At 44.5% G+C, this 53,775-nt stretch overlaps 2 protein-coding genes across 6 annotated transcripts; both read right to left on the bottom strand.

The window, feature by feature from the left end:
- Window positions 1–470: 470 nt before the first annotated feature.
- CPLX4 (complexin 4) lies at window positions 471–17,480 on the bottom strand. Its single transcript, XM_024580718.4, has 3 exons — window positions 17,137–17,480; window positions 12,070–12,157; window positions 471–740 (listed from the first exon to the last, which is right to left on the bottom strand). Exons 1-3 carry the CDS (start codon window positions 17,301–17,303, stop codon window positions 513–515), a joined length of 483 nt encoding a protein of 160 aa, XP_024436486.1. The 5' UTR covers window positions 17,304–17,480; the 3' UTR covers window positions 471–512.
- Window positions 17,481–22,098: 4,618 nt separating this feature from the next.
- Window positions 22,099–45,947, bottom strand: LMAN1 (lectin, mannose binding 1). Of its 5 annotated transcripts, none has more exons than XM_045187775.3 (14): window positions 45,668–45,947; window positions 42,403–42,557; window positions 42,213–42,320; window positions 41,236–41,297; window positions 40,004–40,103; window positions 37,923–38,046; window positions 36,899–36,957; window positions 36,359–36,491; window positions 34,470–34,663; window positions 34,263–34,333; window positions 27,304–27,457; window positions 25,586–25,707; window positions 25,260–25,322; window positions 22,099–23,844 (listed from the first exon to the last, which is right to left on the bottom strand). In XM_045187775.3, exons 1-13 carry the CDS (start codon window positions 45,903–45,905, stop codon window positions 25,286–25,288), a joined length of 1,557 nt encoding a protein of 518 aa, XP_045043710.1. In that variant the 5' UTR covers window positions 45,906–45,947; the 3' UTR covers window positions 22,099–23,844; window positions 25,260–25,285. The 5 variants fall into 5 exon arrangements, with proteins under 5 accessions (XP_045043710.1, XP_045043709.1, XP_045043708.1 ...); XM_045187774.3 differs by having other exon boundaries at window positions 22,099–24,111; XM_045187773.3 differs by having other exon boundaries at window positions 22,099–24,491.
- Between the last annotated feature and the right edge of the window lie 7,828 nt (window positions 45,948–53,775).

Raw genomic sequence — 53,775 nt, forward strand, 5'->3', positions numbered from 1 at the left:
CGATGTCAGGGAGCCTGGGAGTAAGACGTGGTGTGATCTTTGCTTGCCGGTGAGTCTGCAGCCTGGGCTCCTGGTGGCACTGTGACCTCCCACATCTTCCTCTGAAGGGACCTGGAGTCATGCTAATGACTGGACAAGCTGAGACCTTACCCTCTATGGGAGGAGCTCGAAGAGGAAGCCCCATTTGCTTTTGCTTTTGTTGCTTGCCGGCTGTCCTGAAGGTCCTTATGCAGATGGGTGCTCTGCCTCGTTCACTGCTGAAATTCCCTGCTCAGCCACATTTATAACAAAAAGGAAAGTATCATTTTCTGCTGCCAAGCGTTAGCTAAACTTTCTACCAGGAACAGTTGGAACATCACGCCGTTGTGTGTGTGTGTTTGGAGAGAGTTTTGTCGTCGTGGTTTGTCTGACCTTGCTCACTATGTTGAAGTATATACCGCTCAGAAACGTTCCGTAGGAGATCGGTCCCCTCCACCTGGCCCCAGCCCCCTCGTCTGCCCCCAGCCCGCCGCTCACATCACGGAACACTTCTGTTCCGCCGTCTGCTTGATTTCCGTGAAGGTGGCCTGGGCCTTTTCTTTTATGGCATCCAAGTCCATGTTCTGAAGATTCTGTAACTGCCCAAGAATAGAATCCTTGTCTTCTTCCTCTTCTTGATCTTCATCTACCATTTTCCGGAGATCTTCAGGCAAATCCACGTCGTCTCCTGCCATCTGGATTTGGTTCTCATCCATTTCACTCTATGTGGAAAAACAAATGCAGACATGGTGAGACCGCTCCAAAACAGACAGACAGACAGACATTCACAGCGGCAGGAAAATAAAAGTCTGGTGAGGGATGAAGGGAATGGTGTGCTTGGCTGGGCCTGGTGGCCGTCGTGGGGCCAGAGGTCCTGGTGGGGACACCCCCCTTCCAGTGTACTTGGGCACACTGGGTACACTTGGGTACTCAGAACCTCTAGCACAGTGATTTTCAGAGTGTGGTCCCTGGAACCCGCAGCCTCAGCATCATCTAGGAACGTGTTACACAGACAAATTATCACCTCCCCCCAACCTACTGAACCAGACACACCAGGGTAGGGCCCATCAATCTGTATTTTAAGAAGCCTTCTCTGTTATGCTGATGATGTGGAGTTTGAGAATCTCCTACCAATCCCTCCCAGCAGCTCTGCAAGCTGTGCCCACTATCAACCCCAGGCCGTGGCTCTGGCTGATCTTATTCTGGAGGGTGGGGTTTGGGTTCACCATGGCCTGACAGTACTCCACCATTTTAGTCACCATTCTCGAGTGGCAACTTCTGCTTGCTGTTGCCCCTTCCATCCCTTCTCCTAGACTGGGGCCCCTCATGGGCGCAGAACCATGTTATCCTCAGCCTACGTCCTTGGCACCTGGAAGCAGGTCTGGCGCACAACCCTTGTTTATTACGTGAGTCGTTGGTGGCATGGCTCCCACTCAGCATGCCAACCGTCTGGATGCCAACCGTCTGGCCACAGTTTACCTTACAATTTCATCTGTGGTTCTAGCCATGGCTGTTCCCAAATTTCCAAGAGCGTGCCACCTGGTATTAAAAATCCCTTTGTTTTGTAGCGAGAGAGACAAATCTAAAGAAAAAGTTTTTTCTGGGAAAGGTAAGGGCCTTTGACATTCCCAGATGGCTGCTATCAGATTATTCTTTGAGATTAGTTGTAACCGGAGGCAAACTGGGCTTCAGGGGCAGATAAGATTAGCGAGAACCTCAGAAAAGCGACTGGTAGGAAGCAGCCTGGTCTCCTTGACGGCCCACCTCGATGCATTCTGACCAGTCTGGAATTTGTAACCAGAGCACATGACAAGTCACAAAAAGATAAAACAAGCATCTCAATCATACCACATTGGTTTGATTTTAGAAAGACTTTTGACACCTGCTGAGTCTCACCTCTGGAGAGACACCCCTTGCCTGGGGTGTAGATATAACCATAAACAAACATCGGTTGTCTCTAGGTCCAAATGGTGAGCCAGGGTGATGTGTAAACTTGACTCTCCAGCTGTAAACTGGGTCTCTGAGGGCCTGTTCTGTTCGAGCCGTCCAAGCCTCCGTATTTTTTTTGGCTGGAGGCCTTTCCATAGAGCGCCCTGCACCTGTTTCTCTGGGCAGAGTAAGATGAGAGCTGGAGAGCAGACTTGCGATGCAGAGGAGACAAGGCCCTGGAGACAGGGTCTTCACACTGGTCCTCCCAGAGACCGCTGACAAGGTCCACTCCCAGCGTCACCTCCCGGAGGTCATTGCAGCCTCTCCCTGCACTGGGCCAGGCTGTGGCCTCTCAAAGTGCTTAATGGATTAATTAGTTCCTCGTCAAACTGCTGTGGGGATTAATTAGTTAGTTAATCCCCAGGGCCCTCAGCCAGTCCTCCTGGTCTATTTATTTTTTATCGACCTGCCGATAGTTTGCCTTCCTTGCTGATCACCCCCGGGCAGTTTGCAGGGAGGAGAGGAAAGGGGACAAGACACCTGCCTGCTCTTATGCACCTGAACTACCATGTGCTTGATTTGCAAAGGCGTTCCTGGGAATTCTGACAACCTTCCCCACCCAGTTGGTGATGGGATGTCTGGGCTGTCACCAGGCTCTCAGAGGGAAGGGGTGGGGTTTGCACCAGGTGATTGTGAGTCCTGTATGGGTGGTCAGCCCCAGTGGGAGGCCTTGCCCTCTTTGCACCTCACCTCTGGCCTAGAAGTGGCTCCATTTCTGCCGAGTAGGCTCGGCTTTCCTAGCAACTGGGGCCTACCCATTTCCCATTTTCCACTAGGACCGCAATGCTGGGAGAAAGCAACCCAGAGGGCCGGCCTTCGCCTACCCCTTGTCAGGCCTGTCCCATGTTTGCGGGACCCAGGATGAGTACTGACGGAGGTCCTGGCTCACCCCCTGGCCCTTTACCCCCATCCCTGGCCCCATTTCTCCCTGGGCACCTTGCCCGTGAGGCTCCAGGGGCCCTGCCCTGCCTGTCAGCCCCAGTAGTACTCAGGCTAGCAGCTCCAGGACCCTCAGGATGACAGACCAGGTGCAGAGGCCTGGGCTGGCCCTGGAATGCATTTAGGCAGAGAACTCAGGGTCCTGGGCAGCCAGAGTGTGGTCTAAAAGAGGGGTATGGGCTCTGGGTGGGCCTGTCCCTTTGGCCCTGCAGACTTCTGACCCCATCTGAAGGAGGGTGGCCTGAGGAGGGAGAGAGGGGAGCTCTCTGTCCAAGGCAGGTAGCCCAAGTTGTCCAGTCTGAAGCAGTTGTGGGCGTGGCAATGCTGTGGCAATGCTGATGTGGCCCCCGGTGAAAATGAGTTTCACACCCCGGAATTAAGGAGTGTTAGTGGGATTTATACCGAGGACCCTGGGCAGCATCGCCTCCTCCTGCTTAAGGAGCCGCCCTGCAGATGGGCCTTGTCTGCAACCCAAACAAAGAGTGTTTTGTCCAGTCTTTCTGCTGCCCACTGGTAGATCTTAGGTTGGGGAGACCAAGGATATTTTGGCAGCATTCACACATCTAGGAAAGGCAGTAATGCCTCATTACACCCCCCAAACTATAATTACAATTAAATACAATGACAGCCCCAGTGAATCAACTCCAGGGAGGGGAGGTTTGGTGCTGAGCAGCATGGCATGATGAAGGAAGGGAGAAAGGAAGGAAGGAAGGAAGGAAGGAAGGAAGGAAGTGAGCTGGCACACAATTAGGGGGCTTGTAGGCTACACTGTATTCCTAGAGGTTCTGTTTCAGAGGTCTTCTCATTTCTAGAAATCTTACCAATTTGGGATATTGTTTAATACCGTTAAGAACTAATTATTTTTATGCCAGCTGATCAGACTCAGTTTTAATCTCTTGGTTTTTAACCAGATTTGTAATCTTAATCACCAGTGCTGAATGCACCATTATTTAAATAGCCCCATATCCTGCCTTTGTTATTCTCCGTGACTGATTTCTGACTTTTCACTGAAGGGTAAGCAGGGCCCTGGATCCAGACTTCCTATGTCCTGGGTCTTGATAAACTGGCCTTCACCTTGTAGCAAAGTCGAGACACGATGACAATCTATTGTAGATGGTTGTAGAGTCAGAAAGCTGAGTGCTTGCCAGCAGCGATGTTAGAGTCTAGTCGGTCCAGCTTGGTGTTTAAGCAAATACCAGTGTGTTTGATACTAGGGAGATTCAATTTGTTTGGGGTTCATTTATCTATTTTGGTCTACAGGATACCAAACAGCCAGATTAATGGATTTCTTCCACTGTGGTGGGTAGATCTAACTTTTGATAGTTTCAGATCTGGGGGGTCACGGACTTCAAGTCAGTTGTCTTCACCAGCCACCCCTCACTGCCCTGGTCCTGAGTGAAGGTGCCGCTCTGGCCTCTAATCAAGGAGATAGCAACACCTCATTCCTGTTCTGCCAGAGCTCGCAGGACCCTAGGTGAGTGGGAATATAGAATGAAGAATACGACCAGTCAGCAAACACCTATTCCTTAGAAAGTACAAGCCAGCAAAGTAGGGGGAATCTGGGCCAGACCAGGGCACATAGGCCTGAGGTTTGGGGGGTCAGGCTCCAGCAGACACTCATCCTTGTTTTGGCCAGTTGCCACAGAAAGCCAGAGCCCGGTTTATGTTCTGTCCCCCGGGACAGTGGTTCCCGACACTCTCTGTGCCTCTGAATCTCTTGGGAAGTGTGAACAAATACTGATGGCCAGGCCCCAGCTGCAGCGATTTGGCTCCTGTTGTCTGTGGTGGGGCCTGGACAATAGAGTTTTTAAAAAGCTTCCTGCATGATTGTGTGAGTGGTGTTGAGACCCTTGTCCAGGGCTTGCCGGCTGCCCCTTCTGCTACCTCTCACTGGTCTTCCTTCTTTAGCTACTTCAGGAGCCCTCGGCACACCCACGTTGGGACAGACAGTGTAGATTTGATTTCTCCAATGCGAGGCGTCCGTTTTCAGTGTTGACTGAGAGTGTGCAAGTGTTGGACCCCCCATGGAGCGAGAGTGTCTAGAGCCAGCTATGCACATCTCGCATCTTGCACTCCTCCCTGCATGCAGGCATCCCACGGGGACTCACTCTTCGAGGTCACTTCTCTGAGCCTGTCGCTTACAGGTGGGGAAACCCAGGCCTGGGGAAAATAGCTGGTTAGGGGATGAGAACCTAGCATGGGGACCAGGGCCAGCAGGAAAACATTGTCAGTTGGGGCAGAGAGGGTTGGGGTCTTATCTTGCCCTGCCATTCACAGGCTGTGTGACCTTGGAAAGTCACTGTCCCTCATCATATCTACCCACCTTCCCAGGGGGTGTGAGGACTCACTGAGAGAGCTGGTGTGGCTAAGAAACATGTATTACATCCCTGCTGAGCTCGGGCTCTTTCTTCCCTTCCTCATGCCCCCCTGGGACGTTCAGCCCTACGGGTGTGAGAAGGAACAACGTCGGGATGGGCGGAGGGAGGAACAGAGGGCCCCTGGCTGGGCCGCTGATGGCCTCGCCACCAGGCCACCATGAACAGCTGCTCAGAAGCAGGACGTTTGGCGTCCTGCTGACCAGCCAGCTCCCAGCCCTCCTCATGTGAAGGAGAAGGGCAAAGAAAGGCTCACAGGATCATATCTTCTATTAAGAGGCAAATTTTAAATTAAAATCTAATGGGGTTTTCAGCTGATACTTTGAAAGACAGTTCTATTGATAGACTGTCTTCTGTCTTCATCTTTATTCAAACTGAATGATGCCCTTAATACAGCAGACAAACACCAGGTGTAACTAAATCATGTAGCTCAGCAGGGGGCATGACATTATTTTTCAATAACTAACCTAGATTGACAATTCCATTAATAGGATTAGGGGTCACTGTGGACCTGTTTTGTCTTATTAATTTGGCTTGACTTACGTATACATTTTGAACTGGCTGGGAAGAGGGGCTCCTTTGTTTTTAGACAGAATCTTGTGGCTTTATATATAACATACTACTTTCTTTATTTGAAGAAAGGTGCCATCTTAATTATAATGTCAAGGAGCCTTTGCATGTTATACAAAATTATAATTTTGTATTATAATATTACAATGTTGAATCCAGACTTCTTTTCATGAAAATCTATTTTAATATAACTCTTATGGCAGATAGAGTGTTTCTGCTCTTTTTGGTCCTTTGTTCTTTGGGTGTGGTTTTTTTCCCCCTACTCCCCAATAATATCAATCATTCAGTAACCCTTTTGCCCGTGTGTGTGTAACTTCTACATGCCAGGCACCTTACAAGCCATTGAGCACAAGGTGGAAAACTGAGCCCCTTTTTTGTTAAGGAGCACACTGCCTAGTCGGTGACAATAGTCAGGGTGGTAATGACATAAGAGACATGATTCGAATATTACAGGAGCAAGGAGGAGGGTGTGGAGAGGGAGGTCACGGAAGGTTCCGGAAGAACTGGCACCAGGTGGAAGTTTTATAGGAGGGAAAGGGACCACAGGGAGTGGGGTATAGGTAACAAAGCAGGAAGAAGGTACAGTCCGGGCAGGGAGTGGCAAGGGGCGGGGCTGGAATGACAGGAGCCACATACAGGTAGACGGGCCAAGGGGTTTGAGCTTCATTCCAAAAAGTCATGGTGAGTCTTCCTTTCTTTTAACAAGACAGGAACAGAATCAGATTCGCATTTTAGAAACCTCTCTGCTGATTTAAGGGGAGCAAGACTCAAGGTCGGAAAGCTGCTGAAGAGCTGTTGTAATACAAGAGGTGAGAAACGATGAGCCTGGACTTGGGGGCGGGGCTTGGAATTATTTAGGCGGTGAAATTAGGGTGACTTGGTGATTTGCTGGAGAAGGAGGGGAGAGCAGGGGTGACTACCGGTTTCCAGCCTGGGGGAAGGGTCTTCTGGGATGAAGGCACCAGGAAGGGCAGGTTGACGGGATAATGACGGACTCCATTCTGTATATGAGGTTTGAGGAGGCCCGAGGAGAGCTGACATTCAGGGAGAGGTGTGGGCTGGAGGTCCGCACATCAACACACAGGTAGGTGGTAGCTGAAAGCAACAGTGAGGTGCAGACATCTGAGGGAGCATCCTGGAATATTCCCAAATTCAGGTGGAGAGGGGGAGGGTAACCCATGAAGAAGACAGAGAAGAAACAGTGGGAGGAGGGTGAGAACCAGAGGGTGGCGTCCAGAAGCTGAGGACAGCGAAGGCTTCAGGGAGGAACGGTGACCAGTGCTTACCGAAACAGAGAGAAACAGAAAATAATGGAACGACTTAGCCGAGAGTCTGAAGGAGGAAGTTTCCGCGGAGCAGTGGCAACCAGTCCTTTAGGGGAGACACGAGGAAGGCACGTTTACTCCAAAAGTGCTGCTTGTTTGTTTGCGTGGGGAGAGATTCAACTCCTTTGCAAAGGAGAGGCCAACAGAGAGAAACACCTGGAAATGCAGGATTAATGGAAGGGGACCCAAGTCCAACACGAGCATCATGGCTTCCTGTAGCACCGGGGGTCCTCGAATTACTACGGATCCGAAAACCAGAGGAAATCAACAGAGGGGACATGCGCGTGAACACGATCTTGACCGATGTGCTTCACTAGCTGGGCTTTGGATCACTGCCCTCTGACCACCGAGTTTATCTGGCTCCTTACGTCATCGCTGCCGTTGAAAGTGGCCATGAAAAGACATGGGTATGACAAGTGGTACTGTTGCCGACAGTAAACAAGCACCTTGGAGGGGGCCTTTTACAGTGTGGCTGTGGGGCGAGGACCCATACTGCTCCTTCTCGCAGCCCAAGCTTCCTTTCCCCAGGCAGCAATGGGACGACCGCACCCACTTTCATGGAAAACGCCAGCCAAATAATTTATTTAGAACATACGGTTCTGATTCCCAAATGTGACATTGTTATCCTCATTAGACCTGACAGCTCCTGGGAAGACATTTTCCTCCAATCTGCTCTCCGCTGGGCCTGGGTAAAGGGAAAGGCCTGGGACCGCCTCCTGCTAGCTATGCAACCTGGCATGACCCTGGGGAACTGTGGGTGAGGCACCCAGGTCGTCCCTCGTTAGCTGGAGGACATGCTGCATGTGCCCAGCTCCCTGAGGACTGTTAATACTATTAGTGTGGTGGCTTGCCCAACGTGGACTTTCGCAGGGCTAGGAATTTTGCAAAGCTTGAGGGAGGGGAAGGTGGTTATTAGGAACCCGAAAGGCCCTGATGACACTTTCCTTCTGCCCAGAGCCATTATTTTCTTATTTTCTGTTAGTCAGTTGTGCTCAGTTCTCAAGTCTACCATCGTGGGTGGAGAGACACAGGTTAGGGGGTGTGGGGGTAATGGAGCATGAAAAAGGACCCGGAGAATAAGGAGGCTTGAGGCTTCGTTTGTCAGTGAGCTTTGTGACCTTGGGGAAGTCCCGTAATTTACAGGAGTTTAGTGACTGTGCATTGAGTGGACACCTATGTCGTGTGCTTTTCGGTAGGTACAAAAGAAGTTCAGTGAAAAGAGAACTAACCCTCGGACACTGGGGTCGAGGAGCCAAAGCACCCTGGTGGCTCAGGAACCCACACCTGCGTTGCGAGAGGCCTAGCGGGGAGGAGGAAGGGCTTCTAGTGTGCTCCCCAGGTGACCCTGCCTGGCTCAAACTTTATTGCTAATTGTTAATGACAGTACCATTGTCATGCTGCACATCACAGCCCCAGGGCATATTTACCTTCTAACTGGACGTTTGTCCTTTTGATCGCTGCACCCATTTCACCCACCCCTACCACCTGCCTCTGGCCACCACCAATCTGCTCTCTTCTTCTGTCAGTTTGTTTTTTAAAGATTCCACATATGGGTGAGATCATACAGTATTTGTCTTTCTCTGACTTATTTCACTTAGCATAATGCCTCCAGGATCCACCCATGTCACAAATGGCAGGACTTCCTCCTTTTCATGGCTGTATAATATTCCATTGTATATAAACCCCAACAACCATTTTTAGTTGCAGTAATCAGATAAGTAATCAATTAAGTGCAGTAATCAAGATGCCAGCCCATGAGGGAGATGTATGTAGTGCCTTGGGCATTTGCTGTCCCATCTCCAACCTAGCAGGTAGCCCAGGCCTTTGTCCCTCCCTTGCTGCACCAAGACTATAACGCTGGCTGGTCAGCCCCTCCTTCCCTTCTCTCCAGTTCACTGGACACATCGCCATGGTCTTGAGCTTTCCCAGTCACCGTGGTGCCCACGGGCACCGCCTGGCCTGCCAGGGCCTCTTTGTCCCTTATGGGAGCATCTAGGAACTGGAAACCTACCATGTCCATTCCCATCATGGCATTTGCATGGCACTCTAGAGGGTTCTTCTGCAAAATCAAAGGAAGTCTTAACAGTTACACACAGTGCTGTAGTAGCTGTGGCGTGAGCCCCTCCAGCTGCCGGGACCTGCTACAGTGTGAGAATCAGAGCTTGGCCAGGGCTCCCCACAGCTGTCATTTTCCCAAAGTCATCCTCTTTCAGGGCTGCCTCTCCCAGTTGCACAAACCCCGTCAGTCCTTCCCAAACACCTTGCCATCCCTGTTACTGTGGAGACAGCAAAAACTTCTGTCCTGGCAGACCATGCCTGGGAGGGGCACATTGCTCTGATGCCCTCTTCCCAGCCTGCCCCCACCCGGGTCCCTCACGGGGCTGCTACCTGCTGCTTTGTGACAACTGCTCCTAGGAGGGCCCACCAGGCTCCTCCAGGCTTGCTAGCACAGCAACAGCTTTAGACTAAAATGCACAATCCAAAGAGTGGACTTGCACTGTCTCTGCTACAACTGATGGTCCTCACAGAAGGCCTGAGAACAGTCACAGCGCGGGTGCATTTCCTCAGGGCTGTGTGCCTGCTGTGACCAGGGACACCAGGGGGCGTGAGGGGCCAGGATCCGGTTGCCTCTAGGTTGCAGCGGCTGCGTGCTCCTTGCAGAGCCAGGATCTGGCTTGGACAGGAATGGCCACATTGCACAGACAGGAAACTGTTGCCAAGCTCTGATCACAGAGACCAGAAATGCAGCTATCCCCCAGCGCCCCTTTCTAGCCTCGGAGGCTATTGAAGGCCAGCTGTACCCCGAGCCTCAAGGGGGTGTGTGGGAGGGGAATGTGTAACCTGGGACAGCCACCGTTGGCAGAGGAAGTACCCAAGGTGGGGGCTGGACATCAAGCACAAGGTGCTGCGTCGAGGTTGCAGCATTGGCCACATCTGGGGATAAGTAAACAAAGCAGAACACGATGGATCATCTCCCCCGGCCCCCCAAAATGTTGATTCTGTACAGTGTTCTTTCTATTTATTGCCGTCTTATGGATAGTATGCATTGGATTAGAACTTCCATGTGCTTTACAAAAAGCACAGTTGTATTATGAGTATTTTTAGTATTTTCTACGCCATAGGCAAATTCCTGAAGCGTTGTGTGCTCGTCCTGGGGGTGGGGTGGGGGGCAGTGCGCAGGGCCGGTTGAGGGTGTGGGGAGGATCGTGTACTATGAAGACCTTCCTCTCTGGCTTCTCCGGGTGAAGTTGTTCTCATAGGGAGCATGCACTTCCGGAATGTGGAAGTTGGACACCAGGTCAGCAAGTGATGGTGGAGTTATTTAGAGGGGCCAGGTGATCCCCAGGTGGGGGGAATGGGGACTGAGCCAGAGGAGCTAAGCGCCGGGCCCTCTGTTACCCTGTGCAAGCCTGGATTGGTGCATCTGAGCCCTGCCACACATGTGTCCACACAGCCTCCTCCTGCCGCTCAGCCCTTACAGTGGAAACGACTGTGCAGCAGAGCGCATGGTTGTAGCTTCTAGTTTACCATGGGCTGAGCCAATCCCGCCACTTCTCTAGGCTCCTCCTGCAGAGCTTACAAGCATTGGTCCTCTCACCCAAGACCAGGGAGATGGTGGCAGGTGATGAGTAGCCCTACCACGATGCTCCCTCGAAGAGGGAAGCAATCATTCCTTGGACAGAGGCAGAGCTGTATGGCTGTTAAGGCCCTGGGCTCTGCCCTCCAGTTGGGTGGCCTTTGGCAGGAGGGCCCTTTCTCCGGGCCTCCGTTTCCCCTGCTGTGAGAACCTGCCTCACAGGGCTGTTGAGAAGATTGAATGAATCGGTCCATGCAGAGCACTTGGAACAGCTTAGAGTTCAGTGAATGGTGGCGATGATGAGTATTCCCATTGAGTTTATATATAGCGGTCCTGTAGCCTTTAGACAAATTTACATTCAAGTGTCATCTATAGGTATTAACTTCATCTTGTTGAGAGGAAAGGGAAGTTCATAAAGGCTGAATGACTGGGATCCAGTCTTTGTGAACCTGTAGTCCATTGCTCTTTACACCAAAATGCCTCCATTAAGATTAAGACATATATGCATGTGTCTTGTTTATGTATTCATATATATGTATGGGTAGATATATAATGTGTATACACAGCAGCCCCTGTCTCGACAGTTTCATTTCCTGCGGTTTCAGTTACACACAGTCAGCCACAGTCCAAAAACATTAAATGGAAAATTCCAGACATAAACAATTCATGCGTTTTTAACTTGCGTGTTCTTCGGAGTAGCGTGACGAACTCTCACGCTATCCCTCGCAGTCCCGCCTCGGACACGAATCACCCGTTGTCCCGTGTCCCCTACTGTGTACACTCCCTGCCCCCGTGGTCACTTGGTGGCTGTCTTGGCTGTCGGAGGGCCTGTCCCAGCATCGCAGGGCTTGTGTGCAAGTCACCCTGGTTTTACTTCCCAAGGCCACAGCCACAGGCCTTTGCTGCAGAGTACTGTGAGAAGTGGTCAGTTTTGTTGCTAGCTATTACTGTTAGTCTCTCACTGTGCCTAATTTATAAGCTAAACTTTATCATAAGCATGTGTGTATAAGGAAAACCAGTGTATACAGTACAGGCTTCTGTAGTATCCACAGTTTCAGGCATCCACTGGGGGTCTTGGAACATATCGCCTGCAGGTTAGGGAAGACTACTGTGTGTGTATACATATACATATATACATATATATGAATATATACACACGAATATATATATATACATGAATATATCCATATATATATATTCATGAGCATGGCCCCTTGCTCCCTTTGCTGATAATCCAACATTCTCCATATTTTTATTATGTAAGAAGTGGCCTCACCTTTGGAAGTCTGTATTTTTCTCTGAGATGAACTCTGAGGCACGCCCTCTCTGCTTTTTTGTGGGTAAACGCAGCATCTCTTTCCATCCTAAAAGGAAAAGAGCAGAGGAAAGGATCAAAGGATGCAGAAAGCTCAGGGCATTCCGGCCCCTGCGCACAGGAGCTAGACCCTCTGAGTCCCGCTCCCCACAGACATGGGGTGGGGAGCTACATTTCTCACAAACTCCTAAGCCACTCTTCAGCCAGCTAAAACACGTGGAAATGGGGGTGCTTTGGAGGCACGTGGTATTTGGGGATGTAATAGGAAGCCATTTCTCTTCCTTGTCACCTACCTCTAGGGGTAGACTGTGAAGTGCTCTGGGGACCCCCGAACTGGACTCGTGATCGAGCTGGTTTGAAATAAACTCCCTTGCTTTCATAAGCAGGCACCTTTGGGTTCACAATACTGCCCCTTTCCCCCTGCCACCCCCCTCCCCCCCAGAAGTGCATTACTGGGGGCTGAATTTACACACACAGCCTGCTTTCTGGCTGGCCTGCATCGGACCAAGCTGGGTAAATGAAGCCTCTGCTCTGGGAACTGGGGATTGGGACTGAGGAAGACAGAGACTTGCAGGGTGGCTGGGGCTGTGACAGGTGGACATGGAGGCCATCGGCTGCCATTTTCTAGGGGCCATGTGGTCTGAGTGACTGATAGAGGAGAGAGCTCACTGCTGAGAAGGAAGAGCAACCCTGCCACATGGAGACTGAAGCAATGGTCAGGGATGGAAAGAGGGCTTGTGGCTTTGCAGCAGCTCCCTGGTTTCTGGTTCAGGCCCTGGTGGGGCCTGATGAGATCCTTTCTGCTAAGGGGTTTGGCGAAGCATGTTTGCATGAAGCATTATTTGCATGAAGATAAATTCCCTGTTTTCGTTTTCAGGTGGCTACACTGGTTTCTATTCTTGACTGCAAGTTTTTAAGTCATTTTAACCACGACAGGGAGGCTGGCGGAAGGCAGAGCTGCAGTGGACGCTCTCAGAGGAAACTGCTCATGCCAGGCCCTGGGCTCAGGCACCCTCTGCACTCCTGGCCCTCCACAGAATGCCCAGCCTGGGCCACGCAGGAGGGAACACTGGGTTCAACCTGCTAGTCTGGAGAGGGAAACAGAGTAAATGACCGACTCATGACATCAGTGACCTGGGGCACGGGCAGAAGCAGGCCTTTTTTTCCCTCCCGGTATTTTATTATGAAAAATGTCAAACGTACAGCAAAACCTGTATACTCACCCTCTAGATTCTGTCATGAGCGTCTTACTAGACATATTTTATCACGTAATTATCCCCCTCTCACCACGCATTTATCCATCTCATTTGTTGATGCATTTCCAAGTTATAAATATCAGTACTCTTTCCCCCAAACACGTTAACATGCATATCATCAATTACAGTTATGTATTTGCTTATGGTTTTATTATCTATCAATTATTTATATCTATCTATCTTTCTATATCTATCTATCACCTTGTCCTATTTATTGTTTCTGTGTGTAACTCAAACCCCTATTAAGATATAAAAAACAATACTGTCACCTGAGCACATCCCTCATCCCCATTCCCAAAGAGCGCCTACTCCTCAGCCCTAGAGTTAACCATTGTCTTTTTGCCACCATAGATTGGGGTCGCCTGTGGTAGAACTTCATCCAAACGTAACCACACGCTATGGATGCATCCTTTTATATAAGGCTTCCTTCACTCAGTGTAAAAAACGTTTGAGGTTCATCCAGCTTCTTTATTATCAGTAGTTGGTTCCTTTTTATTACTGAGTATATGCTACCATTTGAACACATCACGTCTATTCATTCATTCTGCTGTTGATGGACAGCCGGGCCATTTCCTGTTTTGGGCTCCTGCGAATGAAGCTGCTGTGAACATTTCTGTACAAGTCTTTCTGTGAACACGTGTATTCACTTCTCCTAGGTGATACCTAGGCGTGGAATTACTGAGTGGTAGGGTAATTGGGCTGCCTAAGGGTAGTTTAATTAGAAACTGTCAGACCTTTTCCCAAGTGGTGATACTGTCTTACATTTCAGTAACCAGAAGAGTTCCAGTTACTCACCCTCAGCCATCCCGGATGTGTGTAATAACGACTTCATGTGACTTAATTTTCATTTCCAAGATGGCTAATGATATCAGGATTCTTTTTCATGTACTAACTGGCCATTTGTATATCTTTGTGAAGTATTTGTTCAACTGTTTTCCTCATTTTTTTTTGCTTTTATCATTGAATTGTAGAAATTCTTTATATATTCTTGATCCCTGTCCTTCATCGGGTATGTTTTGCAAATATTTTCTCTGTTTGTGTCTTGCCTATTTATCTTCTTAATGGTGGCTTCTGATGCACAAGTTTTTAATTTTGGTAGCATCTAATTTGTCATTTAAAAATTTCTGGGGTGGGGGAGAGTGGTGGGAGGGAAAATGGAGACAACTGTACTTGAACAACAATAAAAACATAAAAATAAAAATTTCAAAAAAATTTTTCATGGTTATTGCTTTTAGAGTCACGTTTAAGAACTCTGCCTCCTTCCAAGTGGCAAAGACGTCCTATGCTGTTTTAAAGTGCTTTCTGATTTCAGCTTTTACGGTCTGGCCGGGGAGGCCTCCCAGAGTTGAGGTTACAGACAGTGCTGCAGCAATCGTTGCACCATAGCTAAGACAGGGGGGTGATTTAGTATAAGGGAGAGGCATGGAGGGATAAGCAGACGGTTGTTTTATTTAGACCTTTCCGAATACTCTATCTAGGTAGAGCTAGGTAGACCTCTTTCAGTACCAATGTTATTAGCAATGAAATAATTTGGAATGCAGAAGTAAAATAAAAAGGAATGTGCACAAGAGTGCATTGTTAAGTAGATTTGGTCTACAATGAGTGGAGTCAATCCTGCCGTTTAAAAAAATATATTTTATTTATTTATTTTTTTTAGAGAGAGGGGAAGAAGGGAGGAAAAGAAGAAGAGAAACATCAATGTGTGGTTGCTTCTCGTGTGCCCCCAACCAGGGACCTGGGCTGCAACCCAGGCAAGTGCCCTGATGGGAATCAAACCAATGACCCTTTGGTTTGCAGGCCTGTGCTCAGTCCACTGAGCCACACCAGCCAGGGCAATCCTGCCACTTTTTTAAATTGATGAGGACAGGTGTAGAAGGCTTCTATTTGCATCATTTTAATGCTTATACATACTCTGAAGTCTATAGCTCTCTCTACATGTAACTTGTGGTGAACCATTTTGATGCCTGCTTCTCTATATTGCACTCTTGGTGACGAAGCTCTTGAAAAATCAAGCAATGGATGAGAAGTCACACTGCTGGCCATGGGGAAGCAGACTGGCCCCACTGTCTTGCTATGATTTCCTGTATTAGTTGACTACATACATTTATCACACACATACACACACACATACAGATGAGTAGCTGGCAAACAATCCCATCTGCTGATTGACCATACCATTTGGGTGTTTTGGTCTTTGATCTGTCCAGAAATAAAATTAAGGAAAACCAGGACATCAGTTAATCAAACAGATGTCCTATCTGCCAACAGATTTATTGCAGGCATATTAACTATTTTACAGGATCACGCGTATGGTCTAAATATCTGAGCATCTTCTTTTTATAAGCCCACTTGAGCTGAGAATGTTTGGTGCCATTGTTCTACTTCCGTTTCTTCATTATACTTGGTTTTTAACACGCCACAGGCAAAACTAGCCAATATTCAAGGAATGCTGCTTCCCCCCCTAAGTATTATCGTAGCACTGACATCATTTTTGTGGCTGTATTTACTTTTTAAACTGACCTCCCTTTACTGCAGAGCCAAGCGTAATACTATTCTAGGTAGTTTCTAAGTCATGCTTTCTTTCAGAAAAAGTACGATAGACAAGGTTTCCATTAAAGGCAGGCCTTTGTACTCTCTTAACTTGCTCTAGGTCATTAACCTTTTCACTTATAATCATCTTAGCAACAGGACTCAGGCAGCTATTATGTACCTGATCTCAGCAAATAGCCATGGTGGCAGAATTATTTTCCTTTTGTAACATATAATGAATATTTAACCTCAAGATTGATGTCTCAATTCTTAGTTGATTCCTGAAAGACTCTTAAATTAATTCTACCTTGAACTTAAAAAATACATATAGATTGCACTTATTATTTAAAGACCAGTCTTTAGCAGTGAGAAATTGTTATTGATATTCACACTCCATAATACCCACCTAAAATATTACTAATACTTTATTTTTATTACATTTTCTATAGCCAGGAGGATGTCCTTATTTTTGGGAGGTATATGGCTGAAGTATTTAGGGGTGAAGTATAGGAGGCCTGTAACTTACTTTAAAAGTGTTCTATCGATCTATCTATCTATCAATCATCTATCATCTATCCAACTAATCTACCTATAAGCAAATATGTCAAAATATCAGAAAGTAGTCGGTTCCATCTGACTGTAGGCCTCAGTAATCTGCATTGTCTGCCTACATATATGGGTATTCATTATATTGTTCTATTTTTCTGTAGCTTTAAAATTTACAGTCACAAATTTATTCTGAGTCTTTGAGAAGCCAAATCACATTGTGCTTTCTAGGCTTTTTTATTTTTATTTTTTGCACATGTGAGATCCAGAAGTTTGCATTAGCTGTTCTTTAAGACCCTCTTCTTCCAGGTGCCACCCCTGGAATCCTCACAACTTGAAAGCTTTCTACTTGCCGGGAGGGAGAATTTTAGAAAAACTGTAAAGATAGGCTCACACTTTTTGTCTGAATAGTTAAATTGAGGTCAATTAAAATGTGCTCAGATCAGAAAGTGTTAAGCTGCTTTAAAAAGCGACATACCGATTCACTTACTATTTTTCATTGCTGGTCATACAGGTGGAACACAGTCATTGCTGACGATACAGCAGTGTCCACTTTGGCAGAGCACTCTGCTCGGGTGAGAGGCAAACAGCGCAAGGAAAGGCCGCGCAAAGAGAAAGAAACGGGGCAGCTGAGGAAGGTAAGGCCAGCACGGATTTCTCTTTGCCTTGAAAGGGCAGGAAAGTTGTGTGTACTCACTTCTCCTCGATCATTTGCTTCTGGTATTCCTCGTACTCCTCTCTAGTCATCCCTTGAGCTGCAGCAGGATCCGAGGCCCCTCCTTCTTCTTTCTTTTCTTCAGACCCGCCACCAAATCCTAAATTCTTTACCTGGTTACTTATCATAGTTTTCATAAAGAAAGCCATTGTTTCTGCCCCAGAGAAAGAAAACCAAACTGCAGACAAAATCTGAAGAAAAAGAAAAAAAGACAAAAACCTCCAATATCCTCAATGACAGCCACACACTTAGGAGCAAAGGGCTTTGCACAGCGTCATCCCTTCCAGGGCGTGCTGATGGAGGAGAGCAGTGTGGGGCTGTACGCGGGATTAAAGAGGCGAGCTCCCTCCCTCGTGGGCAGAGGCAGATGGTTCAGATTACTGAGCCATACAATCAGATGGGACCGACCACTTTCTGATTAATACAGCGAGCTAATTTCACAGGGGAAAAAAAATCCTTCCCATTCTCCACCCCCCTCCCCACCCATTTCTAAAATTTAAATTATAGCACAGCAGGGCTTCTGCTTCAATTAAATTCAGCACAGCTGACATTATACGGCTGTAGTGGAATTTCCAAATTCCAACCCTTCAGCATAACATCCCATTGAAAACTGAGTCCATTGAGGCTCAAAATCCCAAATGCTTCATGAAGCAAAAATAATCCTTCGATCCATCATTTCCTCTCATTGGACTTGTAAGTCCAGTGTGAGGATTTGCCTTTGGCTTGCTTGGATTCTGTCCTGCTTCAGTGGTTAGGTGCCATGTCCCTTACACAAATACCCAAGGGCAGCAAGTCCAAAGGGAGTGCCAGCAGGGCCATAATTTCCATCTGGAAGGTTGTGTCAGCCTTCTGCACTGAAAACTGTCACACTTCTGCGTGGAAGCAATGCTCTGGACACTTCCAGTGCTCCATCCCCAGAGAGGGACATGTGTGAGTCACATGGATGTGTAACGGGCCACCTTTTTCTCTTACTGGCAGCCTGGGTGCTCTCTTGAAGCTCGGCGGTGTACCGTGTATGTGGAGAAATCCTTTGACAACATTCAAATCACATACCAGATTCCCAATGGTCGAGGTGTTCCCCAGGGCAAGGGAGGAATTGAGTGTGGCTAAGACTTTAATCTACATAGTATCTTTCTAATTAAAGCTCTCCAAGCTGGGGCTGGGCGGATGGGGGCAGGTGTGGGCTATTTGTCACTTATGCTTATTATTTTATCCATAGAAGCAAGCCCTCCCAGGAAATAGATGACTCTCCTTCAGATTGCACAGAACTATATAATCTATATAATCTGGATTTTTGCCTAAAATGCTTGTTTTATATATTTAAAGATCTGTTTTCCCATTTGCTACCCGATTTTAAAATGTTGCTTTTTCACTCAGAATATTTTATTTCAAGCTATAGGTCTGCCTGTAGTTTATACTCTTTATTATCAATGTTTTTTATTTTTATTTTATTTTTTTGATTATGTGAATAGTTGTCCCAAGTTTTCCCCTTTGCCCCCCTCCGCCCTCTCAGGCAATCCCCACACCATTGTCTACGCCCATGGGTCCTTCATATTGGTTCTTTGGCTGCTCCATTCCCTACACTGTACTTTACATCCCCAGGGCTATTCTGTATCCACCTATTTGTACTTAATCCCCTCACCTCTTCACCCATCCCCCCCACACCCCTTCCCATCTTGCAACCATCAAAATGCTCTCCGTATCCATGATTCTCTGTTCTTGTTTGCTTAGTTTGCTTTCTAGGTTGAATTGTTAACAGATATGTACTTATTGCCATTTTGTTGTTCATAGTTTTGATCTTCTTTTTCTTAAATAAGTCCCTTTAACATTTCATATGATAATGGTTTGGTGATGGCGAACTCCTTCAGTTTTTTTCTTGTCTGGGAAGCTCTTTGTCTGCCCTTCCATTCTAAATGATAGCTTTGCTCAGTAGAGCAATCTTGGCTGTAGGTCCCTGGTTTTCATGACTGAATATTTCTTGCCCAGTCCTTCCTGGCCTGCAAAGTTTCGAGAAATTAGCTGACAGTCTTATGGGAATTACCCTGTAGGTAGCTAACTACTTTTCTCTCGCTGCTTTTAAGATTCTTTATCTTTAACCTTTAGCATTTTAATTATGATATATCTTGGAGTGGGCCTCTTTGCATCCATCTTGTTTGGGACTCTCTGTGCTTCCTGGACTTTCATGTCCATTTCTTTCACCAAATTAGGGAAGTTTTCTTTCATTATTTTTTCAAATAGATTTCCAATTTCTTGCTCTTTCTTTTCTCCTTCTGGCACCTGTATGATGCAAATGATGCAAGTCAGCTGCAAGGACTGGCTGTGACCACTAACCACCAACCTCTGCCCTCCCTGGAGGATCAGCTATGCGGGGGCAGGGTGGTGGTGGTCCAACCTGGCCTGTGGCTGTCCACTGGGTGCGCTGGCCCTGGGGTTTCCCAGGTGGTGCAGGCCAAGATCACCCCCATCTGTGTTCTGCCCAGGGCCACTCTGCCTGAGTTATAAAGCAATCTGAGACAGCTGCTACTTGTGCTGGACTTGGAGATTTCCAGGTGAAGCCAAGCTGTGACTCTAGGCTGCTACGGTAGTTCCGGGTCTGGGGCTCACTAAAGCCAGCTGCTGCTTGTTTGAGAGGATTTAGGAAGTTGTGAAGCATGAGTCAAGACCAGCCATTGGAAAAGCAGCTTGGGTGGGCATATAAGTTGGGGGGGAGAGGGTCTCTGGGGACCTCCAGGGTGGGGCAAACAGTGTTAGCCACATTGATGGAGTCTCACATACAGCGCCAGCCTGCCGGCTCTGTGGCAATGTCGGGGAGGATTCAGAAAAGGGACTAGAGTCTCTGCCTTCCTTTCTGTTCTGGGAAAGAGCTGTCCCCCAGCTCTTGCCTTGATGCCAGACGCTTTGGTTCCTCCCCTTATACCACTGCTGCCTTTCGAGCTGCTACCTTGGTGCTGGAGCCCAGAGGGAGTGAGTCTGATTAAGTCCGTGTGCGGGTTCTTTAAGATGAACTACTTGGGAGTCCAGAAGTTTCTTCCACCAACTCAACCCCCGCTGGGTTTTGCAGCCAGCTGTGGTGACATATCTTCTTGGCACTGGAACCCTGGGCTGGCAGGGGTGGGGTGGCTCCTGTGGGGTTAGGACGCCTTGCTCCTAGATATTCCTCCTGAATTGTTACCCACCACACATGGATGTGGGACCAGCCCTTTCCGCATCTCTGCCCCTCCTACCAGTCTGGATGGATGTGGTTTCTTTAATTTCATAGTTGTCAGACTCCCATTCAACTCAATTTCTGATGGTTCGGAGTGATGGTTGCTCTATATTTTAGTTGTAATTTTTTGATGTGGGTGTGTGAGGAGGTGAGCGTGTTTACCTATGCCGCCACCTGGCTAAAATGGTCTCGATGTGAGACTAACAGACATGTAGGACAGAACAGAAACTTTGCTCAGTGCTGATTGGGAACGTACATTAGTAGCTCCCCTCTCACTTTAGACACATTGCATGGAATTCAATATCAAACCATTGTTTGAATGAGTTACTATATTTCGTCTCCACGGAGGAGTGCTACTCATTAGTAAGGTCTTACAAAACTTTCCGTCTGACAAAAAGCCAGAGATCCTGTATTTCTGTTTTGTTTCCCGGTTCGGCACCGTCCTTTTTAGAAAATGCTGCACAGCTTGTCTCACGACATTAAAATAAACCAAAATAATAAAAACCCATTTCATTATATTTTACTGTAAACTGTATTTATTGTAAATCTACTACTAAAATTCCATTTTATTAGGAATTGGGAATTGGGAAATAATGATGGTGGTGGTGTCCATTCTAAACTCTAATGTCAGTTTGTAAAGCAGACTCTCCGTCTGGTCCTTTTACACGTGGGTGGGTGGAGGTGTGGGGGAGGGTGTCGAACACTGGAGACCCTCAGGTGGTAGCTACACCAGTGCAACAACTGAATACTCTGGTATTTTTTAATGAAATCAGATCTCTCAGTGTCTCCCCAACAAATGATTCCATTGAAAATGGAATGTCTTTAAAACTTTTATTCCTCAATCTCCTACAATGGCTTTTCTACTTGGACTTGCAGTAACGTACTTTCGGCTGTGTGTAGAATGACGCATTCCTCCAGAAATGGAAAATAAATACCCCAGGGTCTGTGAAATGGGACCACTAAGGGCCACCCTCCCAAGGCTTCCCAGCCTGCTGAAATTGAGGCCCACACCTGGACTGTGGCCTGCAAGGCCATGTCCCCAGGGCCCCAGTGTCCAGGCCTCTATGGCATCTCGTTTCCACCATGCTGCCCCCACATGCTCACTCACCAGGCTTCAAGTTCCCTTTGACTTCTTTCAAACCCACCTAATGTGTTGAAATCTTTTATTTAACCCCGCGTTTCTCAGAAGAGGGGTCCATTACCTTAGCCTACCATTTTCTGAACCCGCTTTCTAAGGATTCTCTTTTACAAGGCTACCAACGTGGGAGATGAGTACTATGAGGAAACTGAAGGTCATCTTTACGGAGTGGCAGAGCCAAAAATTCAAACCCCAGGTTGTCTGATCCCAAAGCTCTACTCTTTCCTTCTCATATGGCACGGCCTCTGAGAATTGGGTTTACTTGGTTCAAATGGTGCTTGCTAAAAAGATTAAAAGATTTTTAAACTGCCATTAGTAAGGACTAAGAGTTCCAAATTAACTACTTTTAACCTGTATTTGGTTATTAAACGTGAAAACATCAAATACATTGTTTTAATTTGTATTTTCATTACTGGAAAAGGTTAGCATTTATCCATTACCGTTTGTACTTCTCTTTTTATGCTTCCGAGTGTGGATTCTGCAGGTGGCATGCCACCCAGGGCAGAGCGCACAGAAGATCACAAATGAAATACTATCGCAAGTCAGGGCCTATGTGGAAAATAAATAGCTACTTATCACTGGAGACCAATGAAGGAAAAGGTAAATTTACTAAAATATTTCTTTATTTGAATAAGGTCAATGTCATTTCTGGAATTCCAGCTAGCATCAAATAACAATCAGAAAAAAAAAATTGACAAAATGTTACCCAATTGAAGTTAACAGTGGATAGAAAACTCTTTAAAACTTTCAAAGAAATATATTAAAAAGGCAACATACAGATCTAGAAAGTTGCAAGTGGCGATTTCACATTAGATCGTATACATAAAAAGATCCCAATATAATCATCTGTTGACCATCTCCCTGCGAGAAGCACGCAGGCAGGAAAAGATAATCACATCTGAGTATTCACAACTGTTATTAGGTTCTTAAAGACCCCGTGTCACTGCGAGGCAGCGGATATGGCAATCCCTTATTCAAGTAATTTTTGTTTTCCCCAAGTTATCAAAAAGTACAACTGTCTGAGATAAAATGTCGCAGAAATCCAATCAGGAGAGTGAAAAGCTTTAGCAGGCAGACATGCAGACGGGAGTTTTTCATAGCTTGAACATGATCTGAAAATGATTTTGTCAGTTTAAAAGCCATCAACCAAAGTACGAGAGCTACAGGCAACAATGTGGGTTTGGTTTGTAGCTGCCGCTAAACCCACGGTTCCAGTAAAAGGAACACCGAGTAAACTGTAAGCGTGAGAGAATCAGTGCACAGGTGCTAGTATCGCGCAACGAAAGGGTTCTGCTCTCAGCTCGGCTGCGAGCCAGCAAAACAACGCTCATTCTTCCCTCTCCCCTTCTCAGGGCTTCTCAAACACCAGTGTGCTCAGAACCACCCGAGGTGCCTGCTGAACCTGATTCTGAAGCGGACCCCTGAGTTTTGATTCAGGTGGTCTGGAAGGGAGCCCGAGCACCTGCATTCGCAACAAGCACTCCATGACGGATGGACCACATTGCGAGAACGTTGACGTTCCTTCAATACACAACAAAACTGGTTTCTCGTTTGCAGCTTTAGAGTAAAGCTGCAAGCCGAATAAAACATCCAAATCACTGGGACACAATAGGTCCATTGAATAAGGGTATCGGGCATTACATGATAGCATTTCTCTTTAAAAGTGGCATCGAAAGTATGACTTACACTGAAATTTTAAGTCAATTGTTTTAGTCTAAGGCACCTGTAAAATACTTGCTGGTGTGAGAGAAGTTAACAAATTCAATTACACAAAGAGCACAGAAATGAAAGAATCTGGCAGTGACCGATTTTTCCGCAGAGCAAACCTTTTTTTTCAGAAATGAGCTAAAGTCAACTGTTTTGAGGAAAGTAAAACAAATTTCAAATAATACAACACACACCTGTGTGAACCACTCTGCTGGGTGATTTTCTGCAAAGCAAGTTTTACTAAGCGGGAAGATTCACGTGCACGCCCTTGCAGAACAGCCGCCCGCACTCCCAGCAGGCGCGGTCGGACGCCGCCTCTGGGGCTCTCGCCTAGAAAATGTTACCTTGCGGATCTGGATTCCTCCTTCGCGCCCAGGCTCAGGCGACCACGGAGTTTTTAATACTGAACGCTTTGGAGCCTTTCATCTCGAGGATTTCCCAAGTTCAGAGTCTACAACTTGAACACTCTTCTGAAGGCATTAATTATTTTTTCAGGAAGAGAATTCTGTGACGATGACGTCTCCGAAACATGAATTTGGAAATGTTAGCGCCACGAGGAAGAACGCTGGCGAGGCGTGCTAAGTGCCGGAGGGTGGGTCAGCAAGTGTCGGCGGGTTCCTGTGCAGCTCCCACGGTCGCGCTAACACAAAAAGCAGTGTCAGGACTATTTGCACACACAGGTAAGTCAGGTGCGGCCGTCATGGGGCGTCCTTCAGAGTCTTCGTACAGACTTTAGGCAGTTAGCCCAATCTGTAAATGACAGCTTAGAATAGATTGAGGAAGACTTGGAAGAATTAAGTAATACTATTTTACAAAACAGTATTATTTTGGATTCTACAACAAGTGAAGATAACCACTTTAGCTAAAAGAGATGAGTGTTTGGAGGCGGCAAAAGTAAGTACATCAGCTGTGAAAACAAAATGAAGTGCATTTTAAAATGGCATTGACAGACTGTTTCTGCAATACCTGGACCTCTGTACAAAGACTTCACCAACCCCTTCCAGCCTGACATTTCCAGGGTAAGTTTTCTGACAAGTGCTGCACAGTATCCTCAGTTCTGGCGTTAACAGGGAAAAAAAGCAGAAGTATTAACTCCATCGTTCAAATTTTGCCTTCAAAAATATTAGCACTGCTCCTCGGCCAGCCTCCTTGGTTTTCAGGAGCACGCAGAGTCGCCGACACGCGACCAGTGTGGACCAGAACGTAGTGGTGGGTTTGTGCCCTCGAACAGCCTCTGAACAGGCAATCTGGGCTGAACTTAGAAGCTGCCCAACAGGGTACAAGTTCCTTAGATTACAAATACAGATGCAAAATTATTTTCATAATATTGAGCTGACATGTTAGAATGAAGACATTCAAGCATGAGTGATCACGAAATGAACACATTACCAGGCAAAATACCCGCAGCAACTATTATCAGAGGAATGTGTTCACCAATTTTTTCTTTTCCTTTTTTTGGCAAAGAGCAATTCTTAGTTTTCCCCCCAAATTTCATTGATAATCAGAGGGAAAAAATACTTCAATAAACATTCTGAAGCCTGTCACCCAGACCCTAAGGCTCTCAGACCGAACAGTCTTTGATTTCAAAGGGAAAAGTACTAGATTGCGGGACTGAGGGGCTGGGTCTTTGCGTGTGAAATGCTGACCTCTTAAAAAGACGTGGGTTACGACCTCATCATGACGAGGGGCTCTTAGTCTGACCCCTACTTTGGGAGGCAGGAGGGCTAGTGTGTTTTATGAAATAAAGAAACCTCCAATACCCAAAACTTAGGGGTAACTTTCATATTTGGGGTTCCCCCATTTTCTGTTATTTTCCCTCTTATTTAGCAATAAGAATATTGAAGTTCAGTGGCTGTGTTCTACTGGCCAGAAATTCACTGAAATTTAAATAGATTTTACGTACTATGCACAAATTTACATGTGGTTGTCTTTAAGGTCTCTTCTTACTGCAGATCAATGTTTAAAGTTATTTTATACAAAACTGAATAATTTAGCCTATGAAGCAATTTAAATACTTACAGTCCCTCAAAAAGACAACATTTTGTACATACATACACGATGGACACATATGAAAATGGTGGTCAAAAGAATTTTTTGGCAGCTGCTTCTTGCTGAGTTCTGAGGAAGAAGAGAAAGGAAAAAGAATTTCTAGACACTTTACTTTGGAAAGAAGTGGGATTGCTTACAATTAAAATACACAGTGTCTTCTGAAGTGTAAAACATATTAAGAGAAGCACACTTCCATACATGCACTCCCACGTGACGTGAAGCAGAAACAGCACTCGACACTGAAAATCCCACTGTGAGCAGGGGCAGCTGTACCGCGGAGCCCCACTAAGCACACTCGCACAGGAGTGCGGGGGCGGATCTCAGAGACTCACCTGTACATGATGTAGCCCACGAACAGCACCGTCTGCACCACCACAAATATGACGAAGTGAACCGTAGATAAACATGACGGAAATGGCGGCAGTTCTGGGCACCTTGGTCTTTCATTTGATGGCTGTAAGGCAAAGAACTCTCCGTTACGATGAGTGAAGTTAGTGTTTTAGAAAGAGACATGCGAAATCTCTGTAAAACACATGGTTCACTGAGTAGACTCCAGCATTTTCATTTACCATCCTGTACCTTCCGCCCCCTTGGCTTTGGCCGCCACACTTTCTGGAAGAGCAGCTGACCCTGTTCACTGTCCAGTCCCTGCCTCCCTGCCCTCTGGCTCTTATGTTCATCACAGCGACAATAATTTCAGTGTCCCTGAAGGTGACAGACCACGGATTCCCTAAGCACTCCCAGCGGACACCTGCTGGACTGGAGTAATTATTAACAGCATCACCTTCAAAAGGGTCACCACGTCACTGTCTGAACCAGAACCCCTTTCGGAGCGCTCCGCGCCACTCTCCCCAGTGCTCTGGGTCACAGTCCCACGGTCGCCACCAGCCAGCCGCCTGAGTGATCTGCTGCTCTCCGCTCTCGTCCTCCCCCAGTTCCTAGCACTCCATGTAACCAATTCGTATTTTGAAAAATGTTTTTTTTCCTGTTTCCACAAGTATTCCTTCTATTACAAGGAGATAAGTACCAGAGACAAAGATTCCCTCAAGGTATGCAGACAGAATGGCTGCCAAGATTGTATGTTTTCAATATGCTTACATAAAAAAAAATGCTCACAGCTGTGGGACAGAGTTCTTCAGTGCGTATGCACAGCCCCCAAATCATCAACCTGGCCCTTTCAGCAAAGGCTAAAGCAGGCGAGTGGGGTGGAATTAAGGAAATAAGTAATAATGCTTAGGGTGAGATGTGGTGGTCAGTAAGAAAACCAAGCCACATATGGAAAATTGGAAGGTGAAGAGGCAAATGCTGCCAACATTTGTGAATTTCATAAGGACTTTTAAAGCCAGTAATTAAGCAAAAGCTTACAAGTACCAAGTGTCTGTCTTCTCATATTGTTTCTTATGTATGTTAAATTAAAAAGTTATCTATTTTTAGTATTTATTGTCAGTCTCCAAAAAATGGGATTTATGCTATTAAAAATACCTAATAAAGTCAAAACAAAAACAAAAACAAAAACGAAGGAAAAAGTTTTCAAATTGAACCGAGAGGAAAAGGAGCTGAAAGAAGAAGAATACTGCTTAGAGAAAGCTGCTGCTGGCTTTAGCTCTGTGCCGCCCTGACATCCGAGAGAGAAGTAGGAGCTGCCCCGCCTATCTGTCTAACGTAAGAGTTTGTCAAGACAGACACTTACCTTTTCAAAGCTATTGCAAGATATTACTGATATTAAGATTGTTCTTTTATTTTTTTTTTAAAGAAAACTTACAGGAAAAAATCTAGAACCCCCCCCCCCCCGAGATTCTCGTGGTTACACTAACTGGAAGAGCAATTAAAAAAATTTCTCTTCAGTAAGCTACGGAAGCATGACGTAGAACTTCAGACAGACATATGCAACAACTCTACCTGAGTACAGGCGTGGGTAAAAGTAGGTTTACACAAAAGAGCATCGGGCACTAACTAAACAGTTAAAAAGACTCTGCGGAACAGAGCAGAACTTGTGTTCCGCCTTTTCTAGAGGAGCCGGGCATCAGAGAGCGGGAAGGTGACTGCTCACCGCGCTCCGCTGCACGAGGTTCTCTACATCCCGCTTCACCAGGTGAAGGTGCTCCTTGATGTCATTGAAGTGCTGGGTGGTCTCATAGACTCCCCCTGCAGATCCGGGATGCTGGATGCCACTGACCAGCCTGACAGTTTCGCTCATGGAATTCCTGAAATAGAAAATCCCTTTAGACAATGAAATCACTAGAAAAAATGATTTTTTTCCATCACAGATTGCCAATGGTTAGATACACTTCTAAGCTCGATATATCAGATCATAAAATGACAAAGAATATCAACATTAAAAAAAATGAATTGTCTTCAACATTGGAAAATAGTTTATAAAACTATAAATTAGTATTATGCCTTCATCTTTTACTAAAGGTCATCTAACCACATAAAGACTACTACTAAATAACTCGTGTGAAACCAGTATCCAATGGGTACTGAGTAACATAATGGATGTACTCTTTAATTAACATCATTCTTTCTAGGTGTCCAAGGCTGTGCAGTAAAGAATTACCCACCAGGCCCAGGATGCCCAAACCCTGCACACTGCACAGGTCTTCAGGGCTGGCCCCTGTCCCGCCCCCGGGGGGAGCCTTTTAGCCCCTGGAACAGCCTGCATGGTAACAGAGCTTTTGTCTGCCTGGCTCTCAGACCCCACGACAGCTTATGCTAACGATGTGAGTGACGTTTCTGCTGTCCTGGGGCCTAGGCTGCTGTACCAGTCTGACCTCTAGGGGGACTGCAGACTGAGTGGGTAAGGGCAGTCACCCAGGTGCTTCATGCCTCTGCAACTGACCCCCAACACAACCCCGGGCACCGAGGCTTGGGCGACTTCCTCGGTTGGAAGGACTTTGACCACGCTGTCACACATCACTCCTGAGAGGGACCGCACTGGGGAAGCGCAGGGGGCACCGAAGACTTGTGCCCGGTTTCTCCAACTCCACCTATTTGCCTTTTCTCTCTGCTGATTTTAATTTTTTTATCTTTTATTTTTAGAGAGAGGGGTATGGAGGGAGAAAGAAAGGGAGAGAAGCATCAATCAGCTGCCTCCTGCACATGCCCCAACTGGGGCCTGGCCTGAAACCCAGGCATGTGCCCTGACCGGGAACTGAACCAGAGACTGTTTCTTTGTAGGACAACAGCCAACCAAATGAGCCACGCCAGTGCGGGCTCTTGGCCAATTTTATTCTCTCCTCTTGTTGTAACAACACTCAACTGTGAGTGTAGCAGCTTTTCTGAGTTCTGTGTAAGTACTTCTAGGAAATGACAGAACCTAGGGATGGTCTTGGGACCCCAAAGTCAGACGCAATTCTATTTCCCCTGCAGTTCTATCAGATGCCCCTGTGAAATACAAACCCACTGCCTCAACTAGAACCCAACTGGAGAGGCGCCTGTTTCCAGGGTGAAGGAAGAACTGGTTGTCCGGCACTCTGAGCAATAGTGAGTGGGGTAGGTAGTTTCCACATGCTACCGTATTTTTTGGACTATAAGACAAACCAGACCGTAAGATGCTCCTAGGTTTTAGGAGGAAAGTAAGAAAAAAACCCCCGCTCCACTGCCCTGCCGCCCCACCCAAGCAAGCCAGGTAAGCTACATTCAGACTATAAGACACACCCCCATTTTCCTCCCAAACTGGGGGGCTGGGGGGTGCGTCTTATAGTCTGAAAAATGCGGTATCTTTTTGAAGGTAATTTTGGCCCTGTACAACATTTACCTCACACACACTGACTTCAGAATATAATCCACGTAAAATGTGATTCCACCATTCAAATACAGGAATCGACTTCTACCACTGGCAGCTTCAGTGGTGGGCTGGGGTCAAGGGGCTTGAGGAGAACAGTGAATATCTTGAATGAGACAAGTGCTGATCAAGAATGTTAGTTAAAACCACAATAAGATACTATCTCACACCCGTCAGAATGGCTGCCATTAACAAATCAACAAACAGTAAGTGCTGATGAAGATGTGGAGAAAAGGGAACGAACCTTTCTGCACTGCTGGTGGGAATGCAGACCGGTGCAGCCACTGTGGAAAGCAGTAAGGAGATACCTCAAAAAGTTAAAAATGGACCTGCCTTTTGACCTAGTGATCCCACCTCTGGAAATATATCCCAAGGAGCCCAAAACACTACTTCAAAAGACTGTAAGCACCCCTATGTTCCTGGCAGCATTATTTACAATGGCCAAGATGTGGAAGCAGCCCAAGTGTCCATCAGTAGATGAGTGGATAAAACAACTATGGGGCATTTACACAATGGAATACTACTCAGCCATAAAAAAGAAGAAAATTTTACCTTTTGCCACAGCATGGATGGACCTGGAGAGCATTATGCTAAGTGAAATAAGCCAGGCGGAGAGAGACAAACACCGTATGATTTCACTCATCTGTGGAATCTCATGAACAAACTGAACTAACAGGCAAAAGAGAGACAGACTCAGAGATGGCAGGACGACAGTGTTTGGGGGAGGTTGGAGGGATGGAGCACAAAGGAAAGAGGACTCATGCACATGGACAGCAGTCTGGTGACTGCAGGGGGAGGGGGTGTCAGGGGACTAAATGGTACTGAAGAAAAATACAATAAAGATTAAATTAAAAAACAGAGGAAACACTTATTTTGACACAGTTGGAAAAGTGTTAAACATTAGGTGTCTTAGTGCACGACGTTATGTAGCACGGAGAGAAAATAAAGGACGCAAATGCATAAGAGACTTCTTGGGGCTAGAATATTTAGACTAATAAAGCTTCAAAATAAAAAAAAAGGAACGATTAAAGACTGCTAAGCAGCTTGAATATTCTACTGCAGGGACAGGCTGAAGGTACAGAGGAGGAGAATTAGGACCAACCCAGAAGAACATGGGAAACATTCAGTGACAGCGCCTGGAGCTGAACAGGTGCACAAGAACTGAGGTAAAGGAGACACGGAACGCTAAATGCTGTCTACTCTCACGCAAAAGAGCACTGAGTACTGAGTGCCACATTTAAAATACATGACCCGTCAACAAATGACACCGGCTACCACATGCAAATGGCAGAGCTCAAAAAGCATTTGTAACCCTGCCCCTGAAAAGGCAGGGTTAGGAGCAACGACAACCCAGTAGCAACGAGCACCAGACTGTCTACAACAAACACCACGTCCCACAGAAACACCAGGGCTGCAGAGAAAAATGCCTTCTGCCGTGCGCGGGGCAGAAATGTAGGAGAAGCCTGGAAAGATTTACACCGGAAAGGAAAGAAGGCACCGACGACTATGGGGGGAGGACACGGACGGTGTCGCAAGGACAATTAAAGCCAGTGGCCAAAGAGGGGACAGTCTGAGCATTAATGACAAAGACTAGTGGCTCAAGACAGCAAAATACATTAAAATCCATGAATTGCAGAGAAACAATCACCCTTTACTACCTCACTCTGGGACCCTGGAGACCGCCAGGGCACTGACTCATTAACACGGCACAGAGAAAGAACTAAGTCTTTATCCTGCCTTTCCCAGACTGGCTCAGGGTGACAGGTGACGGGGAAGTTTTTCTGAATGGAGAGGCAGTTGCAGAACAGGAGTGTCCGCCTCCTTCGACCTGTGATGACGTGCGGATTCAGGGAGTGGCCTTCACTGGCTACGGAAACTAGAGTGGTGGATGAGGCCTTCACAGTGAATGGCTCAGGCCCCCAAGACTGAGTTATTACTAGTAACGGTTGAAAGTGGGTTACAGCGGTATGATGGAGGGCTCTTACTCTCAACTTTTTTTTTGTAGGTTTAAAAATTAATGAAAGAAAAATTGGCATGGCTTTATGATATGCTAGAAATAGCACTTAAAAGTGAAGAGATAATGAGAACAAATTCTGACTGTTTTCAGGTTGTGATCTTTTGCCATTCAGGGCCTTTTAAAAATCTTTTTGTAAACCGAAGGGGACTAAACTCCACATGTCTGCTAAAAAGTAATTCTACAATTCCCTAAGAATATGAAAATCCATAAAGACACAAACTACCCTGGCCATAAAAGGCAAATATTTCTGATCTCTTTACATTTTTCCCCTGAAACTTAATCAGGGAAGAGAAGCTCTGGAGGACACAGTCAGACATCTGAGTTCGGTTTTTACGTTGACTTCCTGTACACACGACACTTGGTCTCAGTAAGTGGGGGTTCACGAGGACAGCCCACCACCCTGAGTGAGAGCTTTCCCAGAGAACACGAACGGATGGAGAGGGTATACTAACCACTGACTGAGCCTAAAGATGTTCTTAGTGTCACTACTGAGTAAGACAAGCAAATCACAAAAGACTATCTAGAGTGTGCTCTCATCCATATAAAAAAGGAAGGAACTCTAAGAAAACATACATGTGCGGAAGTAGTACAGGAAGAACCAACCAGAAATTAACAGGATGGGTCACCAACAGGGGTGGGGAGATACACACATGCGCACACACACACACAGGCTCTTAGAACCACTGTAGTCACCTACCTACCCTTCATACACCAAATATAAGAGTTAAAAATTAACCAGATGTAGAAGGAATGCAGCCACTAACAAAAAACTGAACTGTACTATAAATAAATAGCATAAACATACGGAAGAGAGTGGGGAAGAAGAGAGCTAAACGATCTGAAAAACCAGTGTCTAAACTAGACGCTGTTAGGCTAGAGGCAAAAGGAACGTTACAGAAATCTGTCAGTAAACGTGTTTCTCACAGGGATACGTGTTAACACTTTGAAACACTTTATGTGCACACGAAATACATTATAGATACTAAGAACCAGGCTTCTCCCTGTTGGAGAAAGAATTTTCAAACAGGGAAAGGAAGAAGGCTAAAATCAATCCTGTACTGTGCAGTCCAGTTCGGTCCAACTAGAACCCTAAGTATCCACATAATCCCATGATTTTTTAACACAAATGTCGATCGATGGACACAAAAACAGAGACATGCGTGCCTGTGCGTGTTAGTATACATCCCTATGTCCCCTCGCCCTGCCCACTGAGAGGGCCTGGAAGCAGTGACATCCCAGTAGTGATGGGCACACCTAGTATCCAGATCTTGGTTTCTTAATACTTTTCCCCAATAAAAGGACCCGGGGCTCACTGGAGAAGTGGCTGATGCCAGAGCTGAAGCACAGAAAATACAAGATGAGTCTGAAACATAGCATGGCAGCAAGAGAAAGTAAAAAATGCATAAAAAAGGATGGGGGGCCTGCTGAAAGACCACGAAAGCCAACCTGGAGAGGCTTCTAGTGACCAGAGTGGGGACAATTTAAACATTATAAATAAATAACGACAGTACTGGATTGTAACCCACAGAATAAACACGGATATAAGTAACTGATTAAGTAAGTAGGGGAGAAGGAATAGCTGGTCCATACAGAATTCCAATAAATAGATGTAGAAATGACGGAAATAGAAAAATAGGCATTTGGTAAACATACTCTTATTTCAGGCAAGCCATCAATGATGCTAAAATTGGGTAGCAAAAGTTTAAAGTGAAACAGGATCTTTACAGTCTCAAAGTATCTTTCCTCAAATATTTATTAACCACCAAGAAAAAGACAGCAACTTTAAAGTAGAGAGACTGGGAAGAAACCATCGTAAGGAACACGTCACAGGGGACGGCACCGGTAACGAGACGTTCGGACGTCGTGAACGTGACACATGGCTGCAGTCTTGTCAAAGACGCAGGGCCTCCCTCCAACCACGGCCAAGTACCAACAAACTCAAACCGAGGAACCACAGGCCAATTACCTGGCCCATGCTCTTGAACTCGTGGTGGTCATGAAAGCCAAGGAAAAATGAATTCTTTCTGGCTGCACAAGTCTTAACAGAAATAACTAAATGCCATGTGAAATCCTGGACTGGATCTTGGAACGGAAAAAAGACATTGGTGGAGAACTGGTGAAACTGGACTAAGGTCGTTAGTTTACAGTACTGTACTGATGTTCGTTTCTTGGCTCTGACAATTGCACCAGGCTGATGTAAGGTGTTATCATTAGGGGAAGATGGGGGGGGTGATATATGGAAACTATGTATTTTTGAAATTGTCTAAAGGCTAAAATTAGATTAAAATAAAGATTAAAAAGTTACATGAACCAGTCTTTTAAAATAATTCAACTATTCATTTAGCTTCATAAATATTTAATCACGAGTTTACAACTGGAAGGTATTTTTAAATGCCACACAGTACAACTGAAGGAGACACTGATTTGCAGTTAAAGTCGGGTTGCCTTCAATCTCTAGGTGTTTGATATTTTCACCTTCTATTTGACTTAATCCTGCTTAATTTCCCAGTTCTAAATAACTCATCTTGACGCTCTCCTCTGTCAAGGGCTCACTGGTTAAGGCGGGGCTCTGAAGTACTAGCTTATGAAACATGACATTGTGGCTGTTTCTTGCTCCAGGCATTGAAAGCTGCTAATGATTTGCATAAGTAAATCCTTTCCAGAAACTTATCACTCAACATTTCAAGGACACAGCATCTCCACTCTGCTCCAACTCTGTCCAGTCCCTCTTAGGTTACAAGATGGAATGAAAAAGAGATGGTCACACATCGCATGTTTCCTTCAAAATGCGTTCATTCCACCCTAATTCTTGCATCAGGTATGCCTGTGTTACAGTCCTACAGTGCTGCGCATGCTTACTGCCCTAGCATTTTTCAAAGAACTGTTATACATCACCCATATTCTTTTTATATTTTAGAAACGTATGAATAGTTCTGGCTGTTACGTAATTGTGACAAAGCTATTGTTTTAAAGATGCTACAGCATTTTTTCTTTTCTAGCTTAGAACAATTAAAAAATTTAGATGTGTTTGTAGTTTCTAGATGTCCAAAGTTCGTGTACTTGACATTCCCCTATTTATAACGAATCGCGAACGTGATGCTTACTCTCACGCAGGAATCTGACAACAATAATGTGCTTGCACAAGAGAAGTCACCAACTTAAAATAAAGGCAGCACATAACACTAAGACATACCCACTGTATACTTACTTCATTTCATTTACTTGTCTCAGAATCTCATGCTGAGTGTTCACAACAGTATCCAGCTCTTGCTGGGAGATCTGGAGGGAAAACAAACGGTGCAGCCAGCTCAATACCCCGCGTCTGCAGGAACGCACAGCGTGGCAGCCTTCCTTCCCCGCCTCTCCTCCGCCAGGCCGAGGAATGCGGGCCTCTCTGCACGTGTGGAAAACTCACCTGTCCATGCTGCCCTGGGATTCCGGCTCCTCTTTTAGAGAGCTCCTCCGTCAAGGAAGACACATATTTTCTCTGTTCATCAAGAATCATATCTAACTGGCGGTTCAGCTGCTTGATTTCAAGATGAATACGATTCTGTCCTTCAAAGATTTGTCTCAGTTCACGATCTCCTACACTCTCAAATATTTCATCTGCTGAAATGGAAATTAGAAATTAAAGCTATCGGACTCGCCTATGCACATGTAGTTTTTAAAATCCTGTAAGTGACCCAGGTGCTGACATGCACCAAAGCCAGAAGGTCACCAATGCAGTGGTGTAAGCTCCTGAACAGTGAACATGCAGACAACCGACCCAACCACGACCGAATGCCTTTTTCCCTTTGTCATGCCTGGCAGTTCAACATTTAGTATAAATTTGGTCAGAATTTTGTCACCTAACGCATCTTCTCTTTCAGATACACTGGGATTTCACTTGTATGAATGGGCAGAACTAATCCACGTTAACAGAAGTCAGACCAGTGGTTGCCTCTGTGCAGGGTGGGGGACTGACTGGGAAGAGGCACAAGGGAACTCTCTGGGGTGACAAAAGTACTGTGGGTGCTGATCTGGGTTACGGGGAAACGGATATCACAGCTATCACAATTCATCAAACTATACTCTTCAATAAATCTGTGCATTTTACTTGTGTAAAAGATTAAGAAATGAAGTGAAGAAGAGCTGATTTTCCTTAATACCTGATCAGGCTGAAAATTGATCATTACATTCAAACACTACAATAAGCTCCAACATACTCACAAATCATGTGCTATTAAAAACAAATCCAGTAAAACAGTGTAATTTATCTTTCATGTTTAGCTTAAGTCTGCATCATACTGGTGATCACTTAGGACTCACAGACTACAAAGACCTCAATTCTGCTGATGGGGAATAACCCAGGTAACAAAAGGTAGCAAATAAAATAAAGTTACTCTATTTGGCCTTACCAGATGGGTTTTTTTTTTTTTAAATTCCTCAACCAAGGATGTATTGTTTGTTTTGAATTAATTTTTTAGAGAGGAAGGGAGTGAGTGAGAAGGGGGAGAGGGTGGGGGGGGGGAGGGGAGAGAGAGAGGGACGGAGAGGGACGGAGAGGGAGGGAGAGGGAGAAACATCAATGTGAGAAATAAACATCGACTGGTTATCTCTTGTACACCACCTGATCGGGGATTGAACCTGCAACCTAGGTATGTGCCCAGACAGAGGGTTGAACCCGCAACCCTTTGGTGCATGGGACAATGCTCCAACAACCTGAGCCACCTGGCTGAGGCTGGCCTTAACATATTTTATTTTTGACATATAGCACACTTAAGTTCTTAGTAAGTAGCTTAGACAAGTATTTCAAAACTTCCAACTTTTTAAAGTCCAGAATTCTGTTGAGTAGTAAGGAGAGCCAGATAATCATTTCACATCACTCTCCCAATAATTTTGATAGTTTTCAAATATTATCTCCATATAAATACGGTAATTGTGTGCCACCAGAAGGAAAGAAATCAACCTGGGAGAACTCACGTAACAAATATCACCGAGTTTCTGTTCCCAGGCTGGCACGCTTTTTTCCCGTGTAGGGGCAAAGCAGTACCCACAACGAAGTCCCGTCCTCACCGAGCTCCCACTGCGGGGGTCACTGCTCCTCCAGGGGCGGCCCTACCGCACCATCCGCTACAGCCCTCTTCTGGTGCAAACGTCACTCTCCAAGCCCCTTCAAGGCTGAAGACTTGCTCACAAACTGTGCCCAGAAAACACCTGGAGCGCCCCGGACAAGAGAGAGGAGGCGTGGACTGGAAGTGTGCGGGGACGCACGAGAGCTACCGGGAATGCTGTGGCCCCGAGGACAGCTGTGCTGCAACTCACCGGCTTGCCCTTGAAGGTCAGGGTGGCCCTTCTGAAATTCCTCTTTTTTTTTATCCAATTCTTGTTGAAAGTGCTCAAATTCCTCCTGGTATTTTTCTTTTTCTTTTTCTGAAATTTCTTTATCTGGTGTAGGCTTTTTTGGAGTTTAAGAACAGGTCATTAAAAAGAATTAAAGAAAGAAAATAATAAACCTCAGTGTACGTCCCTTTTCTCATCTTAACTGCTCCACCACTAGTTGAAAGGTTAACATGAGAATGCTATTACTTACATAAATCATAACCAATTTACTTCTGCTATTAACAATTCCAACAGGAAACACTGATAGCCACGTCCATTCACTGAGTGCTCGCTAGAGGCGCTGTCTAGATTACCGCTTGCAAACGCCAGCGCAAAGGTCTCAGTGCACCAGTGAGGGGCGCTAAGTGACTCCCCACAAGGTCACAGGGCAGTAACTGGCAGAAGCAAGAGCCAAGCCTAAGTCACTCTCCCCAAGTTTTCACCACTAAACTGGAAATAAACTTTCTGAAAAACTGTACTCACTGGCTCTTTCCCGGGCTCTGTCAGCTGGAAAGTCAGAAAAGAAAGGACATCATGATCATCTGTAAATTAAAAAAAAAAAAAAAAAAAAAATCAGAAAAAGTTCCTTAATAGGTTATTTTTTTGATTGTGAATGTACACATAGCATATTGGTTTAAAAAAGTCGTCAATAAGGGAAATAAGAATTAGCTCTAATTTGGCAATGGTGCTCTGTGAGCTCAGACAAAAACTCATCAGAAAGATTTACATTAGAGACAAGCGCAACTCACTTCCTCAGCCCTAGCCCAGCCCATCTGCCAGTGTTTAACACAAAACAGACATTCAGTAACTCTCTGGAAAGGGGACGAACAAACAAATGAAGGGTCAGATGAAGCCCAAACTCCTAACCCTGGCACCGAGACCCCTCCACATTTTCCCACAAATCTCCACGGACTGTGTCTCTGCCACAAACAGAATCCTGCCCTTCACGTAGCTCCTGCACCTCTGTCTGCACCTAGCCGTCGTGCAGCACTTGCACTTCCTGCCTCCCTCGTTATAAACACGGCCTGTCTGCCCTGGCTTACGGGGGTGTCTGGGTTCACACACGTTGTCCTGGCCTTCCTACTGGCGTCGCCTTTTACTCTCAAAGCATCCCGATTTGGATAATACGATTACTCTTATCTAGATAGTGTTTGTTTCCCTCACACAGCAGACATTAACAATTTTATTTTATCTAAAATCATATAAAAAATAAAAATTAATTTCAAGCTGTTTAAGCTGGAAACAGGGACCTAGCAGATCAAACCTCACAACATCAAACTTTTTTAAATCCTGGCTAGTCACGTCCACAAAGCAAGAGCAATTAGTTTCAACTGTGGTGACAATCTCCAATTGTCTGCCACTGTCATGGAGACCTAGATACGTAGCAATTGCAGAGAAAACTGTAAGGTTACAGTTTTGTAGTTGAAAGGTTAACATCTCCCAAACACACAATCCCCAACAAACCCCACATCCCATGTGCTTCGTGTGACAAGACAGCGAGAGTTACCTGCGAGACCTCCAGTTGCAGCAGATACTCCAAAGTGCCCTTGTGCAGGGACAATCATGTTCTCCACTTTGGCACAAAATTCGTAGTCATTTTTATCCGGTGTGAAGCCGTTATTGATCATCACCTAGAGAGACAGACAATAGCTACAGCTCTCACAACAGACACTGTAAAGGGGTTTCATGCAGTTAGTTTATGACCAATCCTATTTGATCTTTGTATTTGATCTAATACCCAAGTGTCAAAAAGCTACCAGCTTTCTCTCATTATTATAAAGGGCAATTAATCCCTTGTCCACTAAATAACCTCACTTATTGTTGGTACATTATACAAGATATTTCACTTAAGAAAATGGTTTTTGCTTTTTAGGTGCTACAGGCTGAAACAGAAAAATTCGTTAACTGTCCATGAAAATCTTTCTAAAACAGAACAAGGTTCACCTTTTCCCAAGAATTTTTTTTTAAAATTTTTATTGTTATTCAATTACAGTTGTATGCCTTTTCTCCCCATCCCTCCACCCCACCCCAGCTGAACCCACCTCCCTCCCCCACCTCCACCCTCCCCCTTGGTTTTGTCCATGTGTCCTTTGGGAACCATGATTTCTTTGGATGGTTCACACAGAAGAGGGATCAAACTCGTTCTGCAACCCCCCTGGGAGGGCTGAACAGGCTGAAGTTCCAATTTTGACGGTAGCTACTTGCAAATTAAATAGATTACCCTACTTAACACTGAGCTCCCCCTCATCACCATTAGGTCAGGCAGGTACAGGCTCGGTCATTAATTTAGCACAGAGACAGCAAAAGTGCTGGAAGTCATATCGACAAAAAAGGCAGAAAATGAAAACACTACCAAGACATGAGGTTTTACTCTGCAGAATGTACTTCTGAAGTAATGACCCTAAATGTCCTAATGGGATCTTGGCACTCAACGTGCAGGGAGCCACCAAGTGTGCGGCACAGGAGCACGCTTTGCACACCTCCAGCCCAGCAGCAGCCTGGCTTCCTCCCCCGTCAGTTCCGGCAACCCAGCCACCAGCCCCACCTGAGGAGGAGTCCCTGGCATGGAGGGTAGAAGCATCATGTCGAGACCCACCCTTCACACTGACAGGCATCTCGCCAAAAGTTTGGACGGAGCATTTTCTCTATATGACTTAATCTTAAGTACCACTTGTAGTCTTATAGTGAAGATGCTGCTGGTTCAAATCAGTCCTGTTACTTGCTTGGTATGACACTGTCAAGCCACTTAAAACCTCCCACATTCAGTTTCCCAGGTAATGTGGGGAGCCCACCCCCCAGGGCTGCTGGAAAGAATACAGGAGAAACTGCATGTGCCGTATCCAGCACAGGGCATGGCCCATTAAAGGTCAAGGAGTCTAAACGATCGTATCTTTGCTCCTTCCACAAACACCAAATCTGGTCATTTCACTTTCCTCCTTCAAACTCTTTACACCGCTCCTCACAAGATAAACTACACGAGACTTGTCCCTGCCCACCTTTCGCCTCGCTTCTTACCATCTCCTCTATCTTCCAGCCACACCAAACCACTTGCCTCTGCCAAATCTTCAGCAGTCCGTAGGCCTGTTTTCTCTGCCCGGAATATGCACCCCACCTGGGAAATTCCTACTCCCCTTCAAACCACACTCAGAAACTGTTGCTGACCCTCTTCCTCCCTCCCGGTAGTTACAGTGTTCTAGCCCCTGAGTCCCTTAATAGTATCTGTGTTGTAGCATTTATGACTGTCTAGTAATGTCACACAAGTGTCTCCCGCATTAGATTGCAAGCTCTTTGGAAAACGACCTTTGCCTTACACTCACCTGTATCCTGAAGGCTTGTATGCACATAATATGTAGCCCACAGTAGGATGCTTAAAGATTTACTGACTAAATGTAAACCCAGCGGCCAGGGGTTAGAACACATGGCCACTGATACCAGGCTTTGAAACCCCTCCTGTTCTCTCACAGTAGCCCTGACGAGTACACGAACACCACCCAAACTTAAATGCGTTTCACTCCTACCCAAGATTGAAAACGGAAAGTCCCACCAGGAGACTGTTCGTTTGATTACCGCTGAACGCACGGCACTCACCGTCAGTGTTTTCTGGTAATACGTGATCTTTGCCCGGACAGGATAGGGTTTATTACGAAAGTCCCTCTGGCAACTCGCCAAAGCTTGGTTAGCACCATCGCTATAGGACGAGGGAAGGAACACAAGCAAGAAAGAAACGTAAACTTTTCAATTTTAAAACTCACTATTTAAAATGACTCATGTCTAGAAAGATTAAAATAGTATTAAGTGAAGACAAAGTCTTGGGGGAGTTGAAGTTATTTATTCAGAAGGCACAAAGCTGACACACGAGTGCTTCCCGTGGCTTCTCAGGACTCTGGAAAACACAAGGAGCCATTGTCGGCATGCACTGTGACGCGGGCAGAAGTCCTTTACCCTAGTGCAGGATCGTTATCACAGCAGGGCCTTGGCACCTTTATTTTAAATAGCTCCACAGGCAACTACCAAAGTAAAAAAATTACTAAAGTAATCAGGAATGCAGATAAATAATTTTTTGTACAGTTCACGGACTGGCTAAAAGTTAATTGCTCCCACAACAAACATGTAAAAATTAAAAAAAAAAATTTAGATACCAAATTACTACACGTTACAAATATACTAAATACTTAGAAGCTTTGTAGCCCACCAAGAATCTTTAAATATAGCAATTCTAAGGTAAATAGATGGCATAAATTTCTTTCTTTCTTAAAAAAAGGTTTTATTTATTTTTTAGCGAGGGAGAAAGGGAAACATCGATCAGCTGCCTCTAGCACGCCCCCAACTGTCAGGGGACCCTGGCCTGCAACCCAGACACATGCCCTGACCAGGAATGGAACCAGCAACCTTTAGGTGTGAAGGCTGGTGGCCAACCCACTGCACACCAGCCAGGGCAGGGTGGCATAACTTTCTTAGTCATTAGTTTAGTCAAGGCTCTGAACTTTATTTTTGAAAGATCCCTTTTTAAAAGAGATATGCAAAAACATGACTAGTGGCATCACTGAAAGCCAGAACATTTTATTAACTTTTTAAAGTATTACATAATCTTAGGTTAAATATAACAACACATTTTTAGGCTTAAAATCTGAGATGGTCCACAAAAAGAACTTTAAAACAGAACCAAATTACAGTAACACCTTTCCATCAAGTTATAAAATAAATCTCAAGAAAATTAATAATCTTATTTCATCTGGAAAATGTTCAGATTTGAAACAATGTATTTTATAAGGTTTCCAAAAAATAAGCTGAAATTAGTAATAATGTAAACACATACTTACTTTTGATGGTCATAATTAATTTGTCCATTATTTCCTATAATTACTATAGCAGGATTATTTTTCTAAAAACAAAGAAAATATATTTGTATTAAAGTCTCTAGATCAAAGAATTCTAGATTACTCTAGATATGCTATAAGGTTTTTTCATCTCTAATACTGTACATCTGAAAATGTAAAAATAGTTAATAGAAGAGATTTCTACATATTTAGTAAACTCTTACAATCATTCAAAAACAGTCACTTAACACCTCAATAAAGACTGGTAATGTGTTCTCTCTTTGAATTATCAACCTCAACATGTATTTGCGGACACACCATGAGCATGGGACAAGTGTGGGACTTGTGGAAGCTAAAACAGGACAAACACGGCCTTGGCATTCAAGGATTAATTAAAGTTCTCCTTTAAATTGCTAATATTGACTCCAGGAGAGAAACAAGCAGCTGGAACCAAGGTCATCAATCTTACGGCTGCTCAAGCACAAGTTCATGTTCCCAATTCGTAGTACACTTTGTTCTTAACTGTTTTAGGAGAGATCAGAGAAATTGGCTGATCAAAAAGAGTAATTAATATATGAAAAGATATTAACATGTGAGCTAGTAGTAGTAACACACATAGGTATTTTCATGAAAACGAACAATGATGGTTGACTCTACACACTACTGTGCCTACATCTGCCTACATCTACATGACTCATGCACATCCACTGAAATCACTATGCACAGACAGGGTGCGAGGGAGGGGGGCCTCGCAAACTTCTCCGAGTCAGGGCTCCATTATGACCCCAAGCTGGAGTATGCAAATCAGGAACTCATAGCTTTACACCTATAAATTCCCAGCGACATAAAGACTAGTCATCACTTTTAGTTTGGGGAGTTCTCTACTATCAAAATGACAAAAGTGTTAAAATAAGCTGTATTCTCACAGCTTAACTTTGTTAGCAGACTTCAATGTATTCATGAGGGCAACAGTCATATACCTTTCCATCATTGTCAAAAGAATCGAAGAATATTCCAACACCATTCCACAGATCAGCTGATCCAAACACGGGACCATCCAAACCTTGGTTTTCTGTATACCAAACTGCCTGTAAACATATATAAGGGACACTCAGAGACTGGTGAGGTATGCATTTATATACATTTTCTAAGTTAAAAATATTATCGTACCAGGCCATCAGCTCCAATTCGACCTCTTCCAGTCACTCGAAATGTTACTTCAATTTCCCAGTTCTCAAAGGCTGCTTTTGTCTTTGTCCACACTGACCCTCTTTGGCTTTTTAAAGATGGTGCTATTCGAATTTGATCTGAGCTTGGAATAGCATCTAGAACAAAAAAGCTGTAAGTTATAATTAGGTAAAACTCAATGGATCATCACCAAACTGTTATATATAGAGAACTAATTTTAAATCAGTACCCTGTACAGTAATTTTGTTAGGAAAATATTTCACATTGACAGTTTCAACTTTTTGAATACTGAAATATACCTGCAAATAAATAAATAAATAAAGCAAGCAAGCTGTAACCATACACTAAAAATACAAAGGGCAGGAGAGAGGAAATTTTGGCTTAAAAGCCAAACCAAATATTTGATTCTCATATTATTTTTCAAATACTTTTAAATGTGATTTTTTTAAACCAGTTTGCAAATGTTAGAAAAGCTTGAACAGTGTGAAAAGAACATACCACTAGGAATTAAGACACTCACTCCTAGTCTTAGTTTAGTTGTGTGACTTTGCGTAAATAATTCTCTTACTCTCTTGGGCCCACCATATGCTCAGCTGTAAAATGAAGGGGCTGGGCTCAATCATTTCCATAAAAAGGCCAAAAATTATATGCAAAACGCTGTGCATATATACATTCTTCTAGGGAGAGGGTCAACTGAATTTCAAGTCAATAAATAGTACTTCAGCAACAGCAGAGTCACAGAGAAAGGAGATCCCCCAAATGGTGGCCTGCATCTCCAAGCTAGGTTCAAGTCCCAGCTTCACTACTTACTAGCTGTTTACCATAGGCAAGTTACTCCATTTCTCCAACAACCTCAGAGGCATGTAAGTTCCTCTACAAATCCATGTAAGTAGCTCCATAAATGTTAGCTATTCCTATTACTGGTTAGAATAATTATTAAAGCACCTATCAGGCCTACATTTGAAAAATTCCAGCACACCCTTGCATATATCAACCAGTTCTGACTTCCACACTGGGAAATAACTATACTGTCTCTTTACAGACAGGAAAAATGGACAAAAAGTTAAGATACTTGAGTCAGAAAAGCCACCGTTCGTCACCATCACTTTCAAGCACTTAAGGGAAGGGGCAAGCATCCTGGAAAGAGAACTAGACATAGAATCAGAGGACCTGAAGTTGAGTCCTGTTCCATAGCTGCTAGCTATGTGACCTTCCAGAACGTGGCTCTTTGTATCTACGAAACAGAACCCACCTGCCCTGCCTACTAAGGATAAGGTCAGAGCAGAGGTGAAGGCTCTGAGAGCTGTAAAAGGTTATAAACTGCTATCGTTTTTTGCCCTCATGGACCCGAGGACGTGTACTACAGTACGAAAGGACATTCAAGTTACGAAAAAGAAGCGCCATCGATTTGGTCCTAACGAGGGGATGAATGTAAAGGGCCATGTTTAAACTGAACTTTAAATTTCTTTAGTTTTCAAAATCGTTTTAAATAACGAATCTCGGAGCAAAATGAAAAGGTAAAAAGTAATCAATGGAGTTAAGAAAGCAGTGCGGTGAAATCACAGTGATAAGGAAAGCAAAGGATCCGCACAGCAGTGATTTCCAGAGTTAGTAGACAGAAATGTCGGGGCTAATGTACTAATCACTTTGTTTCAAATCGGTCCAGTCATCCAACTTTAATTAACCCAGACACATTAGCTGACATTTCTGCAGCAAACTTAGTTGGTTACAATCTTTGTAAAGAAAGCCAAGATAACTAATATGAGTAGTTGATTAACATTGCTAATTGGCTGAGTATGGGGCACAAGCATGAGAGAGAGAAGAGCAAGCAGGCAGTGTAAAGATACAGAAGTGAAAAAGGGTGAACAAATTCATCATCATTCCAAAAAGCAAAACAAAACATTCCAAAACTTGTGTTTAGTACATCGGCATCTTCTTTGTATACAAAGAATGTTACTCTGATAACAAAAGCCCAGGAATATACCCTTGATGAGTGGGCACATAATTAATGCCTGTGAGTAACAAATTAATTGCACTCTACTTCAAATACTTAATGGCTTGGTCATTATGTCAGACTGAAATTTATACCTTTTAATTATACATTAATTTCAATGAACTGGTCCTTCCTAGGAGTGTGCTTCCTAGTCAAGAACTACTTTCTAGAAATGGAACATTTCTAGATTGTCCAATACGGACAGTCTAAAATGAGGTATACAAAGCTCATATAAATGACTTCCTAATTACACATAAAGATGGAATTCAAGTTGCCAGAACTTCACCTGCTGGTCACTGAACAGAGCTTCCAGCTGTCTAGTGCTAGGGCTGATTTCTTAGTCAGCAATGACACATCAGCACTTAAGCTCAGATGTATTTCTTTCACATATGTAAATGTCTAGCAAGGCAAGCTCGTATCTACTAACAGTGCCAGACACAGAGTAAATAAAAATCATGGAGTATAGGTTATTCTGATTTTTCAAAAAAGAAAAAACTTTAAAAAGAGCTGTAGATATAATGCTAGTCTCGAGTTCTGAAACAATATCAAAAAATGTATTCCTTGGTTTAGTAAATAAAGGGACATGTGTGACTATTAAGTTACATAATGTGTTAATACAAAAGGAAAGATCAAAGACCACACCAAGTCACTAAGAGTGGCAAATTTAAGGTATCGTTCCAACGAGGTGGGAAGTCTCCTGACATAAAAACTTAAAAAAGAGTTACCACAAAACCAACGTATATCATCTCTGGAGCCATCAGGAGGCATCCGGTACAAACTGGAGCATTAACCACTGCTAACACTGGGTTTAAAAAAAAAAAAAAAAAAAGCAAGGGAGGGCCGAGGGGAAGCGGGAAAGGAGGTGGGGGGCTGCTTGAACAGGTCTCTGGGTAGGATAGTTTGGGGTGGGGTGTGCTGGACGTTTCCCCTAGAGACGTGGCGTTAGGGTGAAACGTGATGCCTAGAAACGAGTTTGAGTGCTTGCAAGTGTAAGAAGTAACAAAACACCCTTAGGACAAACGGAAAGAACCGACGAGATCAAGGAGGAGATAGGCCGAAGAGGGGTGGACAGAATGGGGAAAAGACTGGGGGGCACGTGGAGGGGACCTTGCGGACCAGAGCCGACCTGCAAGAGGGGCTGCCTAGAAGGGTCCCCTCCATTGCACATAGGACGTGCAGCAGGAAGATAATGAAAAGGAAGAGGCGCCAGGCGAGGATGGGACCCGGGCCCTCCCGCCCTCTGCCCTGGCTTACTCCCCGCGTGGGCCCAGAAAGGCACGGTCCCGTCGCTCTGCACCAGGTGCGGCCCCTTGAAGCTGTATTTGTATTCGAAACGGCGATGTGGCAGCGTGACTGGGGTGCCCGCGGCACCGGCGGGCGCAGGGTCTCCTCCCACGCCGTCGCCCCCGACGAAGTGACTAAGCGACAGCAGCAGGGCGCAGAAAAGCGGCCGAACTCTGGTCTGAGGACCCCTGTGCCTGGATCCCGCCATATTGGGTTCTGGAAAGCGGAGGCCGGCGGGAGGGGGAGGGGCGCGGGAGCTGCGGACGGCCAACAGGGCGTTCACTGATTGGCGGAGTCCGAGGTACCGTGAGGGCAAGGTTGAGTCCCGCCCCCTGACTCCTCGCACCGAGCGGCGGCCTGACTGTGGCATCTGTGGGCGTTGCCAAACCGAAGGGGGCGTGGCCTGGAGTGCAGCGCCGAGGCGGGGCCCACCCCCCTCTCCAATCCCGCCTAGGTGTGGAAAGGTTCCATAACGGAGTGTTGCAGGAGCCGACCCAATGCCTATCTACAAGAATCCCTTTCCTGCGTCTTTTATAAATTTATTTTTTAGGGAGAAGGTAAGGGAGGGAGAAAGGAAGGCAGAGAAACACAGATGAGCTAGAGCTTGCCTCTCACACTCTGACCCGAGATTGAACCGGTGACGTTTGGATCGTCGCTCAACCCACTGAGCGACATCAGGCCGACCTATATTAGCCGGAGGGCGGGGTCTTACCTAGATAGTGGTGGAATTCGCGAACCCTAACACCTGTAAACCCACCACATCCATCTTCCAGGGCTGTGATAAATCTTTCCAGTATTGGAAGAAAGGCATTCTTTTTGAGGGGATTCCGATTGTTCATTAGCTGGTTTTGATTAGATGTTCGGAGTCTTAGTATCTTTTTGTTGGGGTGGAATCAGGGGGTTATGAATTTGCCACTCAGGCTTTTACCTCTCTCAAAATTTAATTCCGAGGTCTAAGAATGATGGTCCAGGAAGCCAGAGGAGCCTCTACTTGAAGGATTTCCTTGAGCCTCTGTGGCCGGCCAGTTCTGCCTATCTCCAGACTTCTATTTTCTAAGACCGTCACATATTTAAGCCAGCATCTCCAGGTTTTGTTACCCTCACTCCTGATACCAGAGCTCGCATGTATCGAGTGCTACTACATATCAGGCACTGTTCTGGGTGGCAAGCATACATTCAATCAATTAAGAGGAAAGTAACCCAGAGTTTTCATTTAGTATCAGGCTTTGCTCTAGCTGTTTCATTTATGAGGAACAGTCCTTTTTCTCAAATCATATGTCTATCTTCCCTAAAATAACATGCTGGACACCTTAAAAGCTCTTCTCCAAATTTTCAGCAATTATAAATCAGTCGTGAAGAACAAAGGCTTTGAGGTCAACTGGCTAGCGGTGAATCCTGGTTTTTCCAGTGTGTGGTCTTGGGTAAGGCGGTTAACCTCTCTGAAGCTTGGTTTCCACATCTGGGTAAGGGAGGATAATAGCAGTACCTATGCCGTTCCATTTTAGAAAGAATTCAGTGCCTGGTAGCCAGGAAGCTCCAATAAACAGGGGCTATTCTAGTGACATTTCATCACCCTTCCACTGATAGCAACGAGAAGCCTAACTCAGCCCCATTAAGTGAGTCGCATGGTGGCTGCACTCATCACAACACACAGTCCATCTTATTTTCTCCTTAAGATAAGAGCCAATGCAGTCATATTTGGATCACAGTGTTTGTTGACTTTATATTAACACAAACTGCCTAACTTCTTTTAGGAAAGAAGCAGATATTTTACAAATAGCCTGAGGGTCATCCTACAGATCTGGACAGAGCAGAGCTAATGTGATTAATTTGGTATATTTTAAAGATTTTATTTTATATTTTAGAGAGGGGAAAGGGAGGGAGAGGGAGAGGGACAGAAGCATTGATGTGAGAGGGAAACATTGATCAGTTGCCTCTTGCACACCCCCCAACTGGGGACCTGGCCCGAAACCCAGGTATGAGCCTTGACGGGGAATCGAACCTGCGACCTTTCAGTTTGCAGGCTGGCATTCAAGTTGCTGAGCCACACCGGCCAGGGCTAATTTGACATATTTTAAATGTATTATTTTATATGTTGTGGTAGTTAGTGCTAAAGAATTTGTCAATTATAATTAAATTTTCAATATAATTTTTCGTGTTTACCTTTTAGTCAATAAATCAAATATGTAGCTAAGAATGGCTTTGGATGCAATTTAGGTTAGGAAAGAGAAGGGAGAAGGATACTATATTCGACACAGTATGTATTAATACCTGTTGCCTGTGTATTAACATGTTATGTGTGGGTTAAGTTATCAAATAGTATTTCTCCTGTGCAGACAGTATATGTGAAGATACTTTTCTTGGTCCTGCTCTTTTTGGATAGACTAGTTGACACCATTTCAACCTTTACTATATATATATATTTTTAACTTAGTAAATGTAAAATTAGGGCTGACACTGGAAAGGGGGTATGTTGCTTATTATAAAACAAAACTTTAAAATTTGTCTTCATATATGAAAAGGTCAGCAATAGTATGCCCCTATACCTCCATTGGGATAAAACAATCTTTCATTCTTTTAACAAACCCAAGGCACAGTTAAAGGTTTTATTTATTTTTAGACTGGGGAAGGGAGGGACAAAGAGAGGGGAACATCAATGTGTGGTTGCCTCTCGAGCACCCCTTACTAGGGACCTGACCTGCAACCCAGGCATACACCCTGACTGGGAATCGAACTGGTGACCCTTTGGTTCCTAGACTGGCACTCAATCCACTAAGCCACACCAGCCAGGGCTTCAGGGCAGTTTGGAGGGAAAGGGGGAGCGGTAAAAGTGAGCAGGAGAACAGAAAGCAAGAGAGAAAGAAATGTTTGGAGAGGGGAGAAACATGTTCTTACCCGAACAATGATATGCTGCGCCATTTTGACCTCAGAATAAATATTTGTTGATACTGATTTCCCAGTGCAGAATGACAAGGGGTCATCAAAGTGAGGTTAACTAAACATTTAAACTGGGAGTCAAAGCTGGATCTAAAGAAAGGGGACGTGTCCGTAGATAGGGAACATTCACACGCCTTCACTACATTAACGAAGAACTGAACCAGAGCTTTTAGGGCCTTTTTTACCCATTCCCTGAGACAGAGTCTTTTGCATACATTTGGGATACTGGAGCATATTCAGTACGGAAGCTCCAAGAAATCTCAGTGGCAGGCGAGGCAATAATAAAAACTTGTCCGCTATTGGCTAGCTCAGGAAGTAAAGGATTTTTCTAACTAATTCTTTCGCAGTGTTCCAAGTGGTGACACCCATGGCAAGGTGACACTAGAAAGAGGTCATTGTCAATAATGAATGTCGAGAAATACAGATCCTCCACCAGACAAATAAATGCTTCAAGCAGTTTAGGTCAGACTTAGGGGTTTCTTCCTGAGCCCTCCCCCAAACAGCAAGCATACAGTAAAATTGTGCAGTATTTCAAACTCTGATTACTTGGAATGCAGAATATTTTTCTCAAATCAGAGTTGGGCTGAAATTTGCCATAATTTAAGGTTGCTAAGCAAATTCCCAGCAGCACATTAAATCTACTTCAAAAAGCAACCGATTTTAGAGACCAGCTTATTTCAGCAGAAATAATACATGCTGGTAATTACAGATCAGTTGGCTTGGTGGCTAAGACAACTTTGTACTTCCATTTGTTATCATTGTTACAATATGTAACTGAAATAAGTAAAACTCCAGGAAAAATCCCTGACAGTGCCGACCAGTGTATGAATTCATGTTTCATGAAAAGCAATGTTCCTTTAACTTCGCCACGAAATCGAAGTTGTTGGCACCCAATTTGTTAGGCTGAGTGAAGTTTTAATATGAGTTTTAAAGCATGAATATAAATCATTTGTTAAATCATCTATGTCATCCCAGAATTCAAGGATGTTTTGCTATTAGGAAATTTACTAACGTAATTTGCCACATTAAGTGATGGTAATATCTCAATAGATGCAGAAAAGAATTCCATAAAATAATCCTCATTCATGGCAAGAAGTTTTAGGAATTTAGGAATAACAGAGAATTCCTTACCCTGATAAAGTTGATCTATCAAAAGCCTACCGCAAATACTATATTCTTAATGATAAAATTTTACAAGCCATTTTTATGACAGAAATTATAAAAATATATTCTTATTATTACCTTTATTATTTAATATTTACTATTGTATTGATGGTTTTAAATAATACAATTGCCCAAGAAAAAAAAGGAAAAAAAGAATTGGAATGAAAGAGACAAAAATGTCCTTATTTGTACCTTATGTTATTGCCTTCACAGAAAATTCAAGAGAATTCAGAGACAAGCTGTTAGTACAAATAGGATAGTTACCATCTTTACACCAAGTAATAACAAATTAGAAAATATGAAAGAATGCTATTTATATTAAGGACAAAAACTATAAATTATAAAACAATAAATTTAATTTTGAAATGTTAAAAAACTTCAAGAAAAACATTATTTAAAGATATAATGGAAGACCTACATAAATGGAAATATATACCGTGTTCATGTTTGAGAAGACTTAAATGATAAAAGTTTTGATTCTCTCTCCATTGGCTTATAACTTTTTTAAGTTATAAAAAAGTTTTAAGCAATTGTAATAAATGAGGAAAATGAAACTTGACCAGCTGATCCTACAGTTCGTGTGGAAGAGCTGCAGGCCCAGACCAGCCAAGACTATGTCGGAAAACACAACCGAGGAGGCAGGCTTTTTTCTGTTAGATTGTTCTATCGACTCTACTATCTAATTATGATAATTTTTATAATGAACACAGGGTGGTATTGGCTCAGGACTATCTAGCCCAACGGACCAGAATAAAGCCCATAGACACATGCATATATGTCTATGCATATATGATATTTGTATTAAAAAGTATTAGAAAAATGCCATACATTTCAAAAAATGGTTCTGGGAAAAATTAGCAATTCATCTGAAATAAGAAAGTAAAATGGATTCTTACCTTCCACCATACATAAAATTAAATTATAGCTGAATAAATGATCAATATGTAAAAAAGCAAAATCATAAATCTTTTAGAAGAAAATATAAGTGAATATATTTATGACTTCAGTGTAGGAAAATATTTCTTTCATACACAAGAAGCTCAACTCCTAAGGAGGAAAGATCGATACATTCACCTACTGTAATTCACAAAAACTTCTATTTGACAAAGACACACTAAAGAGAATGGAAGAAAATATTACATGCAGGAAGAGTATAACTTCAGTACATAAACCCAACAAAGGATTAGAATCCAGAGCACAGAAAGAACTCCTTGAAACAACACGAATAAAACGTACAACATAATTAACAAAACAAAACAAAGTATTAGAACAGCCCATCCCAAAAGGAAATCTGAATTGCCAAGAAATAAATGTTAAAATATTTATTCCAAGTTAAGTGAATTAAATCAGAGAAACTTGAATTTTAAAAAGGAGGTACCATTTCCTAGTCATTAGACGAGTAAACATTTAAAAGTATGATAATATGAAATATTGGCTAATATATAGAGAAATGGGAACTCTCAAACACTCCCTTCACCAATGGCACACATTCTTTTTTTTTTTTTAAAGATTTTATTCATTTATTTTTAGAGAGAGGGGAAGGGAGGAAGAAAGTAGAGGAGAGAAACATTGATCAACTGCCCCTCATATGCACCCCGACCAAGACAGAACCTGCAACCTAGGCATGTGCTGTAGGCACATCACTGGGAACTGAACCTGAGACCTTTCCGCTTTGTGGAAGGATGCCCAAGCAACTAAGTCACACTGGTCAGCGCGGCATACGTTCTTGATGCTTAAAGTCAGAGGTAAAAATCTATGGTCTGTGAAACATTCAGTAGCCCTGTAATTGATCCTCATTTTTGCTTAAGCCAGCTGGAAAGGGTTTCACTTGGTTGCAACAAAAATAGTGTTAAAACGAAGGTTGCATAACAATTCATTGTTTGCATTCATTGGTTAATTATTATTATTGGAACCTCATAATGACTTTGAACCAATCATATTTTGTAAGAGTAATGCAAGTATCTGCTTGCTCCTTCAATGTATGATCGTTTTTCACTCCTGCAATGTGCTCACACGCATTCACTCATCAAAAAATCCTGAATGCTCCACTGTATAAGAAACAGGGCAGTAGGAATACAATCTCCTTGGAGATTTCAGATTTAATCTTAAAAATTAGAGAATTATTATACATATTTTAATAAATGGAATGCTTTAGGCTGCAAGAATTAAAAAAAACCTCAATTCAAAGTGGCTGAAACAATAGGGAAACCTGTTATCTCACAGAACTCTAGGTTAGAGGGAGGACTGGGTGCGGGAGGGTGCGACCAGGCTCTGCTCTGCATCTTTGAAATGCCCTGCCTCCACCTTGCATGACTCAGTCCCCAGGCTTCTCTCCCAGTTCTAAGATGGCAGTTCCTTCCCCATGATCTGAGAGAGAGAGAGAGAGAGAGAGAGAGAGAGAGAGAGAGAGAGAGAGAGAGAGAGAGAGGAGAATCTCTTCCAACCTTGGAATACAAGTTCTACCCTTCATCCCTTCCTTCTGATGAGGTCAACTTAGGTGACATATCCATCTTTGGAACATGAAGAGTAGCTGGGAAGGCCACACACTGAATCAATGAGTGGTAAAGAGCGTAGAATTACCAGGTGTGGTAAAGAACGGTGATCCTCAAACCAGTGTGATTTGGAAACCTCTGTAGAGCCCACACCCAACAGTTCTAAGTTTACTAGGTTGAGGACAGTGCCCAAGAATTTGCATTGCTAACACGCTCCAGGTGATGCTAATGCTGCTTGTCTGAGGACTACTCTTCTCTGAGAATGGCTGGCTTAGACAAATCAGGACCTCTCCCAGGAGGTGGGGACAGACGTGCTCCCGACTCACACGGGCGCGGTGTGAGAGAGGTGGATATCTGACTGGAGCAGTTCAGGAAGAAGACTGAGAGAAAAGATGGAAAGGCAACCAACAGTGTCTCCTACACATGTTTAAGCAAGAACATGGTAATGCCTTACAGATTTTGTAGATTATTTATTAAGGATGCAAAATACCAGAGTGGTCTAAGTTAGGAAGGAGGACGTGATAGCATGAGTCTAAGAACAACGAGTCTTCAGCTCGAGATGACACCGCAGTTCAAATCATCAGACATTTTTTAATCGACAGGAAAACAAGTGTCGGAGGAGGGTGAACACGGAGCTGGGTCGAGTCTCCATGGAGAACAGCTGCTCCCGTCTCTGGATCGCCTCTCCTCCCGGCTGACGGAGCTGTGATGTCTCTGCAAGTCTAGTGTGTAATTAATTGCTAGGGCAGGGCGTCAAGCGATTTGCTGAAACGCATCTCAGGAGGCTTTTAAATAAGGTACCTTTTTATAGGTGAGGATGTGATAATGGAATGCTTGATTCATCCATTTTTTTTTTAAATTAGTTGTATCTGCACCTAATAGCCAAAGCAGGGTAAGAAAAACAAAAAGTTGTTTCTTGAAGTGTGCTCCTTTAATCTCACGGCTTCCAAAAGCTGCTATGAGGAACTATGAGAGCAAGAGTTCTAGATGCAAATAAGTTTGAGACTTGGTTTTCCATATGCACGTTAAAGTGTTAAAAGCTCTTGGAAGTTCTCCAGTGGGAGAGCCCAATGAATTTTGTTTTCCTACATTTCCCAAGCTTGTTTGATCACGGAATCCCTTTTGCACAACCCCAATCAATAGATGTCAGGACTTCTGTTTTGTGGAACACACTTCAGGAAATGCTGAACAAAACTACTTCAAAACTCTGTCATAGAAAATCTCAGTTTCTCCTGGTCACCACTCCAAGTTTTACCAAACTTCTCTTTAAAAGGAGTTCACTCTGACGGCTAATCTAAGTGTACCATGGTCAAAGTCAATTTCCTAGTGTTTCACACATACTGTGATTGAGCTACGAGCAAATGTAATAACGTGATTTTCATGAGTTTTCTGCTAATTCTAGCTCTGGCTACTGAATTTGAACAAAATGAGGGCTGCACGATGTGTTATACACAATAGATGCTTAACTATTTATAAAGGTGGTAC

The sequence above is a fragment of the Desmodus rotundus genome, chromosome 10, assembly GCF_022682495.2.
Source record: "Desmodus rotundus isolate HL8 chromosome 10, HLdesRot8A.1, whole genome shotgun sequence".
In the NCBI taxonomy this organism is placed as follows: domain Eukaryota; kingdom Metazoa; phylum Chordata; class Mammalia; order Chiroptera; family Phyllostomidae; genus Desmodus; species Desmodus rotundus.

Excerpts from the sequence above, each read along its gene's own strand:
- CPLX4 (XM_024580718.4), bottom strand. The coding sequence starts at position 17,303 with ATGGCTTTCTTTATGAAAACTATGATAAGTAACCAGGTAAAGAATTTA. Across the intron at positions 12,158-17,136 it reads AAGCAAATGATCGAGGAGAA|GATGGAAAGAGATGCTGCGT; the intron begins GTGAGTACACAC and ends TTTTCCTTTTAG. Across the intron at positions 741-12,069 it reads AAAAATACAGACTTCCAAAG|AGTGAAATGGATGAGAACCA; the intron begins GTGAGGCCACTT and ends TTTTCCACATAG.
- LMAN1 (XM_045187775.3), bottom strand. The coding sequence starts at position 45,905 with ATGGCGGGATCCAGGCACAGGGGTCCTCAGACCAGAGTTCGGCCGCTT. Across the intron at positions 36,958-37,922 it reads TGCAACTGGAGGTCTCGCAG|ATGATCATGATGTCCTTTCT; the intron begins GTAACTCTCGCT and ends TTTAATTTACAG. Across the intron at positions 27,458-34,262 it reads AGACAAGTAAATGAAATGAA|GAATTCCATGAGCGAAACTG; the intron begins GTAAGTATACAG and ends TTTCTATTTCAG.